Source organism: Peromyscus eremicus, chromosome 2 (genome assembly GCF_949786415.1).
Source record: "Peromyscus eremicus chromosome 2, PerEre_H2_v1, whole genome shotgun sequence".
In the NCBI taxonomy this organism is placed as follows: Eukaryota; Metazoa; Chordata; class Mammalia; order Rodentia; family Cricetidae; genus Peromyscus; species Peromyscus eremicus.
Window position 1 is genome coordinate 134310011 of NC_081417.1, and position 55044 is coordinate 134365054.

At 49.1% G+C, this 55044-nt stretch overlaps 2 protein-coding genes across 3 annotated transcripts; both read left to right on the forward strand.

The window, feature by feature from the left end:
- The first annotated feature begins 21526 nt into the window (after nt 1-21526).
- Hpcal4 (hippocalcin like 4) lies at nt 21527-30558 on the forward strand. Of its 2 annotated transcripts, XM_059256100.1 has the most exons (5): nt 21527-21946; nt 22075-22182; nt 27117-27285; nt 27432-27647; nt 29537-30558. In XM_059256100.1, exons 3-5 carry the CDS (start codon nt 27124-27126, stop codon nt 29732-29734), a joined length of 576 nt encoding a protein of 191 aa, XP_059112083.1. In that variant the 5' UTR covers nt 21527-21946; nt 22075-22182; nt 27117-27123; the 3' UTR covers nt 29735-30558. The 2 variants fall into 2 exon arrangements, with proteins under 2 accessions (XP_059112083.1, XP_059112084.1); XM_059256101.1 differs by lacking the exon at nt 22075-22182.
- A 9249-nt stretch (nt 30559-39807) lies between these two features.
- On the forward strand, nt 39808-54109 carry Nt5c1a (5'-nucleotidase, cytosolic IA). Its single transcript, XM_059256102.1, has 6 exons — nt 39808-39933; nt 46048-46215; nt 46584-46713; nt 50050-50172; nt 51964-52148; nt 53717-54109. Exons 1-6 carry the CDS (start codon nt 39808-39810, stop codon nt 54092-54094), a joined length of 1110 nt encoding a protein of 369 aa, XP_059112085.1. The 3' UTR covers nt 54095-54109.
- Nucleotides 54110-55044: the final 935 nt, after the last annotated feature.

Genomic DNA, 55044 nt, shown 5'->3' on the forward strand with positions numbered 1-55044 from the left:
TTTAAAGGTGTGCACTACCACAGCCAACTCTTTTTACATTTATTTTTATGTAGATGGGTGTTTGCCTGCATGTGTGTTTGTGAACCGTATGAATGCCTGGTACAAGAGAGACCAGAACCTCCTCTGGCCTCTGGTAACAGAGGCAAGCCACCATGTGGTACTGTGAATTGAACCCAGGTCCTTTGGAAGAATAGCCAGTGCTCTTAACCACTGAGCCATCTCTGCAGTCCCAGATATTGTCTCTTTATCCCAGATATTTTGCCTTTAGGTTCTGGGTCTTTTAAGAAAAGCATCCTGGGGCTGCAGAAATGGCTCAGAGGTTAAGAGCACTGGCTACTCTTCCAGAGGTCTTGAGTTCAAGTCCCGGCAACCACGTGGTGGCTCACAACCATCTATAATGAGATCTGGTGCCCTCTTCTGACCTGCAGGCATACATAATAAATAAATAAATCTTAAAAAAAAAAGAAAGAAAAGAAAAAGGAAAAGCATCTTCACACACACTACAAATATTACAACACACAAGCAATGATGGTAACATGGGGAGGCAGGACTTTAGTTACTGGCCAGCCTGCTGTCCTGTTTCAGTGCGTTCCATAACCTATTCTTCCTAAACAAGATCAAATGGAAAGTCAAGTGAAGCTTAGCTTGCTAAGGCTCGAGCAAGTGAGTAATTCAGGATAAAGATAAACCAATGATTTTTCTCCAGCAATGAGCAATGCTCTGCGTGCTGTCAGCTGGGACGTGGGCGAGGCAGCAGAGGCTGCTGCTGTTTCTCAGGGGTGGCTATTTTGGGAGGCTCATTTATCAATGGTCACGACGGTGCCCTAACGAGTTTATAACTTGTAAGGAGTTTGCTTGCTCTTCTTCGCCGTTTCGATGTGCATTGGCCAGCGAGCACATCTGTATTTGACACTTCCTCACTCCTACCCGCTTCCAGCCCTACTCCACACACAGTGCCTGCCTGTCACAGTGGGGTTAGCAGGGAGGTTGTCAGAACAGGGGTTTGTTTTTTTCTTTTTGGCTTTAAAATTTATATTACATTTATTCATTTCTTTGTGTGTATGTGTGCCATGGGACACATGTGGAGGTCAGAGAACAACTTGAAGGAATTGGTTCTCTCCTCCTGCCATGAGGACTGGAACTTAGGTTTGGGGCAGCAGTCTTTACTATTAAGTCATGTGACTAATCCCACACAGACAGGTTTCTCCTCACCTGTAAATTCTCCTTTCAGAATGCAAGTTTAACTAATTAAAAAAATGTTTTATGTACTACTACTACTACTAGTAGTAGTAGTAGTAGCAGCAGCAGCATATTTTTGTTTGATTTGGTGTTCATCTGTTTGAGACAAGGTGTCACTTGTAGTCCTGGTTGTCCTGGAAGTCTCTGTGTAGACCAGGCTGTCCTCAAACTCACAGAGATCTCCCTGCCTCTGCCTCCAAAGTGCTGGGATCTAGCCTTTTTAGGGTAGCTTTTGTTTGGTTGGTTTTGTTTTAGATTTATTTTTTACTTTATGTATATGACTATTTTGCGTGCTTGTATGTATGTGTACCACATGCCTGTCTGGTGCCCCTGGAGACAAAAGAGGGTATCAAGATTCCCTAGAACTAGAGTTACAGATGGCTGTGAGCCACCTGTTATGGGTTCTATTCTTGGTTACTTTTCTATTGCTGTGACAGAATACCGTGACCAAGGCAACTTAGAAAAGAAAGCGCTTAAGTGGGCTTATGATTTCAGAGGGGTGGAGTCCATGATGTCAGAGCAAAGGGGCAGCTGCGGGCTCACATCTTGACCCACACTCTAGGGGGTCTCCATTGGATATGTTTCCTCTGCCGTTTAAAGAATGAAAAGGCAAAAGAGAAAACACAAAAACAAAAACAGAAACAGAAACAAACAACCCAGCGCAGCAGGTGGGGGTGGGAGGCCTCAAACACCACAGACCCCAGCAGACAGACCAGCAGGTGAAGAAAGGCCTTCACTGGGCTGGGGGTGAGGAAACACACACATGCAGCGGAAGCTCCGAGGAAAAAGACCCTCTGCAAAGCAGAGCGGGACTCAGGAAGCCAAAAAATCCAGTCTCTACTTAAGGGCTGGGATGTTTTTAAGTCTCTGAAGAATTTTCCTCCCCTAACTTAGGGTTGGGCAGTTTGAAAAAAAGACAGGATGGTCGGTTGGCTGACAACTGTGTGTACTATGTCCTGATTCAGGCCTGGAACTTGTTGAACCAGTCCATCAGCCAGGGGCTTCATGGTGGGAGACAAAACATACAAGATCTTTGTTTTAAGCTGCCAGGCTTTTGTCTCAAGTCAGGAGGGAAAGGAAGAAGTTGGCCATCTTGGAAATTCTCCACCTTTATTACTCAGCCACGACCCCTCCCTGTCTGTCTGCCTCCCAGGGAATCTGTCTATTGGTTAGTCTCTCAGTCGGGGGCAGAGAGGAATACAGGAGGCAGGGTGGGAGTGCTGTAAGACTTTGAAACCTCAGAGTTTGCCCCCCCCCCCCCCCCCCCCGTAACACCCCTCCTCCAGCGAGGCCGCACTTCCCAACCCTTACCCAAACTCCAGCTGGGGACCAGGGATTCCAACACCCAGCCTACAGAGGCAGTTCAAACCACCACACTGCACACTCTGGTCCCCGCAGGCTTGTGGCCTTATCATGATGCAAAATGCCTAGAATCCATTTTTAAAAGTCCCCATAGTCTTCCACAGCCTCAACACTGTTTAAAAGTCCAAAGTTCAAAGTCTCTTCTGAGACTCAAAGCAATCTCTTAATTGTAATCCCCTGTTGCAATGAACAACTTTGGGGGATCCCTGGTACCCTTGAATCGTATTTGTAGCAGTTTTCATTTGTTATTCCTTTTTTAGGAATAGAAAATTTCAATTTGCGTGCTGGAAGCTCAGCTGGGTGGGGTCTTGCCCAGAGAGCAACCCTCCCCCATCCCTCTTCTGACCTCCTGAGGTATTGCACACACACACACACACACACACACACACACACACACACACACACTTAAAAAGAAAAATATATATACACACACACACATATATATATATATTGTTTTTGAGACAGGGTTTCTCTGTGTCATCCTGGCAGTCCTCACACTCACTCTGTAGACCAGGCTGGCCTCAAAGTCAAGAGATCCACCGGCCTCTGCCTCCCCAGTGCTAGGACAAAAGGCATGTGCCACTACTGCCTGGCAAAGTATTTTTTAAGAGAAAGCTTGAAGGCACAGACTGAGGGTGAAGGGCGATGGCTGAGCGGGATAGCACTTAGCACTGAAGTGTAAGGCCCCGAGTGTAGGTCCCAGAACCCACACATAGTGGGACACAGGAACGTGGGCCTACAAGCCCATCTCTCCCATGGCCAGACGGGAGGCACAGGCACGGTTCCTGGGAGTTTGTGGGCCAGCTAGCCTGATACACACAGTGGCCAACACCCAGGGACTCTGTCTCAAACAAGGAAGACGCTAAGAACCTACATCCAAAGCTGACCTTTGACCTCCACATGTGCACTGTGGCACACAGCCCCCCACCCATACACAAAGATTTAAAGCACACACTGAGAAAAATACTTAGTAACTATATGACAGGCAAAATATTTTACCTATAGCACATAAGGAGATATGATAAATTGATAAGAAAAGGATAAGCCACTTGCAAACTGGCCCAGAGTTATAAAAAGACCAGTCATAAACAAATTGGAAGTCAAAAGATATATTCAACACTAGTAATAATCAGAAGGGGCTAAATCAATGACAAGATCTACTTTTTTTTTTTTCTTTTTTTTTTTTTTTTGGTTTTTCGAGACAGGGTTTCTCTGTGTAGCTTTGCGCCTTTCCTGGAACTCGCTTTGGAGACCAGGCTGGCCTCGAACTCACAGAGATCCGCCTGGCTCTGCCTCCCGAGTGCTGGGATTAAAGGCGTGCACCACCACCGCCCGACCAGATAAGTTCTACTTTCTTATTGAACTGAAAAGTTTCAGAAGTAGATACTGCTTTGTTGGACTAAAGTGAGGGAAATAACCCGTGTAATTCATGATAGGAGTATTAACTGACAGAGAAAAGTATTAAGAACTTACCAATCAAAGAGATTCTGAAATAGCTTGAGAGTGGTGGTGCATGCCTTTGATCCTAGCACTGGGGAGGCATAGGAAAGCAGATCTGTGAGTTCAAGGCCAGCCTGGTCTACACAGCAAGTTCCAGGACAGCCAGGGCTACATAGAGAAATTCTATCTTGAAAAATAAAAAAAAGACATGAGTGGGGGGCGGAGAGAAAGAGTACAAAATCTATTCTTTTGTTTTGTTTTTTGAGACAGGGTTTCTCTATGTAGTTTTGGTGCCTGTCCTGGATCTCGCTCTGTAGACCAGACTGGCCTTGAACTCACAGAGATCCACCTGGCTCAGCCTCCCGAGTGCTGGGATTAAAGGCATGCACCACCGCCGCCCAGCTTCTTTTCCATTTTATTTATTTTATATGTATACAGTCTTCTGGCTGCCTATATGCCTGCACACCAGATCTCATTATAGATGGTTGTGAGCCACCATGTGGGTGCTGGGAATTGAACTCAGGACCTTTGGAAGAACAGCCAATGCTCTTAACCTTTGAACCATGTCTCCAGCCCCACCCCACCCCCTTTTTTTAAAGACATGGTTCACTCTGTAGCCCAGGTTAGCCTCTAACTCTTGGTAAGCTTCCTGCCTCAGTGTCCTAAGTGATGTGATTGCAGGCGTAAACTACCACACCCAGTTAAAACAAAGTTTCTAACAATGAAAAGTAGAAGATAATTATAGATATCCAAATTGTTTTGTTTTGTGTTTATACGACCAAATACCCAAGGTTATGTAACTTATAAAGAAAAAAAGCTTACAATTTTGGTCTCAAGGCTGTAGACTATATCACATGGTAAGATGTGGGAAGCCTACATGAATAAGTATTTCTTCTGGTCTCTTTCTCTTCTTAGGAAGCCACCAGGATTCAATCATGGGAGATCTGCACCAAAGACCTTACATAACCCTAATCACCTCTCAAAGTCCTCCTTCTAAATGTCAGTCAGATTCCATTCCCATTCTCCTAAGAACTCACAATGAGGATTAAATTTCAACACACAAACCGCTAGGGACACACTCAAACCACAGCAATATCTGATAATAGAAGAATGATTAAATGAATTATGAGCAAGTTTGTGCAGGGTATGTGTGTGTGGTGTGAGGGTGGGGGTGTGGTGTGGTGTGTGGAGATGAGGTGTGGGGGGGTGTGGAGGGGTGTGTTGGGGTGTGTGGTGTGTGTGGATGTGGTATGGGGGTGTGTGGGGTGTTATGTGTGAGGGATGGATGTGGTGTGTGTGTGTGTGTGTGTGTGTGTGTGTGTGTGTGTGTGTGTGATGTGGATGTGTGTGTGGTGTGGTGTGTGTGTGGATGTGGTGTGGTATGGTGGTGGTGGTGGTGTGTGTGTGTGTGTGTGTGTGTGTGTGGTGTGGTGTGTGGGGTGGGGTTTGTGTGGATGTGGTGTGTATGGGGGATTGGGGTGTATATGTGAGGGATAGGTGTGGTGTGTGTGTGGTGTGTGTGGGTGTATGGTATGTGTGGATGTGGTGTGTGTGGGGGTGTGGTGTGTATGGATGTGATGTTGGGGGGGTGGGGGTGTATATGTGAGGGATGGGTGTGGGATGTGTGTGTGGTATATGAGGAAGTGTGGTGTGTGTGTGGTGTGTGTGGTGTGGATGTTTGCAAGTGAAATAATGACAAAAAGAAGTAAAGATTTCAAGCTTAACTAAGGATGGCCCTGAAGAAGCGGCTGGATAGAGCGGAAAGGGGAGACTCACCCTCTGCTGTGAGGCTTCTTTTACTGTCTGAATTTATTTCAATCAACTTGAACTGCTCTTTTTTTTCTTCTCTCTTTCCCTCTTTCTCTTTCTTTTTCTTTCTTTCTTTTTTCCTTCCTTCCTTCCTTCCTTCCTTTCTTTCTTTTTTTCTTTCTTTCTTTCTTTTTTTTTTTTTTTTGGTGGTGGGGACAGGTCTCACTATGAGGTATAAACTGGTTTCAAATTTGTAATCCTTCTGCCTCAGCCTCCAAATTCTACAATTACAGGAGTGTACCACCACACTTCCATCATGAAAGACTTTTGTAACTAAGAAGCAAAGAAAGAAATCTGGGCATTGTGTCTCATGGCTGTAATCCCAGAACTCCGAAGGCTGAGGCAGAAGGATTGCAATGAGTTTGAGGTCAGCTGGGGCTATACAATGTGTTCTAGAACAGCCTAGGGTAGGGACTCCATCTCAAACGCAAAAGAAAGGGTTGGAGAGATGGCACAGTGGTTAAGAGCACATGCTGTTTGTGCAGAGATCCAGGCATCAGTTTCCAGCCCCTAAATGGAGCTCACAACCACCTGTAATTCCAGTTCCAGGGATTTTCTCACCCTCTGCTGACTTCTCTGGGCATTGCATGCACAAAGTGCACACACATTAGTGCAAAACACTCAAACACATACAAATGAATGCATTTTTTAAAAGACAAAAGAAGAGAGGACTGACCTTCAAAATTTTAATAAACATTCAAATTAAAAAAAAAATTGAACCGGGCGGTGGTGGCACACGCCTTTAATCCCAGCACTCAGGAGGCAGAGGCAGGTGGATCTCTGTGAGTTCAAGGCCAGCCTGGGCTACAGAGTGAGTTCCAGGACAGCCAGAGCTACACAGAGAAACCCTGTCTCTAAATAAATAAATAAATAAATAAATAAATAAATAAATAAATAAACAAATAAATAAAATTACTGAGCTGGGGGTTGGGGAGACAGCTTAGTAGCAGTGAAGGAGCTTGCTGAGCAAACAGGAGGACCTGGGTTCGGTTCCCCAACCAGGTAAAACCCTGAGTTTTTCTGTGCCTGTGACCTCAGCTCTGAGAGGCACGACCAGAGAACCCTGGGGTGACAGGGGGCTCCCTGGCTGGACAGTCTAGCCAATCCATGAGCTCCAGGTCCAGGGAGAGATCAAGGAACACTTGATTTGATTTCTGGCCTCTGCAGATCCATGTACGGACGTGCATACACACACACACTCACCCCAAATCCTAAACTGTAAGACAGCCGTTGTGAGACCTGAAGTCTCGTAGGCTTTGGAGAGCAATCTGATGTCTTGTATTCCTAGGAACTGATTATACTTGGACAAGGAGAGTGGACTTATCCAAGGAATTTATCCAGGGAGGCAAATACATGTCACTCTTTTTTTTTTTTTTTTTTTTTTTTTTTTTTTTTTTTGGTTTTTCGAGACAGGGTTTCTCTGTGTAGCTTTGCGCCTTTCCTGGGACTCACTTGGTAGTCCAGGCTGGCCTCGAACTCACAGAGATCCACCTGGCTCTGCCTCCCGAGTGCTAGGACTAAAGGCGTGTGCCACCACCGCCTGGCACATGTCACTCTTAACTCCTTCTTGAATACTGAATTTTCGCCATGAGGATATATTTCATAGGAATATTTCATATTTCTAGACTTTGTCCTGATGGTAAACCATAAACATTAGCTAATGCCTAGCCATAAGGATGTTCTTTGCACCATGATTTCTAATAGTGGAAAGCTGTAAGCAATATTTCAATATCTAACACGAGCAAACTTCCCGAATGAACTACAGTGCATGGAAAATGGGGGTCGGGGGTGATGACTCGGTCAGCAAGGGCCTGCTGTGCAAGCCTGAAGGTCTAAGTCAGGGTCCCCCAGATAGTGGTGCAGGACTGTAGCCACAGCGCTGGGGGCGTGGGCTGTAGCCACAGCGCTGGGGGCATGGAGAGAGCAGATTCCTGGAGCTCACCAACCAGCCAGCCTAGTGGAATCGGTTAAGAGACCTTGACTCAAAAACTGAGGTTTAGGGAGGAAGAGGCAGGCCAATCTCTGTGAGTTTGAGGCCAATCTGATCTACATAGAGTTCCAGGACAGCAAGGGCTACGTAGTGAGACTCTGTCTCAAACAAACAAACAAACAAACAAACAAACAAACAAACAAGTAAGGTGGAGATTAACTGAGGAGTACACCCAGTCACCAGTGTCAACCTCTAGCCTCTGCACACATGTGCACATGCGTGAACACCTGCACCACCATGTACAACCCCCACACATGAACACACATAGAATAGCGATATTGTACTTTCAAATGACTTTGTAGAAAAATGTGTATTATATGGAAAAATGGCCAAAATACATAAGAAGATCAAATTTAAAATATATATAATAGGGTCAGTGAGATGGCTCACCAGGTAAAGGTGCTTGTCCCCAAGACTGGTTGGTGACTTAAGACCTACCGATTAAAAGGAGTGAACTGACTTCCACACAAACATTGTGGCATTCGTGAACCCACTCCCCACACAATAAGTAAATAAACAAATAAAGGTAATAATGTATGTATATGTGTGTATATGTATGTATATATACGTATGTATGTATTATGTATGCTAAGATTGTAGCACAGACTGTAATCTTAACACTAGAGAGGCTGAGGCTACCCTGGACTGCTGAATAAGTTAGTGGTGATTATGTAGTAAGACTCTGCCTCCAAAGGGAGAAAAAAAAAGCTATCAACTCTGTCTATTTGTCTATCAGTGCCTAACTAACATCATTGACTCAACACATCCCACTGCTGCCTCCAAAGTGTCACAGTAACTTTGCTACAGTTTAGTTTTTTTGTTTTTTTTTTTTACATTTAAATTTTGATTGAAACTTTAAAAGTTAACACCACTTTTTAAAATTCTCCTTTTCCCTACTTCATTCTTTGTCTTTTTAATGACAAAAACAATTCATGAGCTAAGCATCTATCTATTTACAGTTTTACTACGTTTTGCTTATTTCTTTTTTGTGTGACACACGTGTATGAGTGCACTAGTGCTGTGTTGCCTAAGTGGGTGTCAGGATACAACTTGTGACAGTCAGTTCTCTCCTTCCACCATGGATGACCCAGGGATTGATCTCAGGGCCTCAAGCTTGACAGCAAACACCTTTACCCCCCTGAGCCATGTACAGTTTTAGATAGGCAGGCAGGCAGATAAATAGACAGATAAACAATCTAAGGAAATGGATACCAAGAGGCCCAGTGAAAATAGAACTTGCTAAAAAAAAAAAATCAAGAATTTCAAATTGGCAACAGCCCAACACTGAATCAAGGGTGGGGCTCCTGTGTGGCTACAATTTATATATTCCCAAAGCCAGCCCTATGCAGAAGTCAGCCTGGGCTGTGAAGAGCTCTGGGAAATCTCTGCTCTGGTCCAGTCCAATCAGAAAGAACAAAGCTGACATCTCAAATATAAGCCCTACCAGGTGCCCCATGGACCAAATCTCCATCTTGAAAATCGAAGGAATCCTACCTGCAGTCACACAGAACTCATCGTGATAAGCCGTGTGACAGGCAATGTTTGTTGAACACTGACGATGTACCAGATTTTAACCATTTTGCATGGCTAATACTTTGAAATCCTTACAGTAGCCTCATAGTGAAGAAACTATAATTGAACTAGTTTGGAGCTGAAGATATGGGATCAAAGAGGGCCAATGACTTACCTAAGGTCACATGGCTAGTGAGTATGAAGCATGCTGTTTGATCATCCTGGATCATCCTTGATTTCAGCCATTATTCTAATCTCCCAGGCCCACAGTACAATGTGTGGCAACACCTACGATGTATACTTACACACATACACAACATTTGTACAGTATATATATTATACAAAGACCAGTTCTCCTGCTTGGGTACAACCTTTTAGTGTTTCCATGACAACCAATGCATGTATCTAAGAACACTTCCCCTCTGCCCCCGGACTCCTGTTTGTCAGTCAGACCATCGCTGGGTCTCCATAGTAAAGAGCCCATCTCTGGAGACCCTAAATGCCTAGAGGGGGATGCCTTATGCCTGGGGCCTGGACCCAGTCATACCACCCTAAGTTTCAGAAATGGGCTATCCTCATGTTCTGGTCCTCAGATTTTCTGTTTCCAAGATTACTACAAACTCTTCCAGGAAGATGACGAGTTATCTATCCACCTTCAGAGCTGCACATTTTAGGGTGTCTGAAAGAGCCCTGTGGTCTGAAGTATATCTATGCGCTCATCAGAGTCTTTATCTGTAATATTTTGAGTCTATACAAAAGTGACATGAGAGCAATAACAGCAAAAGCAAGGGCTGGAGTTATAGCTCGGTGATAGAGCACTTGACTAGGATACATGAGGCCCTGGGTTCTAGCCCCACAAAAGGAGAGAGAAAACTGTATTGTCAACACATATGCTGGACAATGTTCTCAGCAGTACTTGAGATGTCTTGTTATATTCAGTCCTTGCAGCATCCTCATACAGGAGGTTCTGGTTATAAATGAACAAACAGGAAGGTTATTTGACTTGTTCGAGGGAGGTCACACAGTGGGAGGGGTCAACGATGTAGTTGTGATGGCATTTATCTCCCTGTGTGCCTTCCGTGCCCTTGCTGGGCTGTAATACTACAAGGGAGAACCTTTTGGTCTCTGCCCGGCTCTTCCACCCACCTTCCCTTCAAAAACCCTTTAGGGCCGCTCAGAAACCCTTCCGAGTGAACCCACAGTCCCCTCTGCTGGCAGCTGCTTTTCACTGCAGGCTGTCCCTGACCTTGAATGGCCTCTATTAGTTGAGATGCCTCTGGCTTGGAGCCATACCAAGCAGCTCTGGCTATCTGAAGGGGAAAGGGTGGGGGCGAGAGATGAAGACGGGGAGGGAGGTGGGGACAGCCAGGGATGACAGGTTAGAAGCGTTATGTGATATCTCAGGGACACTGAGAAAGGGTTGAACAACCAAGAGATTGTCACAGAAGGAAAGGGCAGGTCTCAATTCTCACAGTTGGAGATCATGTGACTGTCTTCATATAGCATCCTTATCCAGGTGACTCATCTCTAACAAGAGATCCCTGTGTCTCTCCATTCAAAGTTCCAGACTACCAGGACATAGCAGTTGATTGGGCCAGGCTGGGCCCTGTGTATCTGGTTATGGACTCCCACAGGGTCATGGACGTATCTAAGACCAAGGATGCTGTTCCCGACATTGAACAGCCGGAATGGCACTGGCAGGGACCCATCAGAAGTCATTGACCAATCTCTAAGCAGTGTGCTAAAAGTTCTATGCTGTGCCAGGCCGGAGGGAAGGGAAACAGAGACTCCACTAGTAGCTCATGTGACAGCTTGTAGGAAGTGGCTCCATGCATACCAAGGGATACTGAAGCGCTTCTGTGTGTTGACCATCAGTGTGACTGTTCTGATGTGGATTCAGCCCCTCCACCCTATACTAACCCAATTGACCATCTCTACTCTCGGAGCCATCGGGGAAGCCCTGGGTGAGGGATGCCATCCTAAGCCATTCTCTCAGGTATTGTGGGTCTGTGAAACACTGCTACATTGTTCTGCAGATGACCAGACAGCAACGTGACATGTTTCTTAACAAGGGTCTCAGGGAGCTCATGGCTCCTGATCTTTAGTCTCTGTACCCTAGACTTAAAGTTTCAAAGTTTTATTTATTTGTTTGTTTGTTTTTGTGTGTACATGTGTGCATATGTATGCCATGCTGTGTGTGTACAGGTCAAAGAATAACTTATGGAAGTAGGTTCTCTCCCACATCATGGGTTCTAGGGACAGAGTCAGGTCGTCAGTCTTGGTGGCAGATGCCTTCACCCATGGAGCCATCTCACAAGCCTAAATTTTGTTTTTGGTTTTTGGTTTTTGAGACAGAATTTCTCTGTGTGTAGCCCTGGCTGTCCTGGAACTCACTCTGTAGACCAGGCTGGCCTAGAACTCAGAGATCCATCTGCCTCTGCTTCTCAAGTGCTGGGATTAAAGGTGTATGTCATCACCGCTGGCTAACAAGCCTAAATTTAAGGTTTCTAAACACACTCTCCAACCTAATGACTATGGCCTACATAAGATTAATTAAATTTAAATTAAATGGAGTTTAAAATTCAGTCACTTGCCAGGTGGTGGCAGTGCACACCTTTAGTCCCAGCACTCAGGAGGCAGAGGCAGGGGGATCTCTGTGAGTTCAAGCCTGGTCTGCAAATCGAGTTCCAGGACATCCAGAGCTGTTACACAGAGACACCCTGTCTCAAAAAACCAAAAATAAATAAATAAGTAATGAAATTCAGTCATTTATTTGCACTAGCCATAGTTCAAATGCTCACTAATCACACATACCCAGTGGCTACCTTCCTGGGTGGGACAAACATAATATTTCAGTGCTTGGGCTATAAGAATCTATCTTCTGTAACTCTCAGTAATTGACTGCACTAATTATTGTTCTCCTTGCTATGACAAAATACCCAACAAAAGCAAATCATCTAAGAAAGGGTTTATTTTAGCTCATATTCAAGGGTGCTGTCTGTCATAACAAGGAAAACACAGCAGTCGGAGCGCAAGGCAGCTGGGTACCATTCCATCCGCAGTCAGGAAGCAGAGAGATGGGTGCTGCTGCTCAGCCTCCCTCGTTTTCCTTTGTGCTCAGTGGTCCAGGATCCCAGACCATGAAATGATGCCACTCACATTCAGGGTGAGTCTTCCTTGCTCAATTAAACCTTTCTGGAAACATCCTCATCGAATAACCTAGATGTGGGTTTCCATGGTGATTCCAGAGGCCAAACTTCACCTTAGAACAGCCACACTGCTTGTTAAGACACTGAAGACTTCTGAACCCACGAGGTAAGTTACCGCTTCCCCCGGGCACATCTGCCAGGGCCAGGGTGGAAGGAGGTGTGGAGAAGAGCTAGAGACAAAAGACGTAGTGGCAGTATCAACTAGAGAGAGAGTAAGGCTGCTGTGTCCTTGAATGGCCAGTGTGACGGTTACTCGTGATTGTCAATGTGGTGCCTGGATTTAAATCTACGCAGCCTATGGGTCAGCTGCGATACAACTGGGAAGTGAGTTACACTGCTCTTTTTGAAGAGAGGTCAGAACATTATGAGCTAATCCCTTGATGTCTCTCGTTTTAGACGTTTCCTGGCTGTGATGAATACCCGAGAGAAACAACTAAAAGAGAGATTTATTTTACATCATGATCTCAAAGGTCCAAGATTGAATGAATCCATGGCTTTGGCCCTAAGGCCAGGCAGAACAGTATGACAGTAGAAGCATGTGACAGAGGCTGCTCACCTCGTGGTGACCAAGAAGCAGTGACGTGCTAGTTTCTTCCTTTCTCCTCTTTTATTCCATCTAGATCCCCACCCTATCAGATGGGAGCTTCACATTCAACACATGTTCCCCTCCCTTAAATGGCTGGAGCCTTTATCAGCCGACTCAGACTCACCAGTAGGTTATAGTAACCGGTGATGCCGGTAGGCTCTGGGCGGCAGGAGAGGGCCACCTTTATTTCTTTGTACAGCAATGGAAGGAGAAACAGTTGCCACAGCAGCGAAAACACCAAGGCGGAGGCGGGCCACCCCAGTTCTCCCAGCAGTGAGGGTGACCGCAGGCACTCCAGTAGCCTCAGCAGCGTGGCACTCTTGGTCTCTAGCTCTGGCTGTGGCAGCAGCAGCAGGAGACTTCAGGCATCTATGCTGCAACCTCAGCAACAAGGTGAACTCCTGGGTTCCTGCGGGGCAGTAGCAACGCTGCTTCTAAGGGTGGCCGGAGCCAGAGTGGCACTTACGAAGGTGACACACGGGCTCTGGAGAGCATCATTTCGTTGTTTGGTTGGTTTTTGGTTTTTGGTTTTTTCCTTCCAGCCTCAAGATGATGGCAGCTTCCTACACTTAGGGGTTTCTGGGTAACCTCACGACCTACACTTCTTCCCCCAGCTCTTCCAACACTTGTATCCAGTCCCTGGTATTGCGTTCCTTCTCCAAAATTCTGGAAGGGATTTTGTTTTCCTTGGAATGCGAGGGGAAGTGATGGTGTTGCTTCCCCAGCAAAGCCTTTCGTGGCAAGTGCGCCTCTTCCACCCTGTTTTCACTGGCTAGAGACCCTAGGAGAGCAGAGCTCAACCTGTGGGTCGTGACCCCTCCGGGGGTCAAATGACCCTTTCACAAGGGTCGCATATCAGATATTTACATTACGATTCATAACAGGAGCAACATTACAGTTATGAAGTAGCAGGGAAAAGAATCTCATGGTTGGGGGTCCCCACAACACGAGGGATTGTATTAAAGGGTCACTGCACCGGGGAGGTTGAGAACTGCTGCCCTGGGGAATGGTACAACTACAAGCAAGCAGGATCCAAGATCTGTAAACCCCCCAAAGGGTGGAGAGCCATTTATCAACCGGGCACTGACTGTAGACTGCACACAAACAAGAATTAATAATAATCTGCCTCTGAGTCACGCTGACTGTGGGTCTATTTGTTACAGCAGCTCAGCCTCTGCCCGATGACAGCCAGGATTAATACATGACGGGAATGTAGTGCTTACTAATGGCAGGCACTCGCTGAGCACTTTATCCCTGCTGAATCTTCACACTCAAGTGCTTCCTGTTACCCACGTGTAGGCTAGGACACCAAATTGCACAGAGATTAAGTGTGTTGTGCAAGATTTGTCTGACTTGAAAGCGTGGGTGCGTGGGGATCATTTCTGCTTGTCTCCATCCTGATTTACCCTGCTCTGCAGGAAGCTGTCTGATTACGTCGCTCTGGCTTTCCCTTAGGGTTGGCCAGCGCGATACACGTAGGAGCGAGGCACATGGAACAGAGGAGAGGGAGGTTTTGTTCCGCCCACTGCAAGCTCTCTGTCAGGCTACCTGATAGAACTGGCTGTGTTCCTTTGCCAGAGGCCACAGCTCCCATCAGAAAGCCATCTGGGATGGCAGAGCTCGCTGGTACCGGCTCTCCACGGTCTTAGCTCTAGGGGCACTTGACAGTATTTTGTTAATTTCTCTCAACCCGATGCACCTGTGCAAAGAGTTCCCCTTATCTTCAATTGATGAAAACAGTGATAAATGATGATTAATGATGATCCCTGTGATGGTTAGCGTTAATTGACCGGCTCTACACCAGTGTTTCTCAACATATGGGTCACAACCCCTTTGGAACCTAAGACCACTGGAAAACACAGATATTTACATTATGATCCCTAGCAGTAGCAAAATTACAGTTATTAAGTAGCAACGAAAATAATTTTATGGTTGGGGGTTGGTCACCACAACATGAGGAACTGTATTAAAGAGTCGCAGCATTAGGAAGGTTGAGAACCACGGCTCTAGGTTCACCTAGGAGACAAGCCTCCAGGCACACCTAGGCATGGACTATTAAGATTAGGTTAGCCTTTGGGCATGTCTGTGAATGTTTATCTTGATTAAGTTAATTGAGGTGGGGTGGCCCCCGGACTGGGCTGGGGTCCTGGGACACACCAGAAGGAGGAGGCTAGCTGAGCACAATATTCCTTGCTTTCTGCTTTCCGACTATAGATGTGAGCAGATGCCTCAGGCTCCAGCCAGTGCCTGCCATGGACTGTGAACCACAAGGAGCCTTTTCTCTTTTCACTTCTTCTTTTTTAAATTTTATTATTTATTTGATGTGCACTGGTGTTTTTGCTTGCATGTATGTCTGTGTGAAGGTGTTGGGTCCCCTGGAACTAGAGTTCCAGACAGTTGTGAGCTGCCATGTGGGTGCTGGGAATTGAACCCCAGTCCTCTGGAAGAACAGTCAGTGCTCTTAATTACTGAGCCCCCCTCTCTCTGTCTCTCTCTCTCTCTCTCTCTCTCTCTCTCTCTCTCTCTCTCTCTCTCTTGTTTTTTCAAGACAAAGTTTCTCTGTGTAGCCCTGGCTGTCCTGGAACTCACTCTGCAGACCAGGCTGGCCTCGAACTCACAGAGATCCACCTGCCTCTGCCTCCGGAGTGCTGGGATCAAAGGCATGCGCCACCACCGCCCGGATCTGCCTTTTCTCTTTTAAGCGGTTTTTGTCAGGGTGTTTCATCATAGCAGTGTGACAGGCAGCTACTAACATGACGCCTTTGCGTGCTGTTTGCAGGCAGCGCCCTGACAGTACAGCACCCTGGGTTTTTAGAAACTTCAGGCACCTCAGTTTTTTGTCACTCACATCTTCCTTGGCAGGAGCACCCATCTTTCTGACTTGGGACACCTGCTGTGGGAAGAGTGGGCTTTGCTTCAGATTGTAGATGCAGGCAAGTGTCCAATGCAGGCAATGTAGATGCAGGCAAGTGTCCAATCAGAGGGTTGCATCCTGCTGCCTTCAGTGATGCACTCGGAGGTTAGCCTGGGTCCCCATCAGAATGCTGAGTGACAGCCCTGGGAAAGAGAAGCCCTCTTGTTTTCTGTAAGACTCCAGCCCAAGATGCTGGCAGAGATTGTATCGTTTATGTTGATTTCAAGAAAGAAGGCAAGACTAAGGAGACAAGGCTGAGTCTCAGTTAAATACTATTCATATTGAGTAAGCCCCTAGGTCCAGCTATCCCTAAAGTCCAATCTACTCCTGGATTTTTCCACCCTGAGCTATTAAATTCCCCTTTCTTAACCTAATCCACTGTGCTCGGGTTTTCTGTCCCTTGCAATCAAGCATGATAACGGAGAAATATGTAGAACTCATACATGTTCTTTGCAAGAAAACAGTAACCACCTCTATCTAAGAAATGGGGTAAAGAAAAAGAATGCTTTTGCATGTGATGCAGGGTAGCCTTAAGAAATTAAAAGAGAGGCAGCAAGGGCAGGTTTGGGAAAGGACATGTGCCGTGGTGGTTCCTGGGGATTGAGAGAACGAATAGACGGTGGCGTTAGGTCACTGCTCTGGAATAAGCCAGTACTGACTAACTGCCACCCAGAGATACTTTGCTCAAGATTCACATTAGCATGGAACTGGGGAGGGAGGCAGTAGACAGATAGGAGTAGGGTCATAGAGGGCGACAGAGACCCCGGAATGATTGATTTGTACTTGAGAAATTAAAAACGAAATCGTGCTTAGCAAACATGGGCAAAGGAAGGAACTGGGCTCTGGTGACCTCATTCTCTCCCAGACACAAAGAGACAGTGTAATATCTAGGACCCAGGGGAATTCCAGCTGTCACCAGGTTGCACTAGCCACGGTGGAGAAAACCCAGGGAGTCAGAGGCATTATCCATCACATGGGCACTGTTCAGGACCCAGAGGGAGAGGAACGATAGCTTTTTGGTGAAGCCAATTGAAGTGGCCAGTGCTCTCTCCTCACCAGAACCTTCTGGGCCCACAGCCCACTTAAGGGCTTCCTATACAGCCGCACTGTCTTCTGGCCCCTCCTCCTCCTACACAGAACAGGTGTTTGCCAAAGTGCAAGGCTGAGAACAGCAGAGCCATGACAAAACTCCAGAATTTTTGACTCTGTGTGTGTGTGTGTGTGTGTGTGTGTGTGTGTGTACAGGTGTGTGCACATGTGTAAGCTTTTAAACGTGGAGGTCCAACGTGTTGAATGCCTTCTTCAGAAAAATCTCAATCATATTTTTTAAAAAAGATTTTATATTATTATTATTGTTGTTGTTGTTGTTATCGTTGACAGGGTCTCACTATCTAGCTCTAGCTGGACTAGAACTTGCTGTGTAGACCAGGCTGGCAATGAACTCACAGGGATGGCCTGCCCCTGTTTCCTGAGTGCTGGGATTGCAGATATGCACCACCATACCCGGCAATTTTTATTAGAATTAATTATGGGTATGTGTGTAAGTATGGTGCACACGAGTGCAGATTCCTACAGAGGAGGGATCTAGAGTTACAGGCAGTTGTGAACCACCTGACATGGACACTGGGAATCAAACTCAGATCCTTTAAATGAGAATGAACAAGCTCTTAATCACTGAGCTATCTCTCTGGCCCCCTCATTATCATTATCATTATTATTGTTGTTGTTGTTACTATTATTGAGACAGTGTCTCTCACTGGCCTAGAGCTAGCTAAGTAAGTTAGGCTAGCTGGCTAGTGAGCCTCAGGGACCCCAGTCTCCCCAGCACTGAGACTAGACACATACTACCCACCTGGGTTTTTGCACTGTACTGGCTGGTCCAGCCTCCCCATCCTAAGTTCCAGAACTTATATTGAAATACTCTCTGGTTGGTTTGCAGCTGCTTCACAGGAGACCTCGACCCACCAGTGTACTCCACTCCTTCTAGGTACACAGGACAGCCAGTGGTGGCAAGGGAGGCATCTGAACTGAAACAAAGGTTGGAATCCTAATTTTGTTGCCGATGAGCTTTGTGATAACGGACAAGCTGTTCCCCTTCTTGAGCCTCTATTCACTACCAGGAAGTAATGATACCTACTGAAATTCTGTTGCCTATGCACCAGTATATTTCAAGCGGTTCTGGAAAAGATCAAAATACTTCCAAACTAAGTGGTAAACAGATGACCATAGCCTTTGGCACCCCATCACTTTTACTTCTCCTTTGTCTGTCCCCACTTGATCCAAGAAGCCAAGTGTTAACTCTTGGCCAAACAGAGAGTTGAGACCTTCATCTAACCCTAAAGCCACCATCCACTGCTGCTGGTTGTCTTAGGGGTTTTGTTGCTGTGATAAGGCACTATGACCAAAATCCAAACCAAAAAACCTTGGAGAGGAAAAAGTTTATTTCAGTTTACAACTCTCAAGCCACAATCAATCACTAAGGTCAGGGCAGGAACCTGGAGGCAGGAACTGAAGCAGAAGCCGTGGAGGAACACTCCTTTCTGTCTCGCTCCTCAAGGCTTGCTCAGTCTACTTTCTCATACCATCCAGGACCACCTGCCCAGGCACAGCACCACCAACAGTAAGCTGGATCTTCCCACGTCAGTCATTAAGAAAACGCTCCTAAAAGCTTGCCAAGAGGACAATCTGGTGGACACATTTTCTCAGTTGAGGTTCCCTCTTCCCAAATGATTTTAGCTGTGTCAAGTTAACAAAACACTAGCCAGAACACTGGTAGTGTAAGAACCTAAGTGGGTTGTTGCTTTGTTTGTTTGTTTGAAGACAGAATTTCTCTGTGTAGTCCTGGCTGTCCTGGAACTCACTATGTAGACCAGGCTGGCCTCAAACTCAATCCACCTGCCTCTGTTCCCCAAGTGCTGAGATTAAAGGTGTGTATCACCACTGCCCAGCATTATTGCCTATTTTTAATATCGCCCTTGAGTGTGGTCATCTTTGAGACTGAGATGACACAGGTAAAGAACAGCAGAGTCTGAAAACTGGGCAATGGTGGCGCATGCCTTTAATCCCAGCCCTTGGGAGGCAGAGGCAGGCAAATCTCTGAGTTTGAGGCCAGCCAAGTCTACACAGAGAAACCCTGTCTCAAAAAAAACAAAAACAAAACAAAACAAAAAAACCTAAACAAATGAACGAAAAACACTGGTAGAGTCTGGCGCACAGTAAAGCAACTCAGTCCACACCAGCTGTAACTACTTTAAACAGCAAACCCCAGGACAGGAGCTCAGGGTCAAGCAATGTGAGCAGGTGCAGATGGGTTGGGATTGGCGGTTTGGGAACAGTACGGGGTCCCAAGATGGTTCCAAGGCAAGGCTGCCTAGGCAGTCTGATCCAGGAAATGGGTATAGTCAGGACAGCCACATACTGGCCCCTTCACAGTTGAGAAGGACTCGCTGTACTTACTACTGCCTCCTCTCTGTGATGCTGGGGTGTCTCATTTCTCCAAGACAAGCATCTCCTAGTAGACTTTGCCTTTCAAAAACCAAAATTCGAATCTATGTTCACATTATGCTTTGGACATGAAATAGCTCTCAAAAAGGTTGTACATTGAAGGTTTGCTCCTTAAGGCCGTGTTCAGAGGAAGGACTTTTGGAAAGCAATTCTATCTTGAAGGCTTTACCTAATTGACAGATCCATTGATGGATTATTGTGTTGTTTTTAAGGGAAGAACTTCCATGTTTTCATTTACAGGAAGACTTTTACAGCTTCTCTTTGTGATACCCGCATCACCAACATTACTATTCTGGTTGGGACTATTAAGTAAAAGAAGAATTACTTAAACATACTCACTACCATGGCTGGTCTCAGTGACTAGGGGGCAGATGGTGTATACAGAGTGGACATGCTGGACAAGCAGATGGTCTAACAGGACAGAAGGCTAGAAAGGAATGGCAGGGAATGTTGTGATAGTAATCAGAACAGCCCACAACTTAAAACTTATTGATTCCACATTTCTGGAATTTTCTATTTGGTTTTTGGGGGCTTCAGTTGACTGCAGGGAATGGAAATTATGGACACTAAAGCCATAAGGATGAACTACTGTAAAGCTCTAACGCAAAGTCATCTTTCAACAAACTAAGCTATTGTTTAGGGGCTCAGGAGTCCAAGAAAAGCCCTCAGATTCGTGTCCCTATAATTCTAAAACAATGATACTTTATTCATCCTCCTTCTCAAATCTCCCACTGCTCCACTGAGTCTCTGGTACCAGCTCCCACATTTTACAGACTGGGAGGTCCAGGGTGAAAAAGGACTTGCTTGAGATCCTGTGAGGGGCCCTAGAAACAACCAGTCTCCTATCTGGCACTGTGGAGCCCCAACCCTTTGTTACAACCCCAGAGAGGAGGCATACCCAGCTGCTTAGGAAAACGGGACAGTGCACCCTGCTTAAGAGGAAATGGGATGGGCTCATAAGGAAGACGAGGGTCCCACTGGTTTCCCCTCAGTGTGCTTAGTTTCCAAGACCAGTCCCAAAACCTGGACCTTCGCTGGTGGCAGGCCTGGCCCCATCCCCCTATGTACTGCCCATCTCTACATTTGCTGCTTGGACCGAAATGCCGCCTCTTCACCGCGGCTCTTCAGCATCTGCAATCCCATTTAACCAATCCCCACGCGTCCCGCCCCCACTTTTGATAGATCCCTTGAAGTCCCTCCTCCGCACGTGGCCAGCCCAGGGATCTCTGCTCCCTTTCGGCCGGAGTTTGGCATTAGAGCGCTCCTTTCCACCACCTTGGGTTGTGAGCTCTCAAACACCAGTACATCTCTGGCGGCTGGGCGGGCTGTGGAGAGACCCCCAAGTACGGGAAGGAGGCGTTTTCGCTGCCCTGAAACCTTCCAGACCCGCTCAGTGTAAACCGCCTCCGGTTTGTGTCAACATCCGAGGCCGGAGACTGGCGGCGGCTGGGAACCGGCTCCATCTAAGCAACGGGAATGCGGGAGGGTGGGGAATGGAGCGGTTCTTGGGGTACGTAGAAGGATCCTTCTGGAGGGGAACCAAAGAGTGCTTTTGGGGGTCCTCGAGAAGTAAGGATAGGGCTTGAGAATGGATCTGATTAAGGTTGTAGGGGTGGCTGGCGGGAGCCCACGCCCTCATGGGTCTAGGTAGAAGGTACTTCCCCATCCACCCAGCTCTTGCTGCACCCACCCTCCCCTCTGCTTCATGGTGGGAAGTGGTGAGGGGGGAGGCGCTGGTGCAAAGGCCAGACAGAGCTCCTGACCACCCAATCTCCTCCTTCCTTCACCCTGCCACTCTGCGGCTCCTCACTGATTCCCTCCAGGTTCGGGTAGGACACGGGATGGGGTCGCATCTTGTGAATCACCAACTCTCCTACCCCCACCCCCGCTGGGGCCCAGGAAGAGAAGGCTTAGAGATTCAACTGTGGTTCTTCTGTTCCCATAGCAACGGTGCGGTTGTTTTTTGCGAATCCACTTTAATCATCCGTACTTTTCGCTCCAAACTGTGACCCAGGCTCTGAGCCTCAGGGTTGAGGGACAGATGGGGGTACAGCCCTCCACAATCCTGGCGACTCGGGGAAGGTCAGCGCGGGCGGACGGGCGGGGCGCGCTGTTGTGGCCCAGACTCACAGGCCACCCCATCCCCACCTGAAACTCTGGCTGTCACTCGGTGCCAGCTGAGCCTATCGATGTCCAAGGTTCTTGAGAGGGGGCGGGCCTTATGCAAATCGTGTCGTCTTCGAGAAGCACATAGTGATACAAGAGCTCGGGAGGCGGCTCCAACGCGGACCTTACAGAGCCCGGCGTCCGCCTGCTAGCCAGCCCGGTCCCAGCGGCCGCCCAGGCTCGGAGCCATCCAGCGAGTCAGCGAGCGGCCTCAGGTAATGCGGGTAGGGCAGGGCCCTCGGAGCACCCCCGCGGGGCGGAGGCCCTGAGCCCCTCCTCCTCCGCGTTCCCCTCCCATCCTCCGCTGCTCAGATCCATCTTCCTGACCCTGGGTCTGTCATAGGTGGACAGCCATCTGGTAGGCCCGCCTTGGGCAAGGGACCACCTGCACTTCAAGCCGGGTCCCCTGTTCAAGGAAGGTGGTACGGCTACCTTCTTACCCCCAGCTCAGGTAAGAACAACCATTCCTCACGCCCCAGTGCAAACGCACACACACACTACACACACACACACACACACACACACACACACACACGTGGGGGTGTGGTGTTGCTGGTGGTAGCGGAGGTTTCAGTCACCCTGTCTCCTGTTGCCTCTGGAGACGGTGGTTTGCCTAGCCCCGTGGAAACCTCTACCTGGAGGTAGCCCACACCCACACCAACAGTTCAGTCATTCACACCTCGGGGTCCTGTTCCCAAAGATACCTCCATAGGAAATTTATTCTCTGATCACACTACCTCTGCCCTTATGCTGACGGAAGACCCCCAATGTCCTACCCCAGGCATATTCAGCAGCTCCTCTCTAGTAGCCCCCAACTAGACGGAGATCCCATGTTCTGCCTCTTGTCCTCTCTGGAGCATGAGCCAGGGATGATTCTTCCAGGAGACCACCCCATCGCTCCAGTCTCCATACCTCCCTAACCCCTCATCTCTTTGTAATCGGCTCTCCTCTGCCCCTTTTGTCCTAGTTGCTCCCTCTCAGCTTCCCGTTGTTTGTAGAGATGAAGCTCTACATCGTCTGGGTGGACTCGCTTTCTCCTTCCCCTGAGTCTGAACCTGGAAGGAGAGGAGTCTGGTGTAACTCTTGCCTTTGCCTGTGTCGCTGCTGGACTTTAGCCAAGCCTTTCCCCTCTCCGATTCCTCGTGAGATGGGGGAAAGAGCGTGGCAGAGGAGGATTACACGAGGTGGTCTTGAACAACCTTCCAACTCTGACATACTCTGGTTCCACGGCTGATTATAGGAAAAGAAAGCTTAAACCATTAGGATATTTCTCAGAGGAGATCTGAGAAGCCCCAGCCCTCACTGTAGGGGGCATCGTTTTTTACTCAAGCCTCCTACACATCCTGCAGGGTCGTTCTCTTAAGGGTCTTTTCCAGACCACCAGATCACCCTGGCATGAAAGCTCCAAATTGGAGGTGGCCAACCCAGCTTACATCCCAGGTGTCACTTTTGCCTCTTATTATGAAGGGGAGGGACAAGACCTGGCTGTTACTGCCATTGCTGCTGCTTGGAGAAGAGCAAAGGGAGGAGAGGGAAAGAGAAAATCTCCTGACCAGGGAGCTGCTGTCACCATGGCAACCGCCTCAGCACCAGCTCCTCCGAAGCTAGGCGAGGGTGTGGGATTATTGCCTCCTTCAGCCCCTCCTACCTTCACTTCCACCTCTCCACTTGAACCCTAGCCCTGAGCCCTCTAGAAGAAGCCCCTGAGCAGAGAGGGGCAGAGGTTTAGAGCAAGGGATGCCTCCTCAACTGGAGGGACAGTCTTCCAGAAGCCACCACCACTCCAGCAGAACATGCTCCCAACTAGGCTCTGGTCTTTGCTTTGCAGCTGATGGGCTCCAGTTGACCTTGGGTGAACCTTTCCTTTCCCTGACTCTGGCTTCCATTGTTTCTGAAGTAGGCTTGATAGGAGATCACAGATAAACAAAACAGTGTGACATAGTACCACAGGGCATGCTGCTCTTCTCTCATAATCTAAATGGCATTCACTGAACACGACTGCATCCTAGGCTCTGTCTTCAAGCTTCTGCAGGATGCTCATGTGCAGGCACAGAGGGAAAGCAGGAACCTATGGGAAGAGCTTCCAGAAGACAGACAGGGACAATGGGGGAAAGGCACTTTTTCCCCTGTCCAAGATGCTCAGAAATAGTCAAAGTTGTGTTGGAAGGGGAAAATTTTACTGTTGGGCAGAAAGACCTGGGGACTCTTCCTGTTTCAGGCAGTACAAAGGCCTCCCTTGGCATCCTAGATCATTAGCTAAGGGTCAGGAGATTGTGTGTGGGGGAGGGTTCCACACCATAGCCTCACAAGGTCTGCCTATGCCCAGAGTGCTGAACCCATGCTCTTGCCTGATCCCTGCCCAGCTTGGAATGGGCAGATTGCCAGGAAGCAGGTGGCACTGAAGAAGTGAAGGCAGCTTATGTCTGCCCAGAGAAGAAAGGGCGGAGGGAGAGACACTATTTAAGCACATAGGTGAGGAGGGATCTGGCTCTGAGATGCCTGGCTCAGGGGGAATATGTGGTGATGCGGAGAGCAGTGGGCGGTGAAGATCAACAGGTGAGCAGCTTGAAAAAAGATTGTAGATGAGTCTGGAGTCAGAGGGTCTGGTCATGAGTGTGTGTGTGTGTGTGTGTGTGTGTGTGTGTGTGTGTGTGTGTGTGTTTGTCTACCCTAGCCTTGAGGTGAGATTCTAGAAGATCCTGGAGCTCCAGAGTGTCACCTATACCCTACACTGTAACTAGGGGAAGATCATCCCTTGGAACAGAGGTGTCAGGAGGAAGGCCCTTCCTGCGGGGCAGGTGAGCCCTGTGACTATGGGCTTGGCTTGGCAAAGAGCTTTGGCTAGCCTTCAGCACTGTGAGCGATATCCCTGCTCATAGACATAGCAAAGGTTCCAGGAGCATTTCAAAAGGAAAAAACACGAGACCCTATGGCAAGCCGGACCTGGAGAAAAGGGAAAAAATCTGAGAAGTCCGTAGAGTCTGTTTCCTTCTCCTTATACCCCACACCCAGAGGTGACGGAGGGAGGGCAGGAGGGAGAGAGACAGAGACAGAGACAGAGAGAAGTGGGGGCAGAGAAAAAGTTCAAGTTGAGGCTGAATCTGGCTGTAGTTGTGTTGATTCAAAGTTGCTTGTGGACATCCACTAGGAGGGGTAGATACTTTCTGCCTATCAGAGGTTATGGGCAGCAGTTCAGGCAAAACGGTCCCACTGAGACCACAAGGTCAGAGCTATTTTTCCCAGAAGGCAGGTGGGGCTAGAAAGGTCTGTGCTGAGAAAGAGGTCATGATGTAGAAAGGACAGGTCAAGCAGGGGGTCAGGATTCAGCCTGGATGCTCAGTGGAACTCCTCAACCAGCTGCCACTCTCGTCTAAGCCACTACCCTGTTTTCTTTCTTTTGCTGAAATAAGGGGATGATCTCCAAGGGTGCTGCCTACTTAGACTTTCTGACAACTGAAGAGAGACGAGGGGGGTGTTTTCTGGTCCTCACTGGGTCTTCAGCCAAGTAGGGGCAGGGCACAGGCGAGGACCCTGAAGACAGAAGGGTGAAAGGGTAGCGCAGAAGAAAAAAGAAAGGGAGCAGAAGGCGAGGACCACACAGACACCATGACACAGAGAGACGAGTGTTCTCTGACAGATTTGCAGCCTCATACGTTGACACCCTCCTACACATAGACCCAGCCCCTCATGCAGACACTCAGGCACATCCTACAAGAGCCACGGGAGAAGTTCTGCCTCCCCCAGCAGACACCTTTGCTTCCGGGTTTTCTAACTTCCTTACGCCTTGAGCTTACACAGTCATTGGGGGAGGAGGCAGCTGAGGATGGTCCCTCACTTCTGCCTCCCAGTGGTCCAGAGGCACCCTTGACTCTGACCCTGGTGCAATTTCAAGCTCCCAAAGATAGCATGCTTCCCCCTCCTTGGCTCCTCCTGTAGATTCTTCATCTTCTGGGGGTGGTAGGTTTGTAACTAAAGAAGGATGCTACCACCCTCACGGCTCCTTGATCTCATGACCCGGAAGAAGATCCTGAGGTCCAGCGATATCCTGTAACAGGGTCCATCTGCCTTGATTCCTGAGTTCATCTCATTCCTAAATCCAGCCAACAAGGGCTGCCAATGCCCCCTTTTAGCACCTCTCAGTCCATCCACATCTCTCCATTTGAACTGTGTGCCAAGCCCCTCCTTATACAGCTCACCACTCTCCCCCTCAAGTCATCTTTTATTAAAGATTTGTTTTTATTATTTTTAATCATGTGTAGGCTGTGTTTCTGCCTTTGGGTATGCACACGTGAGTGCAAGTGTCGGGGGAGGGGGGGCGGGGCAAGAGGTGTCAGATGCCCTGGAAATTGTTGTGAGCCACTTGACATGGGTACTGGGAACCAAACTTGTAACCCTCTGGAAGAGCAGCAAGTGCTCTTAGCCACTAAGTCATCTTTCCAGCTCCACCCTCAAGTCATCTTGCACATTGTAGCCGAAGGAAAATCCAAAAAAAACCTCTGGATTTCTAGGACGTAGATCAGGACCTGGCATATTGTGAGTGTCCTGTGTTATGGAATGAGTGTTAGCTTCCAAACTCTTGCTCTAAACCTCCAGGTTGGCAAGGATTGAAGGCTCTTTGTGGACAGTCATCTATCTCTAGAAACCTCTATGAGGTACTGAAGGCTGGCTTATCTTAGCTTTATCTTCATACCAAGTACAGGCCCCCAACAAATGCTCAGGGAGTGAATGGGTTAATGAAAAACAAAATGTAATCAGGGTCATCACTGCTCCAGGCTAGGACTTCTATTTGTACACAGGAAGGAAGGAGAGATGCTTCCTGTGTGGGGCCTCCAGGAAAGCCTGGAGGAAGAATTTGGGAAATGGTTCCTGAGGGACCTTGGTAGGAGAGGAGTCTACCCGGGAGGGAGGGTGCTGAATGCAGACAGCCCTTGCTAGCAGGAAGATTAGCTGAGGCTTTATGCTAGGGATCTAGGGAATTATAAATGATGGGAGATGTGAGGATGAAGATTGGGCCATACTGGACCACAAGTCACTGAGGGGGTCAGTTGCCACCAGGAAAGGCTGGAAATGTCCTTCCAGGAGGGGTCTGCTCTGGGGTGCAGGGTGTTGTGAGGGGAGAGGGAGTCCTACTTGAGAAAAGTTTACCCAGTGAAAATAGGCTTCCTATGAGAAGGAAGGCTGAGCATGCTGAAAGAAGGTGGAGCTTGGCTGATGTGGGTGGCTAGGGAAGAGGGGGGGTGTTCTGGAAAGAGAGATACTGACTTTAAGAAGGGCTTATGGGAGGGGGAGTGTGAAGAAAGGTCCAAGTTGGGCGAGGGTGGAGAACCACTTTGCCGGGGTGAGGTCCTAGCCTGGGCCATGTTGAGGGAGCCGTCTGTCCTGCAGGCCCACCATGGGGAAGAACAACAGCAAGCTGGCCCCCGAGGTGCTGGAAGACCTGGTCCAGAACACAGAGTTCAGCGAGCAGGAGCTAAAGCAGTGGTATAAGGGGTTCCTGAAGGACTGTCCCAGCGGCATCCTCAACCTAGAGGAGTTTCAGCAGCTCTACATCAAGGTGCCGGGTGGGGAGTGGCGTGGGGGGGGGGGCGCGGGGGACGGGTACTGGGGTCCGACCTGAAAGCTGGTGGGACTCAGAAGGATGGGGTAGGCGGGGAGGATGGGACTGTCGCTGTGCCCCAATAACCCGTACCCCTGCCTCAGTTCTTCCCTTACGGAGACGCCTCCAAGTTTGCACAGCACGCTTTCCGCACCTTCGACAAGAACGGCGACGGCACCATCGACTTCCGGGAGTTCATCTGCGCCCTCTCTGTCACCTCCCGTGGCAGCTTCGAGCAGAAGCTCAACTGGGCCTTTGAGATGTACGACCTGGATGGCGACGGACGCATCACGCGCCTGGAGATGCTGGAGATTATCGAGGTGCGGTGGGGCCAGTGTGGGCGTCCCGTATTCTTGAGCCTCAGGAGTCTCCTAGCTGCTCCCCGGCGATCTCCCACCACAGTTCTGCAGGCCCCTTGCTCGATATTTAACCCGTGGGGTAGATGGTGTCAGGTACCCCATTTTCCCAGATGAACAAAGGGTAGCATGTGGCTGCCCTCAGTGAATCAAATCTAGGGTAGCCAAGTTAATTCATTTGGTTTTCTAAGAAGTAAGTACTGAGATCTGGAGAGATGGGTCAGCATGTAAAGGTGCTTGCTGCCAGGTCTCACTACCTAAATTTGACCCTGGGACCTCACACGGTAGAAGGAGAGAACCATTTTCTACACGTTTGTCCTCTGACCTCAGACAGACCATGGTGCTCTCTCCCTCCCTCTTTCCCTCCCTCTCTCTCTCTCTCTCTCTCTCTCTCTCTGTATGTAAATGTTTGGCTTTTTTTTTTTTTAATTTTCCTTTAAAAAAGTATTGAGTGTCTGCCATGTGCTTTCATAGAAGACTTCTAGTAAATCAGAAAGTAAATTTGGGTCATGCCAGACAGTAAATGGTATAAAAAAAATAAATAAATAAGCAAAGGAAGAGAGCATGATGGAGGAAAATGGGGGACGCTGACTCTAAAGATTGCAGAGTGAACCACCCACGCAGGGGAAGTTGTGTTTGCATGGCTCCAGGTGTGGTAGGAGGCCAGGGCAGTAGTGGAGGTGTGAGCGGAGGGGAGAGTGACAGAAAAATGGACCCACAGGGAGCCGGGTTCCCATCAGTGGCTCAGGCCTGGGTAGAGGCATTGAGCATATTCTGAGTGTGGAGAGCAGATGATGGAGGAGAGTGTGGGCAGCAGAGGCAGGGAGACCAGTTAGGAGACTTCTGAAGAAATCCAGTCAGGAGCTGGTGGAGGCTGCCTTCGTGCACGCACTGTGGAAACGGTGGAAAGCAAGTCGACACAGGGCCCATCACAGAACTGGAGTTGGAATGTGTTGCTGAAGGATTGGAGAGGAGAGAGAAGAATGGCGTGAGAACTAAGCATGGTGACGCACTCCTGTAATCCCAACACTCAAGAAGCTGAGGCAGAAGGATGGTGAGTTCAAGGCTAGGCTGAGCAGCATAGTGAGTTCCAAGCCAACCTGGGCTACAGATGAAACATTGTCTCAACAAATTTAACAAAGAACGGCTTGAGGGTTTTTGTCTGTTTGTTTTTCTTTTAAATGTGGCAGAATGAAGTCGTTACTTGTTGAGACAGGGAATTCTAGAGGCACAACAGGTGAGAAGTGGATCAAAGAGTTGAGTTTGAGGCAAGATTCCTTTAAGATGCTCATTAGGTAGACAGTCTTTTTTTTTAATTGATTGAGTGTGTTGGTACGTGCCTTTAATGTCAGCACTCAGTGGACAGAGGGAGGTGAATCTCTGTGAATTCAAAGCCAGCATGGTCTACATAGTGAGTTCAAAGCCAGCCTTATCTACACAGTGAGTTACAGGCCATTTAGAGTTACACGATGAGACCCTGTCTCAAAAGGAATTAGTGTGGTGTGTGTGTGTGTGTGTGTGTGTGTGTGTGTGTGTGTGTATGTACATGATGGAGAGGGGTGCATTACCACAGTGTCATGTGAGGTCAGAGAACAACTTTATGGAGTCAGTTCTTTCTTTCCACGTTTATGTAGGTTCCGGAGACCAAATTCAAGTCATCAGGCTTGGGCAGCAAGCTCCTTACCAGCTGAGCCATCTAGTCAGCCCTAAAAAGCCAGCCTTAACAACCAAGTGTCTCTCTCTAGTGTCTCCCCCCTCCTCCAGTGTCCTCTGAGTCCACCCGCAGGTCCCTTTTATTCGTCCTCAGCCCTCCCTGCCCGTTGTGTGTTCACACCTCCGATTTGCTCCATCAGGCTATCTATAAGATGGTGGGCACCGTCATCATGATGCGTATGAACCAGGATGGGCTCACACCCCAGCAGCGCGTGGACAAGATCTTCAAGAAGATGGACCAGGACAAGGATGACCAGATTACACTGGAGGAGTTCAAGGAGGCAGCCAAGAGTGACCCATCCATTGTGTTGCTGCTTCAGTGTGACATGCAGAAGTAGAGGCTGGTGAGGGGCAGGGCCCCTGGCCAGGACAGGCATGGCACCTCCCATCCTGATGTCCTCTCTGCTGGCCCGTCCCCAGGGGGAGGGGCATTCCAGCCTCACTCCCTAGGTCCCCCACTCCTCTGCCCAAGCCTTTCTCTCCTCAGTCAAGTTCCGTGAGGGACCACCTCATCCTGCAAAAGAGATGGGTCCTCTCAAGTAGCCTGTCCTCAAAGCGTCTGTCACTAGCTCCACCTCTAGCCTTGGCCTAGAACCAACATCCTTTGGGCTTAGGAGAGTTGGCTTTTGACCCAAGAGGCGAGGTTAAGGAGGGGCTGAGGGCTTGCTTCGAAATCCTGTTGTTCCCAGGATTCAGCTCTAATACACAAAGCGGTCCCAGAGGCTCCCAGTCAAAGGGCCAAACTGGGTCTCTCCTTTCCAGATTCCTTGAGAGGTGGTCCCACCCCCTCGACTCTACCTGGCCCTTCTGGCCCCACCCTTGGGAACATCCATTGAGTCCCTTCTCCAGCTAATGCTTGTTGAGCACTCGTTCAATGCCAGGCACCTGAAGGTGCTAAGAATATGGTTGTTTACAAAAACACATTCCATGCCCTCTGAAAGCTCACAGGGTAAGGAGACAACTTCCAAGGGTGGAGGTCTTAGACAGGGATGTGAAACACACGGAGACGAGGGCGCAAGGCAGCTGGCAGGTTCTTAGGACAAATGTGTCCTTCAGCTAACACCACCCAAAGCTGCAGAAAGACTGAAAAAAAGCCCGAGGAAGTTTAGGTGCCACATGTGGGTAGAAGTTTTAAGAAAAATAAAAATTTATGTAATATTTATTTTTTTAGTGCCCTTTCAAAGAGCTAAGGCCATTTTATTAGACTATTAATATATACTCTATATTACTTGGTTTCTTATAAAAATGATTTAAATGAATATAAAAATGCTAATTTTCAAGGGGGGGAAATGTTTGGGCAAAAGGGGTAGGGTTACCACCAGACTTTGAGAACATGCACTCTCCCATCAGCAGTCTGCTGCTCCTGCTACTTCCTTTTTATTACCTTTTTTCAATTCCACAAGTGACTTTGTGTCGCACATTTTGGGTGCTGGCGTCAGAGATGGAAACGAGGTTTACGTTGAGCAAGGGTAGTCCGTACCCCACATCTCAGCGGCTTGTTTCTGAGTTTGGTTTGGTTTCAGGGATTGGCTTGTTCTTTCACAGCCTCAGATGGAGCTAGAAGAAAAGGATCATCCGGCCACTGTTCAGGCTTCTGGGCTGCATTTATGGACCAAATGCCTAAAAATATGCTGGGCACACTCCATGTGAAAGGCTTTTTCTGACCCCTCCACCCCAGATCTGCCAGGTAAACAAATCTGTCACCTTCCAAACTCACTGGCTTTTCTTTCTGAATTTTAGGGTCTGTGAGCTAACTATTGTGCTGCATGCTTTCCAGAAAAATCCACCTTGCTTTCTTCTAGTTCTTCACTTTACTTTCGCCTGTGCTTGTGATCAGGAGTTAGCTTTGATGTGCAGTGACAGTTGACTTCCTCTTGAACTGCTGTGAAACTGTCTCAGATGTTCTCAGCCAGGGTGGGAGTAGAGAATATGCTTGTGAAGCCGGGGTGTGTGGTGGCGGAGATTGCCCTGCAGGAAGGATGCTATTTGCCTCTCACTTCTGAGTGCTCACCTCCTTGCTGCTAGGAACTTTTGGAGATTCTCACCTGTGGTCCAAAATTCTGTCAGACCTTCCTTCTTGTGGCGTTTGGAGTAGCAAGGCACCTTCTTTCCATCCTGCCTATCCAGGCCACGTGGTGAGGCCGAGGGATAGATAGACTCCAGTGACGCCGGCAGGTGTTTTATCTAGGAATGCTTCACAGGGCTGTTCCACAGCCCTCGTGAACTGCCTGTTAAGTATGTCTTGTGCTGTCATCAGCACCGCAGAGAGAGCCCGGCACAGCTGGGACCTGAATTTTCTAGTGAAAAGCTTTTCCTGCCCTTCCCCCCTCCCCCCCCAGTGTTGAATCTAGACGAACTCACGATGATGACGACGAAGACACAGACTTTCTTGGCTTTCAAAGGCTTGTATTTACTTGCATCTCATTTTGTCCTCACAGCCCAGGGAGATCGGGGTTTTCGGGACCTTTACCCAGGCTTGGAAGCTAAGATTAAGGGTGGAGGGTGAGGAGGTCTCTTGTGTGAGAGCAAGCAGTCAGGAGATAACACAGTTGTTGAACTTGAATGCAAGGCTCTCTAAAAGGCTTTCCTCTGCCTCCTGCTAAGAAGCTTCTGAGGCTATGGTCTTCCAAAAAGGAGAAGGAGCTTGAAGTCTCCATTTTCAAGCATCCTCTTTTCTGCTTCTGGGCAGCTTTGCATGGACCAATGCTGGTCTTGGGGGCTGCTAACCAAATCCCGGAAGCATCTAACATTGTCTTCCCCACTCTCTTCCTTCCTGAGAAAACTGCTTTTGTTTTTCTAATCTGGTAGGCAAGTTCTGTCCCTGAGACTGGTCACTCCAGGGTTCTGGCCGCCTACTCATGGGCAGTATTTGCTACTTAGGCACAGGGCTTCAGATAGCTCAACAGGGCCCCAACTGTTTCTGCCTTCTTGCTGATGGGGGGAGCCACGGGCAGGTTAGGCCTTGCTCCCACACTTTCTTAGGTGTCTAGAGCACTGTATGCCCAGGAGACCGTGTGGTAGAGCACCCATCCCTGCCTTGAGAAGAGAGACAGGACTCCCATCTCTGCTCCAGCTTGAGAAGCACTTACCACGAAGCATAAGGTTAGCAGAGATCTATGCATGACTTGCGAAGACATGAAAACATACAGGCAGATAAAACATTGATCTATCCAAGTTCTCCTTTGAGGTTCTAGATCCGCTTACAGAAGTTCTGTGACTCACAGTGGTTCCAGATTCAGCCTCCTCATACCTGCTGTTCTCATTCATCCTTTCTGGCTAAGGGATGATACCCTTATTTCTCATCCCTAAAAATCATCAGCGAAGGCTGCTTCCCTCAGGTGCCACGGCCGTCCCTGAAGCTGCATAATTTACTAACTTCCTTTTAAAATTAAGAAGAAAACAAAAACAAGCCCATCAGCAAAGGCACTAATTCTTTTCTGCCCTGGCAATGGCAGAGCCTCAGAAACAGAAATCCATTTTCCACAGGAGGTCATGAGAGCAAGGAAAGAGAGTGATCTGATCCTCCTAGGCAGGGCAGTGGTAGGCTGACACTGTAAATAGTTTTACACAAAATTTCATTAAATCGAAAGTTATTTCCAGAAGATCCACCCTGGGTGAGGCTTTGTGTTGACTTTAGAAATCACCATGGGATTAAAAAAAATAAATGTTTCTTACATAGCTCCTTCATTGTTCTTAAAGAAATAATTCATGTGCTCAATTTTAAAGTCTTAGAAAAACATGGGATTTTTTTTCTAGACTTTCCAGGGTTTTCTCTTCTTAGCTTTGTCAGAATGTGGGGGCAGGGCGGGGCCTCCCAGGAGGCATGGATCTCTCTGCGTGGCGGAGGCTGGCCAGGTCCAGGGCCTTCTCAGCAGCAGCAGTGAGGAAGCATACCCTGTTCTCTCCAGATGTTCTGCTTCTAGCTGCGCCCACAGCAACCGTCTTCACTGGTCAATCCTGTGCCGTGTGGTGTGTATTTTTCCCCACTGACAATGAATAAAAGGTGTGACTGTGCTTCCTGTCTTCCCTGAGCTGGCTGGGCAGGGCTAGGGTGGGGCAGAGGGAAACAGGCCCCGAAGAGTTCACAGAGCACCGCAGGAGCCTCCTTGGGCCAAGCTAGGTCTTCAGTCTAGTGGGGAATCAAATCATATAGCATAGCGACCCACTTAAGCTACTTCAAAAAAAAAAAAAAAAAAAGGGAAACCGATCGCAAAGGGTCCCAATGGCAGGCAATTCAGGACATGTGGGCCAGGCTGGGGATGTAGCTCAGTTAGTAGAGTATTTACTCAGCATGCGCAAAGCCATGGGTTCAATCCTCCACACTGCTTAAAATGGATATGGTGGCACATGCCTGTAATCCCAGCATTTGGGAGGTGGAAGCAGGAGGATTAAGAGTTCATGGTCGCTGGGCGGTGGTGGTGCACGCCTTTAATCCCAGCACTCGGGAGGCAGAGCCAGGCGGATCTCTGTGAGTTCGAGGCCAGCCTGGGCTACCAAGTGAGTTCCAGGAAAGGTGCAAAGCTACACAGAGAAACCCTGTCTCGAAAAACCAAAAAAAAAAAAGCAAAAATATAAAGGTCTGGGCTTGGAGCTGGAGAGATGGCGCAGCGGTTAAGAGCACTGGCTGCTCTTCCAGAGGCCTGAATTCAATTCCCAGCAACCACATGGTGGATCACAACCGTCTATAATGGGATCTGATGCCCTCTTCTGTCATGCAAACATATATGCAAATAGAACACTCATATGCATAAAATATATAAATAAATAAATCTTTAAAAAAACAAAAAAACAAAAAAAAAGGTCTTGGCCTCCAAACTAGAACTGGTAACTGTGGCAACTGTGTCTCTCTCTTTTCAATCATGAGATGATGGGCTTTCAGTTTCTGGGTAATTACTTTGTAGTTTGTTTGTTTTTATTTTTTTGTTTGTTTGAAACAGGGCCCCACTCTGTACCCAGCCTGGCCTTACTCTCCAAATCCTCCTTTGACCTTTTGAGCTCTGGGATTACAGGAGTGTTCCACCATTCCTGGAAGGACGTTAATGGCAGGAGACACTGGTAGAAGGCATACCAAGAATCCAAATGAGTGGATAGTAACTGAAGGCCACGAGCCAGGCTAGGGTCCATACGTTGTTTTTGGGCAAATCAAGAAAAGGTACTCTTCTAAGTGAAAGTAAGTATGCAGCTAAGCAGCAAAAGCACCTTTGAATTTGTTACAAAAACATGGTCAGGCATGGTGATGCCCGCCTTTAATCCCAGCACTCGGGAGGCAGAGGCTGGCGGATCTCTGTGAGTTCGAGGCCAGCCTGGGCTACAGAGCGAGATCCAGGGAAGCCAGGGCTACACAGAGAAACCTTGTCTCAAAAAAACAAAACAAGGGCTGGAGAGATGGCTCAGAGGTTAAGAGCACTGACTGCTCTTCCAGAGGTCCTGAGTTCAATTCCCAGCAACCACATGGTGGCTCACAACCACCCGCAAGTAGATCTGGTGCCCTCTTCTGGCCTGCAAAGACACATGCAGGCAGAACACTGTATACATAATAAATAAAATAAATCTAAAAAAAAAAAAAAACACAAACAAAATACAGTAGAGCACAGGATGGACTTCAGTCCTCACCTGGCCTGCTAGTCAGAATCATTGCAGTATAAACCTGTTCCACCATCCACAGAAACCCAGCCTAATCCCCGAGAGTTCCTACACTGACCCAGATGTGTAGGAGCAGTGTGGGAGGAAGTGGTAAAATGTTCTTTTCAGAATCCCCCCTCAACAGCCAGAGGGGTTCGGGGGCAGTGGCAGGTGGAGGGAGCGGCTTCCTCCTGAGACGCTCCATTGCCTTTACAAGGGTTTCCTCAAGGACACCTGGAGAAGGCAGCTTTCTTGGCAGGAAGCAATTAGGACAGAGAAGGCGGCTGACCTACCTGCCTCAGGGTAACCATGAACCAGAGGAGGTGGCTCAGAAGCCTGACTCAGAGAACCCTAAGTTGCCGTTCCCACTAGAAGCCACACTACAGGTCGGGAAGTCTGATCCCCTGCCTGCCTGGGGATGCAAAGGTCCTGGGCTGCCTTTTTGTCAAATCCCTCAGTCTCTCACCAGGCAGGTGGATGCACCTCCTACTTCCAATCTTGCTTCCAATCAAGCCAGGGTGACCTTTTAAAAGCACCCTTCCTATCATGTTGTCTTTTCAGGGGCCCTTCCCCCGAATTATGATCTGTTACTTAAATATCCCTCAAGGCTCTGTGTGATCTGGCACCAGCTGACCTCAGAAGCCTTGATCTTAAGTTCACATTTTCCTCCTGCACCTTGTGCTGGAGCCACCCTGGATCCCTTCCCTAGGGTCTCTTAGGCCTACGTAGTCCCATAAGCCATTGCTCCTTTCTGGGCAACTGGTTCCCCTCAATCTTTGTGAAGCCTTGCGATCCTCCACCAACAGCCCTTCATGTTTACACAGTCCATCCCAGTCAGCAGACCTTCCTGTGTGGTTCCCAGGTTGCCAGGCCAAACACATTTAAGTCTCTCTAATGGTCTGGATATGAAGTAGGGACCTAGCTGGAGAAAGTAGGTCACTAGGGGGTGGGTCCTTGTGAGTACAGTGTCCCTAATCACCTTCCCTGCCCCTCTGGTCCACGTGAGGAGTGTCCCACTCCCAGGACACTCTGCCTCTTCGTGGAATCAGAAACAACAGGTGTTTGTTCCAGTTTTGCTAGACTGAACCATCCAAAACTACAAACCAGAGTCAAATCTTAAGTCCTTTAACTTGTTTCCGATGGGTGATTGGTCACAGCTACACAAAAGTGACAAATGCGATCTGCTCGCCTCAAAAGACAGAAATGAAGGCTGAGAGAGTCGCTGTTCTACCTGGGGCCCGATCTCAGATGTGTTGACATCAAGGCCACCGATTAGTGAGCTTTCTCAGCTATGGGAGTAAGCCCAAACCAGAATGTGAAAGGGGCTGGCAAGCTGAGGGTCTTACCTGGTGGAGATAGTAAGAGGTAAAAGAGACAAGCAGATCGATGGTTACATGAAGACATGGTACATGCCACAGCTCTCACTAAATACCAGCCAATGGTGCCGGGCCTGCTGGGGCAGGATGCCCAGGGGAGCCGCTCAGGTATGTGGATGTCCTGGGACCTAGAGGGTCTGTTCACAGTTTATCATCTGAAGAGGTGCTGGACCCCAAGAGAAAGGGACAGCTGGAATGTAGGAAGACAAAGCCAGGGAATCCCTACAGCCAGCTCTCAGAGAGGACTGTGCAAGCCAGGAGGCAAGCTAGAAGTCCAGAGGATCAAAAGAACAGTTGAGGATCAGTTCTCTAACCCTTCACACAGGGTCTGGGCTAAGCTCTGAAAGGGACTGATCATAAGTCAGGGCAGGTCCTTTGATGACGAGGAACAGACACCTTAGTCTGTAAGGAGTAAGGAGGCTTGGGCTAGGCAGGGCTTCTGTTTACAGGTGAATGAAAGTACGGAGCAGGGAGCATGCACCCCTACAGTCTCAGTACTCAAGAGACTGAGGCAGAGGACTGTCTTGAGTTTGAGGCCAGCATTGGCTACATAGTGAGTTTAAACTCTGTCTAAAAACAAAGAGAAAATAAACGAGCAAAAACACAAGCTAAAGGAGCTTAAGCAAACATGGCTTTTGGGCTCACATAATTAGAAGCTCAGGTCCCACTGGGTCTGGAAGCTCAGAATCGCACCTTTTCCCACCACCTGCTCTCCCTACCCTCTCCTTCGCCCTCCCCATCTCTCCAACTTCACTGACCTAGACAGGCTTCTCTGTATTCTTTCACTTGCTCACATAGTTTCCCAGGTAAGACCCCAAATGGGATAGCCTAGCATGGTGTCACGTGGTTAATCCGAGCAGTCGCAAGGCAGAGGCAGGAGGATGTCTGTGAGTTTGAGGCCAGCCTAGTGTACATAGGAAGTTCCAGGACAGCCAGGACTACATAGGCAGATGCTATATCAAAAACAAACAAACAAAACCCAACAATAACAAAAAACAAAGGACAAAACCCAAGGGAATTAAAAAAACAAGTCTCCCGGCGTCCAGGTGACTGCCCAGAAGGGGCAGCACAATCATTCCTCTATCAGTCAGTAAGTGCAGGGAAATGGTGGAGCCAGTCTCAGAACACCCTGCTCCCTGAGTATTGGAGAGACACAGCTTGTTAGAAAAGGCTGAGGAAAGTGATCACATAAAGCAAAACCAACGGCCACCAACTTTCTTCTCTGGGGCATTTATTGAACTGCAGGAAGAACTCCATGGAAAACTGAGCTAACCTATTTTCGGGACCCCAGCTCTGCTTCAGGGAGTTATTTATTATCCACTTCTCAACCAAACCCTGCTTATTCAACCTTTACGTGGAAATCTGGAAATAGCCACGGTAGCCAGGCCTTATGAAATCGTTATGACCAGAGGCAGCTCCCTGTCAGGGCAACAGGTTTCTCTCATGGGATCCTCTGTGTCCATCTTTGCCTACATCCACCCACAGAGACTTCCCTGCCCACATGCCCTCTGTTTTTTTTTTTTTTTTTGAGACGGGTTTTTCTGTGTAGTTTTGGTGCCTGTCCTGGAACTCACACTGTAGCCCAGGCTGGCCTCAAACTCACAGAGATTCACCTGGCTCTGCCTCCCGAGTGCTGGGATTAAAGGCATGCGCCACCACTGCCTAGCGCCCTCTGTTTTAGATGGAGTATAACACTGTGTGGAGGTTCATCCAGGCCTTTTGGGAGATGGTTACACTTCACCCTCGGTCATGCCTGAGATTGACCACACAACTCCCTATTCTAAAGAAAGAGAAATTTGACTGGCCCAGGTTATCTTTTCAAGACAAATTACTGGGGATGGATTACTTTTATGTAAATAAAACATTCATTCCCGTTCATTCCAGTCTGGAAAAGGATACCTCGAACCTACTTCCCCCAATTTATTTTTATGTTTATTTTTTAATCTCCCTTCTCTTCTCACCCAAATCTATGTTACTGCTCTTCCAGAGGAGATCTCTCTATTCACTCCAGCTAGAAGGCAACACCCAAAATGATCTCATCCAAGGCCAGCCTACTGAACCACTGAGCTCACTGGGGTTACATACAGGTGTGTGGGTGATGGTTATTGCAGGAATCTGGGCAACTCGGGAAAACTGCAACATTGGAGTTTCCAGTGCAGCTTGCAGGCAGCTAACATCACCAAAGATGCTCTCTTCTCCCCATTCTTTGCTGTTTATATCATTGGGAGGGGACCCCAAGTCTGTACATTTCCTGGACTTCCTGAGCCTTGCAAGTTTCTCCGAACCTCCCAGGAGGGACTGTTTCAACAGGAGGAAATAGCTATGGAACAAAGTTTACTTGGTTCCCACCAAGACAGGGTGGAGGCTGAACAAAGCTGCACTCTTTCCCAGGTCCCAGGCAAAGGCCCCCCCTCCCCGCCCCCCTCCCCCCCCACCCCCCCCCCCCCACCCCCCCGTTAGGCCAGTGTTTTTCAGGCGTATCCTATCGACCTCTGAGTGGTGACTGTGCCTTGGGACAGATAGTACAGGGCTCTTCACCAATGTGGACAGCACCCTGAAAATTCTAAAATGCTAGGCTATAATTCTTTGGGTCCCAGACCCCATTCCTCTCTTCCCTTCTTCCAGCCACCTCACAACCCTAATGTCCCCGAGTTCCGCACCTGGAAATGAACGCCCTCTGCTGGCAGACAAGGTAGCAGACATGAACCGGGTCAGAGTCCCTTGGAATCTCTCTTGACTGCGTCGCCCACTAGGCGAGCATAACATCGCCTTGGATTCAAGAGCCCCTTTGCCTGTGTGTGGAAGACCTGGGTCCCACACTTGGCCCCACCTGTAATGAGGACCCTGTTCGTAAACGGAGCTGTCCATTCACCACTTCTCTGGGTCCAAGGGTGTCCCGGGATTTGAGAAAAGGCGGCTGATTGTACAGAGTCCCAGGATGCTGGCAACAAGGGGCAAGCAGCCTGTTAGTTAGGAAGAGTGTTTACCTACTTATTTCCTGGGAATCACCGTATTAGTGGGGAAGTTGTTAGACTTCCTTCTTTCTTGGTGCCCTTGAACTTCATCCCTACAATCTTGAATCCGCAGCACCCTACAAGCCCGGCTCCAGCCGGCCTGATCCAGAAAGCAGGCATCACCTGCCCCCCCCCCCCCCCCCCCGCGCGCCCCGTTTGTTTCAGACTTGGGTCGGTCGGGGAACCAGAGCTCAGCCGTCCCCTAAACGCCAGCGGCCGTTTGAACCTGCTTGTCCCCCACCCCCGGCGGGCGGGGCGGGCTCACTCGCACTCCCTCCCGGCCCTGCCCGCCTGCTTCTCCCGCCCGGGACGCGCCTCCCTCCCGCAACCCAGTCCTGAGAGCCCCGCGTCTCCGCTGCCTCCTGCTCCCGCCTGGCCGGATCGGATCCGAGCCCGAGCATGGAACCCGGACAGCCTCGGGAGGCCCGTGAACCCGGGCCAGGGGCAGAGACCGCCGCGGCGCCGCGCTGGGAGGATGCCAAGACTTTCTATGACAATCTCTCTCCCAAGAAGAAACCCAAATCGGTAAAAAAGCAGGGTTTGGGTTTGGGGGACACTGGACGGGCCACTTCCAGGGAGGGGTTCAAGCCCTCTGAAAAGGGACTCGTGGAGCCCCTCCCGGAGGGGACACAGCTCCTCCGCCCCAGAATGTGCCCGGCAGTTGGCTCAGGCTCCAGTTTATTTTGGGAGCTCTGCTCTGGTGGCAGTGGTTTTTTTCCCCCCATCCCGGGCTCAGGTTCCACGCCAAGATCCCCCTCCCCCATGCGGTCATCAGGGGCCTATCCCCTCCCGGAGCTGGCAGCCCCGGACGCAAGGACCGCACTTGTTGGCAGAGCTGGTCAGCAACCCGGGCAGCAGCGCCCTGGGCTCAGTAACTCGACTCTGGAAACCCTGCTGCTGGCTTTGCTCTCAGGTCCCCTGCGTCAGCGCGGCCAGCTCGGCTTCCCAAGTCAAACCTCGGCGCTTGGGCTCTAATTGGAGACCCAGGCCCTAGGGAACCAGAAGGGTCGCTCTCCCAGCATCTTAAAGAAACTGCTGCTCGCTCCAGGCTCAGGGCTTCGCTCCCAACGCTGGGCTTTGCACCCTAGACAATGCCCGTGACTCGCGGCGGGCATTAACATACAGGAATCACAGCGGTGGCATCAGCCCTTTGCAGCTTCACACGGAGGCAAGAATTCCTCTTCCTCTATTGGACAAGTTCATGGTACCTTGGCCTTGTTCATGCCACCACCTTAGACCTAGTAGCTTGGGCCAGGGATTGAGAAAAGAAGCTGGCCCAGAGGCATCACACAAGGACCTCCATTCTGACCTTAAAGCATCCCACTCTTCACTCTAGTGACTTTACCGGGGCGGTCACTCCATCCACTGTCCTTCCACCCACTGTCCCCTCTAGGCCTTCACTCATCCTGGTGACTGAGATATTAAGCTGCGCCCTGCCTGTCTTCAGGAGTTGGCAGCGTGCCCACAGAGGCTGTAGAGATGGTGGATGTTCAGACAAAAGACCCCACATGGTACTGTGGGAGCATAGAGGAGGGGACGAGTGCCGCCAGGAAGGCTTTGGGGAAACGGCATTTGAACTGGTCTTAAAGCTTCAGTGGGTGTGGCCTCTGGGCAGAGGGGGAAAGAATGGTTGAAAAGCACGGAGCTGTCTTTGAAGCTGAGGACTTTGTTCAGAATCCATACGGAGTGGAAAATGCAAGGTTGTTGAGAGAAGGACCCACAAAGGCTCCCAGCCCAGGGGCAGCCCTGCAGAGTACCTTGACCTTGTTTAGTAGGGTCGAGGCTTTCTTCCTGGGTTCTGTGGAGACTCAAGTCTCAGGCAGTCTTCAGAGCCGTGAATCCAATTTATTTTCTTTCTTCTAAAAAACAAAACAAAACACTCTAAATAACTGGGGAAAAAAAAGCAGCTCTTCCCATTTTCAGGTATTTAGTGGTGCGAATCGGGACTGTGCAGAAACATAAAAATAAATTGGCTGGATCCTGAAGCTTAAGTCTGTGGTAGCGTCCTAACTCTTGCTTTCAAATGTATTGTTATCCAAACTGTTGTGTTCATTGGTTAGCTTTGTAACCAATACATTCATGTAGATAGGTTGGTAGGTAGGGAGATATCAAATCTGAATTGTAAAATAGACTTAAAGCAATTATATAGTTGGCCAACATTACATATTGGGGTTCTGCCGAAGAATTCATTTGACTAAAAGGTCAACCTGCCTTTTAAAAATATGAAAATCATAATGGAACTGCTGTAGGATCTTTTTTATTTTTTTAAGCAGGGATTAACTTGGTTCCACTTTGATTTTATAAAGATGACACTGGGCTGTTTATCAGGTGGATTGGAAAGGTTGGGTCTGGCCGCCGTCATGCCAGTGAGATAGCAAAGCTTGACTAATGTCCTGGCCTGAGGGACAGGGAGGAGACAAATGCTGGAAAGCAGGAGTGAATCTTCAGTGTTCAAAAATCCATTTCCTTCCCAAGTGTCAGAGAACCAGCTATGGTCAGTCACAGCCCCTTCATCAGCCCTTGAGCCCTTGTCTGATTAGGTGATGCTCCCAGCTCCTGTTCCTTCCTGTCATAGCCCTCTTCCCACAGGCTATTTTGGGGGTTGCAAGCCTCATGGGCCCCACTGGGGCCTGGCCTGGGCTCATTTCAATTCCCAGGAGTTAGAGTAAAATATTTAACCTAGCCAAGGCCATCAGCGGCCCTCACCCAGAGCTATCCTGTCCTCCTCTCTCCCAGCATCCCTCCTATGGCCTTCCAGAAATAGCAGTTTATTTGGCTATATTCCTATCTTGACTGCAATAGACAGATTGCTGGTCTAAGTGGGAGCTCCCTGGGCAGGCCAGTGGCATTGGGAGACCCTCTGTTAATTCTTCACCTTCACCCCAAAGCCACAGCGATCAGTCTGAGTCTCAGAGAACTGACAAGACCATGGCTCCCTGCAGCTCAGTAGTCTCAGGCTGAGCTCCTAGGCTGTTCTGACCCAGTTCCTAGCCTGGAGTGGACGTTGTGATTTTGGTGCACATCACAACATATGATTTGTGCATTAAGAGACCTGGTCAGGCACAAGAAGGTCAGTCTACAAGGGCTCAGCTTCTCCAGGCTCTGGATAAACCCCGTCACTCGTTCCTTCAGACCCTCTTGGAGGCTGGACAATCTATAGGTGTTTGGGTTCCCTCACCTCACTTGTATCACGGTGACTTGAGTAGGAGGCAGGGGCCTGTCCTGGGGACCATTCTTCAGGGGAAGAGTACCCCATCATGAAGCATCTCAGGATGAGGACACAACGCTTCTCATCATTTCTCCCAAATATGGAAAGTGAAGCTGGGTTGTGTCCAGGGAAGCTATTGAAGGAAGAAAAGGCAGCATTTTCTGGGAGACTCATACCAGGGAGGCTGTTATGTGGACAGAGCCCAAACTAGAGGCTCGAGACTTGAGAGCCCATCTTGACTTTTTGGTGTGACCTAAAGTAAGAACCCTGACCCTCTCTAGCCCCATTTCCTCATCCGTGAGAGGAAAGTAGATACTCCTGGGGCAATCAAGACATTTTTCTTGCAATGACCTGGGGTAGGATCTGAGGCAGTTTGGGTAATTCAGCTAACGGAGCCCGAAGGCCCAGCAATCTGGTGGGAACTATGGGACCGAAAGTGCAGAACAAGGCTTTGACTGACTGCATGGGCTAAAGCCAGATTCAGGGCTGCCTGAAGAGGATGGAAGGCTGTGGGCTCTCTATCTTTGTGTGAATGATGACTCTGTCTCTAAAGCTCCCAAGTGCTGACGAGGTTGAGAAATTCCCAATGGACATATGGACACACAGGTGGCCAGAAACTGACAAAATTGGGTTGAATGCCAGAGGAGGGGTGCCTTAGCCACTCTTGTCTTCCATGGGCCCCACTGGCCACCTACACCATCTTGGTTAAAGTTAAAAGCTGAATACAAGCTGTGGTCAGCTAAACAGCTTTGCGGGAACCTTTGGGTTTTCCATTCCTATTTAGAGGCTCTGAGGTTTCACTGGCCATTATCCACAGGAAATGCTTAAATTCATTAAAATTAAGTGAATTTAGGGACCGAGGAGATGGCTCAGTTGGTAAGCCTGGCACACAAGCACAAGGAACCTGAGTTTGGGTCTCCAGCAGCAACATCAAAGCCATGTGTGATGGTGTGCAGCGGGTGGAGATATCTATCTGGAGCTCAGGGCTCACTGGCCAGTAAGTGTGCTCCAGGCTTAGGGAGAGGCCCGGTCACAAATAATAGAGGACAGTAATAGAGGAAGACGCTGCCATCCACTTCTGGGCTCCGCACACGAATATCACTCATACATATACACATTTGTTTTTTAAAGCACGTGAAGTTAGATTTCAAATCTTAGCATCACCTGTCACATTTGAACTTACTGCACAATCACCCAGCACAGTTTATAGAGCATTTCCATAAAGTCCCAGCTTCTAGAGCTGCCCATGTCGCAGAGAAGTGGTGTCCATACATTCCCTGCACGCCCACATTCTTGAGTTTCTCCAGCTGCTGTCCATGGTGGCATGATCCTCTCCCCATCTTCTAAAGGATGCCATGGATCTCTTGCACAGAGAATGGTCAGAAGCTCCTTGGGGACAGAGATCAAACCTATCTTGCTTCCTAACATGCCCCCAGCTTAGCATCACGCAATGCTGCCAATCAGTTGGAGTCTAGCTGTGGGTTAAATAAATCATCCAGAAGATTATCATGAACAAGCCAGGGTGTTAGGTCCACTTACTTCTAAGTCTTGGCTTCAATTTGAGCCTCTCTCCTCATCTGTAAAGGATCACAACCCTAGGACTGTCACAGAGAAGTGGTATCCATGACCTCCCTGAACACCGGTATTCTGATCTTCCCCAGAAATCAGGCAGGGTCCAGCTGCTGTCCATGGTGGCATATTCCTCACCCCATCCTATCCAAGTCTTCGTCCATTCAGGTTACTGCAGCAACGTGCCACAAACTAATGACTTACATTGTAAACAACAGAAAGTTCTTTCTTCCAGTTTGGGAGGCTGGGTGTCCAAAAATAAGGAACCAGAAGACTGGGGTCCTTTTTCTTATTCAAAGATGTCAACTTCTAGCTAAGTCCTCGTGCGTTCAAGGCAAACTCTTGTGACTTTTTTTTCTAAGAGAAGCCCTAACCACTCCCAAAGGCTCTATCCCTTACTATGATCACATTCAGGATTACAGTTCAACATGAGATTTGGGGGGATACATTCATTTGGGAAGGAGTGCCAGGACCCTCTTGTGAGGAGGCCCTTTGAAGTCCAGCTCCTACCTATCCTTCCGGTCTCGTCTACACCCTCCCCTGCCCTGGTCTCTGCTCACTTTTGTGAAGGCTTTGAGCTTGTGCTCACCAATTCTTGTGGCCTCTTCCTTCAAGGTCTTCCTCAAAGGCCTCCTCTCCCCTCATGACTTCCCTTAAAGCCAGTCACTGAGACCTTGCTTCCACCTCCTGTCCCATACCTTGGCCTCTTTGTTCTGTTCTCTTGTCTTCTCCCCATGCCCTGATGAGCTCTGAGGGCAGGAGCCCTGTCTTCCTCCCAGAACCCTTCCTCTGCAGACTCCATAGAGGAACCAACCGCAATGGAGAGCCAGAGCGAGGACATGTGTTAACTAGACAGAGGCTGTGGGAGATGCCACAGTGAACAAAGGGAACATTGTGTTCAGGGTCAGAGGAGAAGGGGAGGTGTGTAAAGACACGAGCAAGGTGAGACTGAGCAAAGATGAGGAGGGGAAGCGGAGAGAAGAAAGGAAGCAGAGGTCTGTGGCAAAGGACTTCTTGCTCTGTAGGAAAGGCTGTCTGCTTGACTCCGTACCATGGACGAGGTCGACTGGGATCAAGTCTGCACTTTAGACAGACCCTCTGACAATGTGGAGAGGGTAGCCTGGGCTATGTGATGGTGGCCTGGGCTGTGGAAGAGAAGGAAAAGTGGGTGAATTCCAAGTATGGTTGGCTTGGACACTTAATCGATGCAGAAGGGCGTGGGGAAAGGGCGGGGACAGGGGAGTGAAGGTTTACTTCCTGGTTTCCGCTGTCTGTTCACGAAGTGGTAATCTGGATAAGTAGATGGTGGTGCTGAGCACAGATGAGGAAAGGGGAGAGGTTGGGTTTTGGGGAGAGGGTGGGAAATTCAGCCTCGGACACAGTAAGTTGGAGTGTCTGTTGGTCTGTTGGTTGACTGGGGCAGTTTATATGTGAGTCTGCAGCTCAGGAAGCAGATCCAGGCTACAGATTAAAAAAAAAATCTTATATAATTACTGTGTTTCTGGGCTCTAATTTCTTCCTGAGGGCATGCAGCTCTTCTTTCATAATGGAAACCATTGGGGAGTCATCTCAATGTGGCCACACTTTGGCTGTATACATTGTACTCATTTTTCTGTGGTGTCCAGATGGCCAACAATATTGCAACTCCCCGAGGGCATGCCCCTCCTTCCCACCACACTCCTAAATAAGGAGCCGGTCCCCGGCAGGATCCAGCCCAGAGTCGCCTCTGCCCAAGGCTGACTTTCTTTGGAGCAGAGCCTTGGCCTTCTTCTCCACATCCCTGGGTCCAGGAAGGGCTTGCCCGCGTGCACCTGCCTCGAGGTGAGTCTGAGCAATGGCCTGTCCTACTGTTCCTCTTGTAGCCAAAGCCTCAGAACGCAGTCACCATCGCTGTGTCCTCCAGAGCCTTGTTCCGCATGGACGAGGAGCAGAGGATTTACACGGAGCAGGGTGTGGAGGAGTATGTACGTTACCAGCTGGAGCATGAGAATGAGCCCTTCAGCCCTGGACCAGCCTTCCCCTTTGTGAAGGTGAGGGGGCAGTTCTTTAAGCAGCCCACACGATGCCTTTTTAAGAAGCTCTGCCTGGAAGAGGCAAACCCCACAGCCAGCAGACTGAGACTTGGTGGGAAGAAGAGGCCACTGATGGAGTGCCCTAGAATGGGTAACCAGTTTGAACATAGATCACTCGTTTATCCACCTTTAATGGCGTGCCTCTGAGTAGTGAACAACCCACACAATGGTGGGAAATGGCGTTAGAGGGTGGTGGTGTGCACAGATCTCGTTCCAAATCAAGGCTGCCCCTGGCCTCCCCTCTTCTTTCTCACTGGATCCCTGGCCACCAACTCGACTCATCAATCCCTGGGACTCTGAACTGGAGTTTGCTCTCTCCCTTCCAGGCCCTGGAGGCCGTGAACAAGCGGCTTCGGGAGCTGTATCCCGATAGTGAGGATGTTTTTGACATTGTCCTCATGACTAACAATCATGCTCAAGTGGGAGTCCGTCTCATCAACAGTATCAACCACTATGGTAAGTAAGCGTGAGGGGGATGGCTGCGGGATGCCCTGACCACACACGCCCCCTGGGGGAAGGCCACACCTCTGCAGGGTCAGGCTGGGTCAGGCGCTACAGACTGCCATCCTACACCCAGTGATGTTCTACTAATCTGGCACTGTATTGCACTTTTAACCTGGTCTTTTAAAACAAATAAGGCTGGGGTTGTAGTCCAACTGGTAGAGTGCTTACCTAGTAAGAAGAAAGTCCTGGGCTCAATCTCCAACATTGCATTAAAAACTAGGTATGGTAATGCATGCCATGCATCTAATACCTTCACTCGGGAGATGAGGACAGGAAGACCAGGAATTCAAAGTCTTCCTCGGCAACATAGTGAGTTCAAGGCCAGCCTGAGATACACAAGACCCTGTTTTCAAGCAAACAGACAGACAGACAGACAAAGAGCTGGGGGTGTGGCTTAATTGGTAGAGTGTTTGACCGGCATACATGAAGCCCTTCGTTAGATCCCCAGCACCACATTAAAAAAACAAGTCGGTTGGTGGTGGTGCATGCCTTTAATCTCAGCACTTGGGAGGTAGAGGCGGGAGGATCTCAATGGGTTCGAGGCCAGCCTGGTCTACAAAGCAAGTTCCAAGACAGCCAGAACTGTTACACAGAGAAATCCTGTATCAAAAACAAAACAAACAAACAAACAAACAAAAAACCAAGAAGGCATGGTAGCATACGAACCCACAATCCAGCAGCTGTGATCAGTAGCACATTTCCAGATACATAGTAAGTTTAAGGCCAGCCTAGGCTGCATGTGAACCTGTCTCCAAAAAAAAAAAAAATTAAAAATAATAACAAGACTGTAATGCTGTGTATGGTGGCACATACCTTTAATCCCAGCTCTTGGGAGGCAGAGGTAGGTTGATCTCTGAGTTCAAAGCCGGCCTGTACTACGAGTGAGTTCCAGGACAGCCAGAGCTACACAGAGAAAAACCTAGTCTAGACAAACACCAACAAAAACCTGTAAAAATAAAACAAACAAAACTGGTTTTAAATGCTGCCAGTCTACAGGTCATTTGTCCGTGGCCCATTTCTGGCCACTCATGGTTAATCAACATAACTGGCTCATAAAATCCCTGGATATTTAATAGCTGACTCTTGCAAGCTGGCACAAGTCAGCTGCAGCCCACGCTAGACAGGCCTCAGTCCCTGTTTAACAGGGAAAGGAGTTTACTTTCTCTGTGCCTCAGTTTCTCTAACTGTAGGAGACTAGCAAGCCTCATGAGGCTGATGGGAGAATCAGGGGCTGTTCAGAGTGAAAGAGTCCAGTTATGATTGAAAGTTCTAAGTCTCTTGGGGCAAGCTTCCAGTGAAGGGAACCATTGGCAGTTCCAGACTGACTCAGAACCACAGAGCAGGAAGGAAAATTGGACCCAGAAAGGCCAGAATCCAAGTCTTGGCAATCTCTCTTGGGTTTGTATTCTCTCTGGGCCAAAAGGGTCCTTGTGCTTCTTTAGAAAGCCTTTTCCTTGTTTTCATCTGTAACTACAGTTCCAGGAAATCCGAATGCTTCCAGGTCCCTTCCGGCCTCCACAGGCACCAGGCATGCACACGGAGCATAGGCACACGTGCAGGCAAAACACCCAAACACATCATAATCATTAAAAAGGAGAAACCGGGGGCTGGAGAGATGGCTCCATGGTTAAGAGCACTGACTGCTCTTCCAGAGGACCCGGGTTCAATTCCCAGCACCCACATGGCAGCTCACAACTATCTGTAACTCCAGTTCCGGGGAGACCCAACACCTTCACACAGACGTACGTGCAGACAAAACACCAATGTACATAAAATAAAAATAAATAAATCATAAAAAAGAAAAAAAAAACCACCAACACCAACCCATCTATCTTTCTAGCTTTATAAGATCTTGTTTCAAACAGCCAACAACACAGTTTGGTGTGTCTTTTATTTTAATTTACTTAATTTTGATACAGGACCTTACTATGTAGTCCAGGCTAGCCTCAGACTTAAAAGCCTCTTACCTTAACCTTCCCAGCATTTCATTTTCAGGCATTGTAGACACATGCTACCATTTACCTTTTTTTTTTTTTTTCTTTTGAGACAGGATATCTCTATTTAACTCTAGCTGTCCTAGAACTTGCAGAGCTCTGCCTGTCTCTGCCTCCTGAGTTCTGGGATTAAAAACATGTGCCGCCAGGTGGTGGTGGCGCACACCTTTAATCCCAGCACTCAGGAGGCAGAGCCAGGCGGATCTCTGTGAGTTTGAGGCCAGCCTGGTCTTCAAAGCGAGTTCCAGGAAAGGCGCAAAGCTACACAGAGAAACCCTGTCTTGAAAAATCAAAAAAAAAAAAAAACAAAAAAACAAAAAAAAAAACAAAAAAAAAACATGTGCTACCTGGCTTCACTACCTTTGCTAAAATTTTTTTTAAAAAACTTGCATGCATATGTATGTGTCTGTGTGTGTCTGTGAGTGAATGCCACACCCCCTGTGTGAGGATGCCTTTGAAGGTGAGAAGAGGCATCAGATTCCTTGGAACTGGAGTTACAGACAGTTGTGAGCTGCCACTCGGGTGCTGGGAACTGAACTCGGGTCTTCTGGGAGAACAGCCAGTGTTATTGACCGCTGAGCCATCTCTCCAGCTCCTGTTCACTACTTTAAAATGTATTTGTTTATTTATTCCTTATTTATTTGGGGTGCTAGGGAATGAAAGCAGGGCCTCTGTAGGCTGTGTGTGGTCAATCTTAGTCCCCAGTCGGCATTTTATAACACTAATTTCAAATTCCTGCGTGGGAGGTTGATGGTAACAGTATTTAACCACAGGTGCTGAGAGATCAGAATAGGCAGCACTCCGTGCTTGAGTAGAGCCCTGGGGACCTCTGTGGGGTCAAGCCCCTTGCCTGTTGTGGACGGTGAGGAGGACAACAGTCCTGTATACGGGGCTTGGGTAGTGGCTGAGGGTAGCAGCCACTTGTCAGCCAGCCAACTATTTACATACAGCTTTTGCAGCCAGGGAAGCAAGCTACACAGTTTGGACTCTGATTGGGTCAGCTGAGTCCAGAGTCTGCCCCTATCCAATCAGCTGTGACCCGGAAGACAGGGTCTCTGGTCTGTCTTTTGAGGCCGCTGACTAGGAGGGAATGTTGTGAACCAGGGGCTTTCTCCAGATGTGTGATCATTTCGTGTCCTTGACGAAAGATGCAGGGGAAATGCTAGGCTGAAACCGAGGGACACTCTGTGGCCCCACCGCTCAGATCCAAGATGGCTCGCACAAGGCACTGAGAAACTATTCTGAGGCCTGAAGTTTGACCCTGGCCTCATCTGGGGACTCTCTCCCTCCACAGACCTGTTCATTGAGCGATTCTGCATGACGGGTGGGAACAGCCCCATCTGCTACCTCAAGGCCTATCACACTAACCTCTACCTGTCAGCTGATTCGGAAAAAGTGCGAGAAGCCATTGATGCGGGTAAGTCAGAATGAGGAAGGAGACTATGGGAACACCTTCCCATACATAAAGGGGTCCCGAGTGGAGAGAAGCCTGGTCCTGCAGTGCCGGCGTTGCCAAGGTAACTGCAAGGGGAACTGTGCACACATTCCTGTGATCTGTCTTGTCAAGTGAAAACAAAGCCTACCTGAACCTCCTTCTCATCTCCCTCCCTACAGTGTGCATTCATCATCATCATCACCTAGCCTTCTGTTTCCATAGAAACTTTCCTTACAGCCCAGAAGACTAATGCTTTCTCAGATGACTCTGGGCTGATGGGAGTTCTGATTCCTGTGTGATCAGGAAGCTTCCATCCATCACCAGGCCAATGAGAAAGAGGGAACACACATATCTAGCCAAGCCTGAGTGGTCGGCTTTCAAAAATGATCATCTCCCACAGCTGGGCTGGCCAGTGCTACGGTGAGATTAGGGGACTCAGCTACAAGTCTTGATAGTGAGAAATCCATTCCCTGTGCCCCTTTCAAGGGGCAGTTTGGGGTGACAGACATGGTCTCGGGCCTCCCAACAGAAGCCCACAGAGGCAGGAAGACCGACTGCCTATTTGCCTGAGTGTATACTCAGGCTGGACACTCAGGGTCCCTCTGTCAAACACCCTCTTTCCCTTCCATGTTGGTGAAGCTTCCTTTAGCCAGGACCCAGAGAGCATGTCCCTAGACACATCACACCCTTTGTTTGGGGTTTTTGAACTAACTAACCTGTAGGTATGCGTCTGTACATCTGGAATTTGACTTCTAGTCCAGGGAGAGTGGTTAGATGGATGTCCTGCTCAGAGCAGGGGGTTCTGGGTCATCTTGGCTTTATGTTGACAGAGCCGAGACAGTATGGAACCTGATACTCAGGACCTGGTCCTACCCTGGGCATCCTTAGGCTAGTGAAGCTGCTGTAAGACCTGTCCTGTTAGCTCTTGCCAGAGCTCTGCAGAAGTCTTCCTCCGAGACCCTAGATTCCCAAGGAGCAGGGTCGAAGGGGCCTTTAGAGAGATGAAAAGTGTTGAGGAGGATTCAACTGAGTCTAACCTGGAGCCTTGGTCCCTGGTGGGCGTTCTTGCATCCCGAAGGATCCCCGGTTGCGGAAAGTCTATATACATTATCACAAGTAGTTTATACTACCTCCCAGGACCAGGCTCATTATCTCACAGTCTGAACCGATCGACTTCAGTGTACCTGGATGCTTGGTGGCTGTAGACAGGGTGTCCACACCCACCCATCCCTGCTGCAGCCTGAGAGCTCAGCCTCATGCGGACTGGAAAGAGCCTTAACTTAACCTTGGCCCAGAGAAAGGATGTAACTTGGGATCAACAGCGAGGGAGTGGCTCCACCTCCAGACACCTTCCCAGGCTGCAGCAGGTCCACAGAGGGTGAGGAGCTCCAAAAGGAACAGGGATAGGAGTCCAGTGCTCCCGGCCAAGACTTGTTTGGCTAGTCCACACCAGCATGATCTTCAGCGTTAAAGTGTTCAGACTTCTTCATGTTGGCTGGTAAATAGATCTTCAGTGTCTTCCTGCCCAGGGACACCTCCAGAGCTCTTCGCAAAGATGCTGTTAGGGAGGTAGACTTTGATGGGGACCCTCGGAGTGACCCCTCAAAGCTGTAGCTGCAGCACATTCTCACAGCCATTATCCATGGACCACCAATGTTAAAATGCTCCCAGTATGAGTCCTTGCTAGGCTTGCCTTTAGCCCTGGGGAACAAGGACAGCATGCGACACCTTCTCCTGTGCCCAGGCAGACAACACTGACCTCTCTCTGTGCAGGGATTGCAGCTGCCACCATCTTCAGCCCCAGCAGGGACATAGTTGTGTCCCAGAATCAACTTCGCGTGGCCTTCGATGGGGACGCAGTACTCTTCTCTGATGAGTCCGAGCGCATTGTCAAGGCCCACGGGCTGGACAGATTCTTCGAGCATGAGAAGGCCCATGAGAACAAACCTTTGGCACAGGTGCTCCACATTCCCAGAACCCCTGAATAAACCCCTCATTCCCCAGAACCTGGCCTGGCCTGAACTCCCACTCAGGGCCAAACCCAGGCTAAGCCCACATTCCCACCAGGTCCTCTTACCAAGACTCAAGGCACCCTCCCCTGTCTTTGGTTTTTGAGGCAGGGTTTCTCTGTGTAGATCTGCCTGCCTCTGCCTCCTGAGTTCTAAACCTCTCTCTCACTTGACCCATGGCTCTTTTCTTTCTTTTTTTTTTTTTTTTGGTTTTTCGAGACAAGGTTTCTCTGTGTAGTTTTGCGCCTTTCCTGGAACTCACTTGGTAGCCCAGGTTGGCCTCGAACTCACAGAGATCCGCCTGGCTCTGCCTCCCGAGTGCTGGGATTAAAGGTGTGCGCCACCACCGCCCGGCCCATGGCTCTTTTCAATGAGACTCCGCTCCTTCACTGGATCCCACCCCCTCACTCAAGTCCAGTCCCGCACTTCTTGGGGCCTCTAACAGCTCTCCAAGCATCTCTGAAGCCTCCCCTGCCTCCCTGCTTTGTTCCCCCAAACCCCTTTCTGAGGTCTCCACCCCCTCTTAGAAACCCCCACACCCACTCCGAGTCTTCAACCCTTCAATGAAGTCCCCATCCCTTCCTAAAAATCTGAACCAGCGCCCCCCACTCCCAATCCATGTTCTTTCCCTGTAACCCTCAGCTCCTCTCTTCAGATTCCCTTCTGAGTAAGTGCCCATCCCTCCAGAAGCCTGTTTCCTTCACTGAGAGACAAGAACGCTCACCTGCCCTCATACTTCTCAATGGCTCTCTTGGAACAGAAATGTGTCTTGGAGCTTGTTAGAAGTTCCCTATGGGTGGAGCAATGGGATTCTCCAGCCCTGTTGGGAACGCCAAATGTGTCCCAGGGCAGGACACTTTTCCCACTAAGTGGTTGATAAAGACCCAGAAGAACCCTGCTTACCCCAGGTTACCCAGCTAGGAAAGTCCCCAAGACAAGCAGCCCACTTTCCTTGTTTCCAATTGCTTTGAAAAATGAGCTACATTCTACATCATCTCGTTCTTTATTCACATGTCTGTAGTAGCTTCGTTGCTGTGGGCGCTTTCCCTGACCCCAGAGAGCCTGAGCCTAACACCCTGAGCCACATGCGTGTCTGTCCACAGGCAGGCACATATTCAGTAGTTACATACTGGCCTCTCTGGTCCCGATAGTCACAGATAGCATCCATTCTGGTTGGCAGGTGCCCATGCCATCATTACTAGCTAGTTTTAATTCCTTCTTTGCTGATGAACACCAACAACCACATTTATAGGACAGACCACTGCAGGACAGATCGCTGCAGGAGACATGGATGGATATGCCTAGCTACAGTTGCCCTGGTTATGGTTATAACATTAAGACAGACCCCAGACTACAGGGACCTACAGCCCTGTATATACACAGGAGCCCAACAGGCAGAACAAAACCACCAAAGGAGTTAGGGATTTCCCACTCCAACAGCCAATCACTGGTGCTTCAGGATGAAAGGGCAGATGTTTAGGAGAGGGGAATCTTACAATGTCTCCTTAACTCCGTAGGGTCCCCTAAAAGGCTTTCTGGAAGCCCTGGGTAGACTGCAGAAGAAATTCTACTCTAAAGGTCTGCGGCTGGAGTGCCCGATTCGTACTTACTTGGTGACCGCGCGGAGCGCAGCCAGTTCCGGGGCCCGGGCCCTCAAGACCCTGCGAAGCTGGGGCCTGGAGACAGATGAGGCCTTATTCCTAGCCGGGGCACCCAAGGGCCCCCTTCTTGAGAAGATCCGCCCACACATTTTCTTTGATGACCAGATGTTCCATGTGGCAGGGGCTCAGGAAATGGGCACAGTGGCTGCCCATGTGCCTTACGGTGTGGCCCAGACACCCCGGCGGGCTGCTGCTGCTGCTGCTGTTGCTAAGCAGACTTTAGGTTCGCAGTAGCTAAGTCACCTTGCTCCGGGCAATCCATCACACTTCCAGAACTCGTCTGGTGAACTTTCCTGGTTCCTCACTGTCCACCCTCCTGCATGCCGTCCTCTTCCCTCTGCTCAGGTACTCCAAGGAACTTAGGAAGACTGGGCCAGCATTCTCGAAGTACCTGCTAGCGAAACACTGCTGTGATCCTGGCTAGGAAAGCAGGACTCTGCAGGGTAGCTTGAATGTCATGGAGAAATTGGTGGGTAGAGAGCGGTATAGTCAGAGAAGCCATAATGCCAAAGGGCTTGGGATGAAAACTGTCACATGTAGTGCAGAGAACATTGTGTGAGAGAGGGAGGATTCGGCATCTAAAGCAGACAGACCTGGCACAGACTGCATGACTTAAGTCCCTCTTTTTCATAAGCCTCAGTTTACCCCTCTCCCTTTTAGGTGGTTTCCAAGCTTGGTTTTACAAGATTGTGACCCAAATGAATCATCCTGTGCTGGGGCTGCTAGTACCTATGGCACCTATGTAGATTACAAGATGATATTCTGTCTAGGTGAATGAATTACAAAAACAATGGCCCTTCCTCTGGCCTAAGCCTGGACATAGGCTAGATTCCAGCCCTTCGCCCCTCAGCCCATCAAATGGGAAATGCGCACAGTTCTGCACAGCAACCCTGCCTGTATCTTTCCATGTTGGGAAACTACTGCACAGGAGAGCCGGCTGCTTCCTGTGGTTTGCTAACCTGGGCCATGGACCATCAGCTGCCGGGTGGAAGGTTTGGGGAGAGAAATGAGAGGAATGTAGCCCACATGCAAATTCTCCTCTAGCCAGTAGGGGGCACTGTAGGCTCCAGCTGGAGTGGGCTTTAGTGGCTTACCAACTCTGGGTTTCCTTTGCCTTCAGTTTTTAGGGAAAGTTCAGTAGTTCTGCCTGCCAGCCTCCTCACCTCAGTCCCGGGTCTACCAGT

What these genes read in the sequence shown, in the direction of transcription:
- Nt5c1a (XM_059256102.1), top strand. Translation starts at nt 39,808, where the DNA reads ATGGAACCCGGACAGCCTCGGGAGGCCCGTGAACCCGGGCCAGGGGCA. An exon ending in CAGCCTTCCCCTTTGTGAAG is followed by an intron (nt 46,216 to 46,583) that starts GTGAGGGGGCAG and finishes TCTCCCTTCCAG; the next exon opens with GCCCTGGAGGCCGTGAACAA. An exon ending in GCGAGAAGCCATTGATGCGG is followed by an intron (nt 50,173 to 51,963) that starts GTAAGTCAGAAT and finishes CTCTCTGTGCAG; the next exon opens with GGATTGCAGCTGCCACCATC.
- Hpcal4 (XM_059256100.1), top strand. Translation starts at nt 27,124, where the DNA reads ATGGGGAAGAACAACAGCAAGCTGGCCCCCGAGGTGCTGGAAGACCTG. An exon ending in TTCAGCAGCTCTACATCAAG is followed by an intron (nt 27,286 to 27,431) that starts GTGCCGGGTGGG and finishes CCCCTGCCTCAG; the next exon opens with TTCTTCCCTTACGGAGACGC. An exon ending in AGATGCTGGAGATTATCGAG is followed by an intron (nt 27,648 to 29,536) that starts GTGCGGTGGGGC and finishes TTGCTCCATCAG; the next exon opens with GCTATCTATAAGATGGTGGG.